Source organism: Trichomycterus rosablanca, chromosome 9, assembly GCF_030014385.1.
Source record: "Trichomycterus rosablanca isolate fTriRos1 chromosome 9, fTriRos1.hap1, whole genome shotgun sequence".
Classification (NCBI taxonomy): Eukaryota; Metazoa; Chordata; class Actinopteri; order Siluriformes; family Trichomycteridae; genus Trichomycterus; species Trichomycterus rosablanca.
In genome coordinates, this window is record NC_085996.1 from 23,378,231 (window position 1) to 23,450,319 (window position 72,089).

Genomic DNA, 72,089 nt, shown 5'->3' on the forward strand with positions numbered 1-72,089 from the left:
GAAACAGACTGCCGCAGCATCCAAGCATCAGACCAACTGTCTAATACAGAGCATGGTCAATAAACTTCATGTCATCAAACATTTTACAAAGTCAAAAAGGATCATGACTGTTTTACAGAGTATATGCAGAAATTCAGCATGAAATTATAATACTATTAACTAAACAGCATACTTATTGTAACCCTACAAGCAAATTCTATAGGGACTGAATTATTCAGGTATCCATACTGTGTAAATATTTTTTCTAAGTTATTTCTTCATAAAGTAAGTTTTTCTTTTTGGTTGCTTCTGTGAATTTCTATACAGTTTAATGCATATAATTACTATAGAATCAAATAAATTGTATGACACACTGAAACTTTATGGAATACAATTACTACATTAACAAACATCAGTCACCGTGCCGGCTTGTTTGGCTGAGTTTGTGCAAGGAGTAAAACCTTTGCATTGCGTGCTGTTAAAAGACGTAAAACCATTCTATACATAAAACATTCTTCAGCTACTATTGTTACCATGAACTATAAAAAACACACAACAATTAAATACAATGCAGGTCATTTTAAGGGCATTTTGTTTAAAACAGACAACTCAACGCTGCACTTACTAGCAAAAAAACTATTTCCACTTTTGTTTTCTTCTATTTAACTATGAAGCGGTAGAGGGAACATGGTCCTCCATACATGCTACACCATTCTCTGGAATGTTTCCCCCCCAGTGGTCATTGCATTCATGTAGGTGGCGGCTTCACAGATATCGGAGAAGACGTGCTAGCATGCACCCCTCTTCAACCACCATGGGTGTTCTGGAACCAGCAGAGTTTGTCCAGGGAAGTTGAGTAAATTTAAATGAAGACAATTCAAAAAACACACTCTGTAGTACACGTGCAATGTCTTTCCCATCGATGTGTCAACTAGATGCATATCTCTTGACTGTCTCTGGTGTCCTAAAACCTGTCTAGACATGTTTTATACACAGTAAGCTGTATTGTATTCCCCATACTGTGACTGCTGTGCCCTTAAGCAAGGCACTTTAAAATGTGACAACTGGAAGTAATGATTTAGCTAAAGATGTTATTCTAGCACCCAATCGGCAAAGGTCAGCTGAAGAACAATGATGACACATGACAAAGATTTTATTTGCAACTTGAGTCTTTTCTGGCACAGAGCTACCCATCCTCGAGATAATATGTGAGAATTATAAGTTTTAATTTTATTATTTAAAAAAAAAACCTGTTGTGTTCACATAATGTAATACCATGACCAGACTCCAACAAATTAAAGTAAAAAATTTTATTTAAGCATTCTTGCTAAAAACTAATAAAAAAAATTAGTGTTCAGTTTACAAAGGCTGTAACCAATCACACAAACTGCTCTTGGGCCACGTACTAGTGCAGTCTGCTTGAGCAGTCATTTTTAAAAGATAAAATTGTCAAAATAATTGACCATAACCCTGTCAAAATCCTTATTAGCTTAATAAATAAATAAAAAAAACGTAACAAAAAACATTAATTGACTTTTTTTTTTTTTTTGGTGAATGAATTTTTTTCTTAATATATACAGGTTAAGTAATATACAAACCCTATTTCTAGAAAAGATGAGACATTATGTAGAATGCAGTAAAAAGAATCTGTGATGTACATTCACTTGAACGTTTATTTAACTGACAAAAATACAAAGAAATCATTTTTAATGTTTCGGCTGGCCAGCTCAATTGTTTTTGTAAACATATAAAAATTTTGAATTTAATTCCTGTAATATATATATTTACAATAATTAGCTTGTAAATTGGTAACATGTGAGGGTATCATGATGGGCTGTGACACCACTGTGTGGCATCTTACATGTATGATTGTAAATCTGTGATGGATGGGTGCCCTGTCTGGAGTATTTCTGCCCTGTGGCCAGTGTTTCAGGGTGAAAACGGACCTGTCGTGACCCTGACCAGGATTTAAGTAGTTGATGAAAGTTAATAATTTAGGTCTTTCCCATCCACCATACATTTTATTGCTACATTTTTTTCAGGCAATCTGGATATATCTCAGGTAATGTAGGTAAAGGCCAAAAACCTCTGTGAAAGTGTGACCTTTGAGCTCTCAGTTTTAATTGCATAAGAGGGTGGCACGGTGGCTTTGTGTGTAGCACAAGGTCATGGGTTCGATTCCCAGGTGGAGTGGCCTGTGTTCTTTCTGTGTGGTTTGCATGTTCTCCCAGTGTGTGCGTGGGTTTCCTCCCACAGACCAAAGACATGCAAGTGAGGTGAATTAAAGAGGTGAGTTGATGAATCTTGTGTAACTAGTAACTACCTGTCCTGTCATTAATTTAACCAGTGTATAGTAAGCCCTCTAGGCTCACTGCCCCCGGTTAAGAACCACTGTTTTACAGAACATTACAACAGCAGTCAACACTTTAATAATCACAAGTGACTTTACCTTTAGAATTTTGCATGGTATTTTTTCTTGTGGTTGCTTTACATTCCTTTACATCCCAGTATAGTTTGCAACAAGTCACTTCATACCCGTATGGTTAAGTGATGGGAACTATTGTTGGATTTGAAACAAGAGATACATAACTTACAGAGGTTATGCAAGCAGTCAGATGCAATAATTCAGAAAGTATTAAGAACATTTTAAGTGTTGTGGATTTGATTTGGATTTTCTTTTTTTATTATTAAAAATCATATGAAATCTTGTATTAACAAATTTATTGTGGTCAACTGCATCCTATTTGTTTAAATTATTCACGAAAGTTCAACTGGAGTCCACCAGTTATTGATTTAACTGAACAAAGTTTGAAAAAGCACACACTTTGGTATTAGGTTCCACACTTTATGCAGCATTCTCAGGACCAAAATCAAGCTGTCTATGATCAAACTGTAGCAAGGCATAGATACGGAAAATATATGAGATATATAAGATTAAAAGATTTATAAGATTTTGAGTGTTCTCATGACCACAGTGGCCTCTGTGTATTTTGTGTATCCACCCCCCCTAGAGGCATGTCTATAACATGGCTTACTATAAAACAATGAAGTGTAAAAAAAAGTGCCCTTGTTTTTATTTTATTTATGCTATTTATACTCTACTCCTGTGGCTCAAGTAATTGTCTGTAAAAGTTTACCAGATGGTTCCACATTAATTGTGTAAGTAGGATAAAGAAAAATATTGACCAGTAAACCTTTAATTGGGTAGGAATGTTAAAGGTCAGAACAGGTACCTGCATGCACAAAACAAAGTTTAATGAGTTGTGTAAACCACATAAGCAAAATAAAAACACAACTGTTTTTCCTCGAGAACGAACTTATCTTGTCACTTTAAAAGGAAAGAAAGCCCAGTGATTGATGAGGGTCAGCAAAAAAACATCCTGTGCTTTTTTTAAACGTGCTGCAACACAACCTAATGAGATGCTTTTTGTGAATGGGGGTGGCAGCCGAGCTTTATTACTGCAGGAAGACTACACATCCTGTCAAATTCATAACATTGTAGTGAGGAGACTGATTGCAGTTTAAAGAGAGCAATAACTCGGTGCTAATTATGGTTAATCACAGCTGCAGACTGTCTGGACGTGTGCCATGCGTCTCATTCAGTACACTGTATAAGGATCGTACGTTTGTATTACTCTGCCAGACTATCATAAGTGATAGGCACCTTTTCTAATTAGTGACTTAGACTTTTTCAGCCACACCCAGTGCTAACAGGTGCAACAATAAACCAGCATTCTGAAGGAATAGCTCAGTGCCTTTTGAGGTGAAATTAAAGTGCTAATATTGTAAATTAAAAACAACTAAGAGCAATTCTCTGAAATCGTGTCCTAAGCCTCATTTAGCATAAAATAATATCCTAGCAGCATCAGCATTATTGCTGTTAGTAAGGAGCCGTATGAATTGGGTTTCTATGGCTAAGTGCCCCACTTATTCAATCAGAAATTCAATGTACTTTTAATTTTGTGGCACTAGTTTAGGGGGACCTGAAAACCTTTACTTTATCATAAAAAAGGTCAAAAACAACATCTTAATAGTTGTCTCTGTATAGTTTGTCACCATAAACAGTCAAAAGAAAACAAAACGGATGTTTAATTATGTTTAATTATTCTTCTACTTACTGTAATCTTCAATCCTTGTCTCCTTCCTTACCACACCCTGACATGTTTTCTTTCCTCATCAGCTAAAGATCTCTGCCCTTTCTCTTTCATATCAGTGGTTATAATCATTTGGTTTGTTAAGTAATTAGTGTCACAGAATGATTTATTTATTCCTTTTCATGTTTTATTAGTAAAGCAACCAATGGCAATTATATCAATTACAGTTACTGACGCTATTTAAACATGTAAATAGTAATGCCTAGTTCACATTACACGATTTTTGCCCTGATTTTCGCTTGCTGACTGGTTGCCGCTAGATTTGCTGACTTGGCTCTCGATTGCTATGTGTGAACTGCTCAACGACTCGCTCCGAGCAGCTCGCCGTGCACTTGTCGACTGAAGAGAGATATCTAGCATGCTAAATATCTGAATATCAGTTAGGCGAATGGCAGGGGAGGAGTTGTAAAACGTGGGGCAGGGGCATAATATAGTTTATATCAGAATACATCAGCACACACACGTTTACAGTATTTCTGACCTTATCATTCTCGACAAAACATAATACCAGTGTTGCATTGCAAAAAATATTTATTAACCTCCAACTCACTACTGAACAATCCATGCTGTTCATGTAGCCAAATCAACTTAGATTCATTTATTTTTCCTACTTGCTTTTAAGCTGCACATCAGCGCACAACAACTTTGATCACTCGCTTATTGTTGACGTGCCTTTTTGGACGTAGTGTAGTTAAACCCCTCGTCACTTCTCGCGTTTGTTTTCGTGACAAAACGTAGTTTGGGAGACCAGACAGACTCGCCCGAGATTACTACTTGTGATAGATCGTGTAGTGTGAAACCCCCTATCGGTGATCAGTCGTGTAGTGTGGAAACCACAACGACTGAAAAGACTCCTGAGTGCAAGAGATCCAGGTGTGTAGTGTGAACTGTACAGAAATCTGAACAAGTTGAAAGTCGTGTAGTGTGAACTTGGCGTTAAGCTTAATCATCAACTCAATACTGTCTTCTTACATAATCTGAGGGTTTTGTTTTCAAATAGTAGCTTGGCTTTATTTCAGAGCTAAGAGATAGCAACACGATCAGTTTGGTAAGCAATTAAGATTTCCTAAACAAAAAGGTCAGCAGGTACAATTATACAGTAACACATGATTTACTTTTTGATACAAAAGGGATGATTATGTGGGATGGTAGGAATGCTGAGTTTGATTAAACACTGGGGAAAAAGAATGTGTGTGTGTTTGTGGAAAAAGGGTGCATTAATGCTTGGTAAAACAATAAAGGGAACGGCTCAGAGTCTGCTTCCCCAAAGCAAAGTTAATAGAAAGAAAAAAAAAAACTGATTGGTGTTTTTTTAAACTGGCTGGTGTCATGCTGAGTGAAGACCTGGAATGAACGGATGAATGGGTTGTGTTTGGGTTTCTGTCTTTAAGTCAGTCCTGATCCCTGTTGAGTGGGTGATGAAAAATGGTGAGTGTAGCGTGTGTCCGCTCTGTTTACTATGTGCCACTCAACCCTGATAAAACTTTTAGTGGACTACTAGCATTAGATATATCAAATAAAATCTGTCTAATGATTAATATAAACTAATATCAACTTAGGTTAACAGGACAAATTGAATATCTTTGCACTTCATTATAGAATACAGTAACTATGAGGGATCTTCAAAAGGTTTCCACACTTATATTTTCGTTGGAAGCGGTGAGGGTGGGAGGAGTAGTAATTGGTCGTGTCTGAGAGACTGAGAGAGAGCTTATAGTCCGGATTTGGCGCCATCTGATTTCCACCTTTTTTGGACCGCTCAAAGAAGCTTTTTTTTTTTTTCACTTTTTTCCCTCAATTTTCTCCTCTAATCTAGTCGTGTCCAATTACCCTGATTGCGTCCGCTACACTGATTCGACCCTTTACCGCTGACTGAGGACGCCTCTCAACTTACATACGCCCCCTCCGGCACGTACAGTCAGTACAGACTTCATTTTTCACCTGCTCGAGTCGAGTTCATACACTGATAGGCACTGTGTACGGAGGGCCACACCCCCATCAGCATTATTCCTCAGCCCTGTGCAGGCGCCATCAGTCAGCCAGCAGGGGCCGCAGTTGCACCAGTTAGTTTTGAGGACCTATGATCCAACTTTTTACCACTATGAACAACAGGCAATCGTTGTTCATGCAGCCGCCCAGCCCAGTCGGAAGGCAGAGCTGAGATTCGATACGATGTATTCAAAACCCCAACTCTGATGTGCTAGCGTACTTTTTACCGCTGCACCACCTGAGCGGCTCAAAGAAGCTTTAAGGAAAAGAAGATTTTCATGTGATGATGATGTGAAAATAATGGGGCACCAGTTGCTACGCGCTCAACCAAAAACATTTTTTGCTGATGGCATTAAAAAGTTGGTACAACACTGGAAAACGTGCATCAGTAGGTGACTGTAGAAAAGTGATGTCATTTGTTTTTGAAATTCTTAATAAATAGAGTTTTAAAAAGTACGGAAACTTTTTGAAGAACCCTTTGTATGATACTAACTACGAAGTTATTTTGCCCAGAGAGGTTATTTAGGATCACTACCTCAAGTCATATTGGAGACCGACAAGCGAGGAAGAAAAGGTGTTTCTTGAGGGGTTTTATCCAAAGGGTCATAGGTAGAGGCACACGTTTTTTCACCTAAGGCAAGGTAGTGGTAGTGCCTGCTAGTGGTACCCTTAGATACTTACAACAGAAACTAATTCCTGTCCTGCTCCTTGGCTGTTGGATGCACTACACAACAAGAGATGAAATCTAAACTTAATGTTGATCTGTATTATCACACTCGCGTCAATGTTTCCATCTAATGTGACTGCTGAGAAAAATCAGTTGTTTCCTCCTGACCTATAATGACCTTCAAGATGTGAATCTGTCTAGCTTCAAAGGAGTTCACTCTAGAAGTCTCCCTTTTTTGCTGTAAATAAAAAAAGCTTAGTGCAGCCAAAGCAGTCAAACTATCATAGTCCTGAGCCTCCTGGACATACAGTATCTGCTGTCTTCAACACAGTAATTCACCCTATCTGTTCTCCAAATGACTGATTTAGCACTGCAGATGGTATGAAGGCTTTCTGACCAGGTTTCATGGAGGCAGTTAACATCTGCTCTTCACGATCTTTCAAGTGTATTCCCACAGGGTTCTGTACTTGGTCTTCTCTTATTTTATAAGCATAAGTGTGCAGTGTACAGGACTCAGAGGATCGTCGGGTGCCCTCTGCCCTCCCTGGATGATTTGCCAGCTCTTGATGCCTTTGCCAATGCTCTTTCATCCTTTGAGACCCCTCACATCCCACTTTTCATTTGTTTGACCTGATGCCCTCAGATTTAGGTTATTGAAAGCTCGTACCTCGAGATGTAAAACAGTTTCTTCCCCTGGTCTTCAACAAGCCTTGAACTACCAACATCCACAAATTGTTTTTGTGCAGTAACCACTTATGGACCTTAACATTAAAACCACCTCACTCACACACACTGTCCATTTTATCAGCTCCACCTACCACATAGGAGCAATTTGTAGTTCTACAATTACTGACTGTAGTCCATCTGTTACTTTGCATCCTTTTGAACCTGCTCTTACCCTGTTCTTTAATGGTCAGGACCACCAAAGAGTAGGTATTATTTAGGTGGTGGGTCATTCCCAGCACTGCAGTGACACTGACATGGTGGTGGTGTGTTAGTGTGTGTTGAGCTGGTATGAGTGGATCAGACACAGCAGCGCTGCTGGAGTTTTTAAACACCTCACTGTCACTGCTGGACTGAGAATAGTCCACCAACCAAAAATATATCCAGCCAACAGCGCCCCCGTGGGCAGCGTCCTGTGACCACTGATGAAGGTCTAGAAGATGACCAAATCAAACAGCAGCAATAGATGAGCGATCATCTCTGACTTTACATCTACAAGGTGGACCAACTAGGTAGGAGTGTCTAATAGAGTGGACAGTGAGTGGACACGGTATTTAAAAACTCCAGCAGCGCTGCTGTATCTAATCCACTCATACCAGCACAACACACACTAACACACCACCACCATGTCAATGTCACTGCAGTGCTGAGAATCATCCACCACGTAAATATTACCTGCTCTGTGGTGGTCCTGTGGAGGACCTGACCATTGAAGAACAGAGTCAAAGCAGGCTAAAAAAAAAGTATGTAAGAGAAACAGATGGACTACAGTCAGTAATTGTAGAACTACAAAATGCTTCTATATGGTAAGTGGAGCTGATAAAATGGACAGTGTGTCTTCGAGTTTAAACTCACTTTCACATGGTAACATTTGCTTAACGTGGTGCTTAATATTAATTACTTTTAATATATTTTTGTAATTATTTTATTAGCAGTTAGCTGCTAGTTAATAGCAGATTAAATCCGGGTCTTCAGGACTGTTCAGCACCCAGTACCTGATGTGACACTATGCCGCCACTATGATGCCTCAGACACTCAAAGCATTTTAATGCAAACATACTCTATCCATATTAGAAATATGTTCCAGGGGTTTTGTGGTGTTTAAATTAGAGCTGGGGACCAGGATAAATGGGTTAAATATGAATGACTTGAGTTGACTTGAAGATCTATTGTTTGGACTGTAGCGCCACCTCGTGTCAAGAAAGGCACAAACGTATCGAGTCTATGTATATATTTTTGTTAATTAGCTGACTAGCAGGTGAATTAACGTCAAGTTCTGGTTGGGTCCGTGTACCTTTGGTAATTCGTTTTTCACTTTAAATCCCAAAGTTAAAAAACAAGAAAACGGGTCGTTTTTTGTTTTTCGTTTCAAAAACCAATATTGAAAAACGGGAAAACGGGGCGTTATTCGTGTTTCGTTTTAAGATCAAAAATCAAATAACAAATCAGCAGAAATTGAAAAACGGGTCGTATTTTAATTTTCCAAAATCAACATTTTTTATCAGTTCAACCAGAAATAAAAGAGCGAGCGCGTGCACGTGCTGAGGTGCGCGTACACGCTTCATATAAAGTGTAAATCAGGTACAAGTGTTGAGAAGACGGAGCACAAAGTCATAATAACGTTACACCGCGTCCCCTGTTCTGACTTTTGTGTCTGCTGTACTTTTTCCTGCCCTTGTAATTCACACAAGAACTATTTATCCTAAAAAAAAATAGAGGGCTATTCTAAGAAAAAGAATGCTGCATTATTTTTTACATTATTATTACCGTATAGGACTCAGTTCTGTAATACAGGCATAACTAACCGTACATGTCACATAGTGGTGGTAAATTCGGTTCATTTTATGGACTCGGGTTAATCTGAGTCACTCAGTTATGTGATTCGGTTCACTTGAGTCACTTGTACTGACATCTTGATTGGGATTGATTTACTGCATGAAAATGCATCCAGATCTCACTTGTCTTCCGTGCACTCACAGCCAGGGCCGATCAGAGGACTCATAGGATCCGGGTTAATTGAGATCTCGGACTCGTGATTCCTGATTCAGTACGAAGATTCGAATCCTTAACCGAGGCGATTCAATTATTCTTGTTCTCGGCCAATAAACATCCAAAAATTAATAAAATTGCACGAACTAACTCTGCAGTAAACAAGGAGCAACAACAATCAAATATATTTCAAAAAGTAATTTGGTAAATAATAAGCAGAACGCTGATTAAAAAAAGCATTAGATGTTGTAATAGTTTCACCGTGACATGTACGATTAGTTCTTATTACAGAATCGAGTTCTATACGGTAATATAACAGGGGACGCGGTGTAACGTTATTATGACTATTTGCTCCGTCTTCTCAACCCTTGTACCTGATTTACACTTTATATGAAGCATGTACACGCACCTCAGCACGTGCACGCGCTCGCACTTTTATTTCTGGTTGAACTGATGAAAAATGTTGATTTTGGAAAATTAAAATACGACCCGTTTTTCAATTTCTGCTTATTTGTTATTTGATTTTTGATCTTAAAACAAAAAACGAATAACGCCCCGTTTTCTTGTTTTTCAACTTTGGGATTTGAGATGAAAAACGAATTACTAAAGGTACACGGACCTGGTCGGTAAGCGTTTTACGGGTATAATATTTAAAACCTTAATAAGAATAACGCGAGGATTGTGGTACTTTTTTGTTTTTGATTGTTTCACTCAAACATATCCCAAAATCTGCTAGCTAGCTAGCTATGGCTCATTTGTAAAATGTAGGTGTGAATAAGTAATAGAGTAAGCTATTTGCTGTCCAGCAAGTTAATAATCCAATATACAAAAAGACTGCTGTGCTAAAAATGATGGGTATGTAAGTGTGTCTGAATTATAATTTTGTTTTTATAAACCTACCAAGGACAAAAATGAAAAGCAAACAACTCAATCATATTTAATTTATTATCCCAATGTTTTAATGTTCTAGTGATGTTCACTTGACGTGTCTATGTGGAATAATTAATGGCAGAACAAGACAGTTTTGCTCCCAGGCAGGGATATGTCGTACATATTTCTTACATATAAATGTCTGCTGTCTAAAAGTTATTAGACAAATCAAGAAATATGGGACAGGCAGCACATTGGCAGTACAGTTTTCTCTTTGTGTCAGTCCAACCCTCAGGATAATTCCACCCAGCTATTTCAAGTCAATTTTTCAGGACCTGCCTCAACCTGCTACCTTACAAATCATCTACAAATGAAGAATTCACTATGATTATAAATGATGAGTCCAAAAAACGTACACATAAAACTTACAACCATCGAATTTTAGATTATCATGGCAATTAAATTTTAGGTCCAGTAACGTATAACATATACCTACAGTGGTGTTCAAAAAAATAGCAGTGATTTTAAAAAAGCGAATAAAGCACAAATTCAATATAATAACTTTTATTTCCATAAATGCAAACGCACTAAAAATACTACACTTTCAATTCTAAATCAAAAGATTAACAAAATTTAGCCAGTTTGTGTTTATCCTTTACAGAAAATTAAGAAAAATGAATATTAGGCTGTTCAAAAAATATAGCAGAAACTCAAAAAAAATTTCCATAAACTGAAAAAAATGTTTGAGGTTTCACTTTACTTTAAATTACTGAACTAATATTTAGTGGCATAACAATTGTTTCTGAGATCTGTGTTGCATGGAGTCGACCAACTTCTGGCACCTCTGAACAGGTATTCCAGTCCAGGATGATTGGACGACATTCCACAGTTCTTCTGCAATTTTGGGTTTTGCCTCAAAAAAACATGTTTCAGTTGTCAGTCCACCAGTTCTCTCTGGGATTGAAGTCAGGGGATTGTGCTGGCCACTCTATTACCTCAATCTTGTTTGTCTGTAACCAAGATGTTTTGGGTCATTGTCATGTTAAAACACCCATTTTAAGGACATTTCTTCTTCGACATAGGGCAACATGATCTCCTCAAGTATTCTGATATATTTAAACTGATCCATGATCCCTCGTATGTGATAAATAGGCGTAACACCATGGTATGGAAAACATCCTCATATCATAGTTTTGTACCACCATGCTTTACTGTCTTCACAGTGTACTTTGGCTTGAATTCAGTGCTCGAGGGTCGTCTGACATACTGTCTACTAGGGATGCACCGATCCGATATTAAGATCGGATATCGGTCCCGATATTACCAAAATGAGATGGATCGGATATCGGATAATTAAGCCGATCCATGGGTCCGATACGTTCACTTTAGTTCGTTTGCGACGCATGCTAAGCCCATACAGGACGCGCTGCTGACGTATAGCGTAGAACACAAACAAAAAGAGCAACATGGAGCGAGCCAAAGAGCTGCATGGAGGTATTTCACGCTTGCTATGCTAACAAGTTCGATGGCAACATGTTTATTACTCAAGTTTAGCTGCTATATTTTATTTTAAATTACTGTTTGCACTAAATATTTACGGATAAGTTTATTTGAAAAAGTTATTTACGTTTGGTAATAACTCCATTCGTTTCTCCGCCCCGTCAGCCATGTTTATTGTGGAAAGCGCAATGAATGCTGGGACATATAACACTGAAATATTAAGATGCCTGTTTATTATTTTATTGACAAATAAATAGCAGTTCAGTACATTTATATCTGTGTTAATTATATTTTGTTTTGCAAACTTAGTAATGTTTAAGTCGATCCTGATGCCTTAAGTCTTTCCCACATGATAAAGTATACGGTTTATTAATTCAACAATGGTATCGGATCGGTATCGGGTATCGACCGATATGCAAAGTATATGTATCGGATCGGTATCGGAACTGAAAATGTTGGATCGGTGCATCCCTACTGTCTACGGCCACTAGACCCAAAAAGAACAATTTTGCTTTCACCAGTCCACAAATGTTGAGCCATTTCTCTTTGGACCAGTCAATGTGTTCCTTGGCAAATGTTAACCCATTCAGGATGCGTCTTTTTCTTAACAACGGAACTTTGCAAGGAGTTCTTGCTGGTAAATTGGCTTCACTTAATCATCTTCTGTACTCCCTGGGAACTTCAGATGTTCCTTGATCTTTCTGGAGGTGATCATTGGCTGAGCGTTTGCTATTTTGGCTATTCTTCGATCCATTCGAACAGTAGTTCCACACTTCCCTCCACATCTTCCAGGTTTTGGTTTTCACTTTAAGGCATTTGAGATCATTTTAGCTGAGCAGCCTATCATTTGCTGCACTTCTCTGTATGTTTTTTCCCTCTACAATCAACTTTTTAATCAAAGTACGCTGTTCATCAGAACAATGTCTGGAACAACCCATTTTACCCAGTATTTCAGAAGGAAATGAGCTATGACCAACCTGTGCAACGTTTGCACCCTCCTACCTTAAATAAGGGCCAAAATAGACACCCGTTCTTCTGCCGAATGAGTGACTTCACCAATTGAACTCCTCACTGCTATTATTTTGAACAACCCCCTTTCAATCAATGCTTCAATTACTCAGAATGAGCAGCATGCATGTCCTAATTGTTGGGTTTGTTTTGTTTTCAATACTCTACTACACTTTCAAGTGAATTTTTTGCTATGTAGAAATATCACTTCTACTAAAAACAGTGATTTATCAGGTTAATGGTGTTAGACTGCTATTTTTTTGAACACCACTGTATACAGTAGACCCTTGAGTTACAAACGGTTTAACATACGAATATTTTGGGTTACGAACGATCTGTTTCAACTTAACGTATGAACAAATTTCGGATTACGTCTCTCCCTCTCTCTCTCTCTCTCCCTCTCCCTCTCTCTCTCTCTCTCTATATATATATATATATATATCGTAAGCGAACATTCGGACAGCGGACAGCGGACAGAAGAAAATAAAAGAAATAAAAGAAAAATAAAAAAATCTATTACATTTGTTGTTTTATAATTACTCCTGCCAGTACCTGTCACTGTGTATCAGACAGAGGGGACATACTGAGGAAATCGCTCAGTAAAGTATTCTTTCTTTCGTGCAATTACACCTACAAAATTAGGTCCAAGATGGCGGCGCGTTAACACGCAGCGGCCGCTCTGGGGTCGAAAAATTGTGTTTTTTTTGTTGTTTTCAGAAAAGTTTGTAAGTTTGTTTAGGACAGTTTTGTTTATAAACGTATGGAAACCACTTTTGACTCAGTTTACAACCGCCAAACACTGCTACAACTGAGGAAACAGTCAGAAACTAACCTGCGGGATGATCTGCGGCGAACTCTGCATGGACTCTGCCTACTTCGCGAACCAGGCCTACAGTCCTCGGTGTTACCTGAAGCAGGTGACCGGGGGAGGGGGCGCCGCAAGCGGTGCTCGAGGAAGCAGAAGCGTGGAAAGCGAGCCGGGGTCCGTGCTAGGCTAAAAGCTAACCCAAGCCGGCCGGCTCTACCATCGTTATTCCTCGCAAATGCATGCTCTCTGGAGAATAAACTGGACTGTATCAGACTTCAGCGAACGACCCAATGTGAGTACAGAGACTGTTGTGTTTTAATTTTCACTGAAACATGGCTTAGCGACAACATTCCAGACAGTGCCATTCAGCTAGACGGGCTAGCATCGTATCGCGCCGATAGAAATGCAGCTCAGTCCGGTAAAACACGAGGAGGAGGCGTTTGTGTTTACATTAACACCGAATGGTGCAAGGACTCTGTGCTTGTTGTGGCGTACTGTTCTTCGATGGTGGAATTTGCTATTGTTAGATGCAGACCTTTTTATTTACCACGGGAATTCACCAGCGTGCTTATTGTCGCGGTGTATCTCCCACCCAGCGCGAACGCGAAGGAAGCATTAAGCGAACTCTACAGAGCCATCAGCGAACTACAGACCATTCATCCAGACGGACTGTTTATTATCGCTGGGGATTTTAATCATGCAAATCTCAAGTCTGTTCTCCCTAAATTCCATCGGCATGTGGACTTTGCTACGAGAGGAGCGAACACGCTGGATAATGTTTACACGAACATTGCCGGTGCGTACCGGGCGGAGCCCCGCCCCCACCTCGGATACTCAGACCACATCTCTGTAATGCTAATTCCAGCATACAGAGCACTCGTCAGGCGCTCCAGACCTGTACAGAAACAGGTGAAAACCTGGCCAGAAGGATCCATCTCTGCTCTTCAGGACTGTTTTGAGTGCACTGACTGGGACATGTTTAGGGAGGCTGCAACATACGGCGATTACACTGATCTAGAGGAGTACACGACTTCAGTGACCTGCTACATCAGCAAGTGCATTGAGGACGTCACTACCACTAGAACCATCACTTCCAGACCCAACCAGAAGCCGTGGATGACTACAGAGGTGCGTGCACTGCTGAGGGCCCGAGACTCCGCTTTTAAAGCAGGTGACCAGCCGGCTCTGAGAACAGCGAGAGCCAGACTGTCCCGGGCGATCCGAGAAGCAAAGCGCGCACACGGCCAGAACATCCACAGCCACTTCCAGAACAGCGGTGACACACGGCGCTTGTGGCAGGGCATCCAGGCCATCACCAACTACAGGACGACTCCACCCGTCTGTGACAGTGATGCCTCCCTTCCAGATGCGCTGAATGACTTCTACGCTCGGTTCGAGGCGCAGAACAACATGTTGGCGAGGAAGATGATCCCACCTTGTGACGACCAGGTGCTTCGTCTCACCACAGCGGACGTGAGGAGAACTCTGCACAGAGTCAACCCACGGAAGGCTTCTGGACCAGACAACATTCCTGGCCGAGTGCTCAAGGGATGTGCAGACCAGCTGGCAGATGTATTCACTGACATCTTCAACATCTCCCTGAGCAGCGCCATCGTTCCAACGTGCCTCAAGACGACCACCATCGTACCCGTGCCAAAGAAGTCATCTGTGTCATGCTTCAACGACTATCGTCCCGTAGCACTCACGCCTATCATCACGAAGTGCTTCGAGAAACTAGTCATGAGGCATATTAAGACACTACTGCCTCCCACCATGGACCCACTGCAGTTTGCGTACCGTCCTAACCGCTCAACGGACGACGCCATATCCACCACACTTCACCTGGCTTCTACACACCTGGACAGAAAGAACACTTACGTCAGGATGCTGTTCATAGACTTTAGCTCAGCATTCAACACCATCATTCCTCAGCATCTAATTGGAAAGCTGAGCACGCTGGGCCTGAACACCTCTCTCTGCAACTGGATCCTGGACTTCTTGACTGAGAGACCTCAGTCCGTCCGGATCGGTAAGAACACCTCCAGCACCACCACACTGAGCACCGGCGCTCCCCAAGGCTGTGTGCTCAGTCCACTGCTGTTTATTCTGCTTACGCACGACTGTACAGCAATGCACAGCTCGAATTCCATCGTTAAGTTTGCAGACGACACAACTGTGGTGGGACTCATCAGCAACAACGATGAGTCAGCGTACAGAGAGGAGGTACAACATCTAACGGACTGGTGCCAAGTCAACAACCTGTCTCTGAATGTGGATAAAACCAAAGAGATGGTCATTGACTTTAGAAAGACACTAAGGGACCACTCCCCACTGCACATCGATGGCTCATCTGTTGAGATCGTCAAGAGCACCAAATTTCTCGGTGTTCATCTGGAGGAGAATCTCACCTGGACCCTTAACACCAGTTTCATCACCAAGAAAGCCCAGCAGCGTCTCTACTTTTTGAGAAGACTGAGGAAAGCTCATCTGCCACCCCCCATTCTCACCACGTTCTACAGAGGAACAATCGAGAGCATCCTGAGCGGCTGCATCACTGTCTGGTTCGGAAATTGTACTGCGTCGGACCGCAAGACTCTCCAGCGAGTAGTGAGGACAGCTGAAAAGATCATCGGGGTCGCTCTTCCATCTCTCACGGACATTTTTAACACCCGCTGCATCCGCAAAGCTCTCAGCATTGTGGACGATCCAACCCATCCATCACATGGACTTTTTACTCTGCTCCCGTCTGGGAGACGATACCGCAGCATCCGGACTAACACAACCAGACTGTGTAACAGTTTTATCCCTCAAGCAATCAGACTTCTAAACTCAGGACTGTAAATCAACTGTAACTGTAAATCAAATTTCCTCCGGAAATTTTCTGCTGCCACACACTGATCTGTATTGACTGTTACTTGCATTTTTGACTGTTACTTGCATTTTTGCACACCTCCTGGAAATGCACAATAATTTCTGCACCTTACTTGTATTTTGCACCATATTTACTTTTTAGGCACCTTATCTGCATTGCCAATTTTACGCTGCTAATGTACAACATGTCACTACCTCATGAACCATTGTACCATCTATTCACCATCATGTACTAACACTTGTCTTTAGTCCTGTCTTCTAATTACTTGTTTAGATTAGGGATAATTAGGAATATCTTTTGTAGTTATTTATTATAGGATTTTTTGTATTATTGTTGTATTTGCACTGTTTTGTATTGTCTTGCACTTTTTGTACCGTGTTACACCGTGATCCTAGAGGAACGCTGTTTCGTTTCAATATGTACTTGTATGTAGCTGAAATGACAATAAAACCTCTCTGACTCTGACTCTGAAAATACAACACTACTGAAATAAAGAAGTAAATAATACAGAAATATGAGTTATTGTTGTTTCTGGTAGATACATTTTATAAAAAAGGAAAGTTATTATGATGTATAGTACAGCACACGTACTGAAATGCGATGTGTGTGTGTTATGTACAGTACTACTGTTTATTATTGTTTATTATTGTTTATTACAGGAATGTCTATTCTATAATTTAAGATTTAAGGGAAAATCTACTTGTATTTATAACAAAAAAAGACCATTTAACACATTAGAAAGGTTAGGTAAGGGGGTGGTTTGGGAGGTCTGGCACAGATTAATTCTATTTACATGATTTCTTATGGGAAAAATAGGTTTAACTTACAAACATTTTGACTTAAGAACAGCCCTTCAGTACCCATAAAATTCTTAAGTCAAGGGTCCACTGTACATTTGTGCTGGCTTGTTTGTAATCATTGTTTTAATGTTTGTTAAATCACAATGTTTGCAAACACACTGAGACTGTTTTGGTGTGATCCAGACATTGACATTAAAATTGAAATGCCCCAATTTTCAGATTAGACCAGAGATTTTCACACGAGTCAATATAATATATACAAAACATATATTGGAAATATAAAAAACAACAGATTAGCAACTGTATTTAGCCGCTTTACTTAGTGCCTTTACTTTCCTAGGTACCAGTTAAAAGCTTAAAATGACGTTTTGTTTTCATTGCAAATTATAGCACAGCGGCCAAAACCCCAAACACAGCAAAATATCCATAAATACTGCTTACCTTACCTTGTTCCAGATGCTATTACATTTATAAATTTATAACCGTGTGTCAGTACTTATACAAATAAACTTGCCTTGCCTTGCCTTACTTATTTTCATGTACACATAAACACAGACTTGATTTCATTGATGAGCTTTAAAATGTCAAAATTTTACATCTTATATCTAACTAAATGAATGAATATAAGCATAATGACATCTTTGGAATTTTGCATCTTTTGTTTATAACTGGAGACATTATGCTAACAAACATCAGAAGTCACATCAGCAGTGTCACTTATTTCATCTCACTTATACAGTTAAAGGTGTAAGTTTACCTTGGCCACATTCATTTAAACTTCAGGTAACCCTCCATAGGTCTCTCACAATAAGTTTTGGATCTGGTGTGAATGAGTCAGGTTTGTAGGCCTTCTTGCTTGCACATGGTTTTTCAGTTCTGTCCATACATTTTCTATGAGATTTAATTCAGGGCTTTGTGATGGCCACTCCATTACCTTTACTTTGCTGTTTTAAGCCATTTTGCCACAACTTTGGAAGGGGTTCATTGTCCATTTGGAAGACCCATTTGCACCCAAGCATTAATTGCCTGGCTGATGTCTTAAGATATCTCCACATAGTTTTCCTTTATTCATAATTCCATCTTTTTTGTAAAGTGCACCAGTCCCTCCTGCAGCAAATCACACTCTCAGCATGATTCTGCCACCCCATGTTTCATAGTTGGTATTGTTTGTTGGCTTGCACGTCTCCCACCTTTTCACCAGTACATAATGATGGTCCTAATGGCCTAACAGTTTGATTTTGTTTCATCAGACCAGAGGACATTTCCCTAAAAAGTAAGCTCTTTGTTCCAGTGTGCAGCTGCAAACTGTAACCTGGCTTTTTATAGTGGTTTTGAAGCAATTGCTTATTCCTTGCTGATCAGCCTTTTAGGCCGTTTTGATATAGGACATGTTTTACTATTGCTAAATTCTTTTTGTTAAACCCCTTTCTATGAAAACATGAACAAAAGCATGAATTATACATTTAAATCATTAATAGCTACTAAAAGCCAAGTAGTCCAATTTGTTTTATATAGGGCAGTGATAGCTCAGTGGTTAAGGTACTGGACTTGTAATTTAGAGGTTGCCAGTTCAAGCCCCACCACTGCTAAGTTGCCACTGTTGGGCCCCTGAGCAAGGCCCTTAACCCTCAATTGCTCAAAACTGTGTTCAGACATAACTGTAAGTCGCTTTGGATAAAAGTGTCTGCTAAATGCTGAAAATGTAAATGTTTTTGTCAGTCTAGCATTAACAGTTCTAAACTATAGAGGCAGACGTTGAATTCCATACCAGTTATAAATGGTTACTTACACATGGTGTGTGGAAAATTTGGGGTTAAAATAATGCCTATGATCTGCTTTAATTAAACTAAAAAATTTTTTTTTTTTTTTAACCTTTCTTTAGAGCACTGCTATGAATATTACATGCTAATGACATCATATTGTATGTACAACACCAAATCAAAAAGTTGGGACGGCATGGAAAAAGCAAATAGTACAGAGTTTCTTACACTTACTTTGACTTTTATTTGATTGCAGACAGGATGAACCTGAGATATTTCATGTTTTATCTGCTCAACTTCATTTCATTTATTAATAAACATCCATTCCTGCATTTCAGGCCTGCCACACATTACAAAAAAAGTTGGGACAGTAAAGCATTTACCACTTTGTAATGTTGCCATTCTTTTTCACCACACTTAAAAGACGTTTTGGCACCGAGGATACCAAGAGATTTAGTGTTTTAGCTTTTATTTTGTCCCATTTTTCCTGCAAACACGTCTTAAGATGTGCAACAGTACAGGGTCGTCGTCTTCACATTTTACATTTAAAAATTTTCTAATGGGAACAGGTCAGGACTGCAGGCAGGCCAGTCCAGTACCCGTACCTTCTTCTTCTGCAGCCATGCCTTTGTAATGTGTGCAGCATGTGGTTTTGCATTGTCTTGATGAAAAATGCATCCCAAAATCTTTCAGCATGACTGTATCTTTGTGCAGGTCCTGTTTTGACAAATTTGGTGTAAAGTGACCCCAACGACCTGCACGGAACCTTGAACTTAATCCCACTGAACACATTTTTAATAATTTTAAACAAATTTCCACAAACACATTCCAAAATCTTTCGGATGATCTCCCACCTTCCTAAAAAATGGAGTCTGTTATAGCTGCAAAGGGTAACTTCATGTTAATGGACATGGTTTCAGAATGGAATGTCCAACAAGCTCCTGGCCAGGTGTTCACATAAATTTTACAACATTAATGGATAGTTTATTATATTATGTAACGGCTGTAATGGCTGTAATGGTTCACTCTTATTGAGTCACACATGCACACAGCAAAAAAATAAAATTTGAAAGCTTATATCCACTCTCTTTTAAGTAATCATTCAAGTAACCTTGAAGTAATCATACTTTCTAAGTTAAAAGGCACACACATTGACACTAATAGCAGAATTAATTTTAGTTTTATTTTATTATATAAAATTAATTATATAACAGTTTTAGTAAATACTAAGATCCTAAATTAATAAACTGTACATTTAAAAGGTCGACAATGAAAGTAAAGAAAGTCATAATGTAAAGTAAAACAAAAGGCAGGAAAAAAGAACACTTGAGGGCCATTTTGCATATGATTTGGTAAGATCCTCACCAAAATTTAAATAAAAAAGAAAGAAAACAATACGAAAGATAAATACAGATCAAAAAAACTTTAGTTCATTTCAGTTTGCCTTTCCTGCTGGCTAGAAGTAGGCATGTTCATTAACAGGAAGTGGAAAGGGCCACACTCAGCAGCTACTCATGCTTTGCAGCCTGTGTAAACAATGTCCAAGGCTCTCTCCAAAAAAGTTGACCTTTAAAATACAATCATGGCCCCCCTGCGATTCTGTGAGAAAATTGTTGAGATTACAAATGCTTCAGTATGTACGTGTACATAAAATATGTCTTTAGTTTGCACTGAAACAACACAAAAAAGTAAATAAGTCAAATCTGGTATAACTGTTACAGAACTCAAAAATGGACTGGGGAAATTATTGGCACCCTCAACCTATTGGAAACAATAACTGAACCCAATCTCTTCTTGCTACTAGACCAACTACTGTTTTGACATACTGCACAGTGAACACAGGAGCATTAGGGTCTCTGGAGATGGACTTGTAGCATTTACATTGTCCATTCTTTTGAACAATTTTGGTTCTCAAATCCTGACAATTCTTTGCTCTTCTTTCTTTTCTCCATGCTCAGTGTGGTACATCCAGACTGAAGAAGATTGAGTCGACTTTCTTTCATTGAAACTGGTTGGAAGTGTGATTTCTATATTGCAGCACCTGTTGCCTGCCACAGGTGAGTTTAAGTACAGATTACAGGAGCATCACATGATTGAAATCCAGTTATTCCTTACAATTTTTAGAAGGTGCCATAAATTTGGTCCAGTCCACATCTGGAATTCTGTGTGGAATGATATAAACATTGAATTGTGTTGTTCCAATGCAAACACAAGAAATAAACCTGTGAATACTAATTCATTTGTAATTACAAACAATGTTCTGTGAGAAGTGGTGCATTTTTTAAAAGAAGATCAAGAGTGTCAATATTTGTGGCCATGACTGTAATTAAATCTAACACATACAGCTTATCTGAAACATTGCACAGTATATTACATTGTATATCACTTCAGAAATGTGGCATCTTGAATAAAGACTTTAAAGTATAAACATTAAGGCACAATGGTCAGTTTGATATTTGGTGGTTAAGATCTAAAAGCTGAATGGGGTGACACTTGGGTGGTGCAGCAGTCTAATACACTAGCTCACTACAGCAGGGAGCTTGATCATTGCTACTGACCTTGCCAGGCATCCACCAGACACAACTGGCAGTGTTTGAAGGAAAAAAATAAAAGCTCTACTGTCTAATAGAGGCACCAGCATGAGAAGAAGAGGATTCGTACAGGGCATAATGTGACTCTCCCTGAATCACTGACTCTCTGAATACTGCATATATTACCCAGTGATTCAGGGGGAAAAAAATCACTAACACACCCCAGAGAGGATGCCAATCCATCTAGTTCCTCAGACATCCCCCCACTTCTTGAACATTGCCAGTCATGTCTGTATGAAGACAGGTTAGCGCAATGTTCAACTGAAGCACTGCCAGAAGAATGGCAATATGGAATTGGAAATGACTGGACTGGTGAAAATGCTTCCCAAAAATCTGGATGACTTGTGACCATCTGAATGCAATGCCCAAAGTTAAGATATATAATTGATGTACCTGCTTAAATAGTGTAAATTGCCAAAGAGAATACCTTAAGGTCTGACTGGCAGAGCAGTGCTTATTTTATACTTTGCAGAACTTCAGTAGAAAATGGACTGAAGTTAGGCAAGGCCTCAACCTATCATAAGCAGAACTTCTTGATATTATTGATTCTTAAAAGGCTAAATCTGCTTTTCCAGGCTGAGAGTTCAAAAAGTCATGGTCAGAATCAAACATTATTTAACGGTATGTTGTGATTGGTTACAGTTAAACTGGGGGCACGCTATAGCGGACCTCAGTGCTAAACTTGTCGTCTCTTTTAGTCAGCGGTGGCTTCTTCAAAATGTCCCTCTTCAGGATCATCTCCTCATTAGCATACACAGGTGCCTCTGCGTCATCAGAATGGTAGCCAGACTGGTAGCCACTGGTCTGGTTGGATGATTCAGAGGCCAAAGATTCCTTACTTTTATATCGTAGTAGGGGACTGAGGGAAGACGTTAATGAAGATGAAGTTAGTTTTTACCTTCTATAGAATTTTAATGTAACTACTAAAATGAGCTAGGTCTTTATACATTAATATGATATTTAGAAACAGTCCATGTTCTATTTCTAATGGCAAACCAGGTTGCTAGCTATTTTTCATAAAAATAGAACATTTAGCACATAGAAAGCCAAATGGCTTGCATGCATAATTAAATGTGTATGCACTATACTGTAAATAAAATAGTTTAAAAGTTCTGTCATTCTCTAATAGCTAAACAATCAAATAGTATTGGCCGAAAAAGTGACATCACTATTTAAGCTTAATCACTAGGGATGTAACAATGCACCAGAAAACAGTTAAAAATCAGTGCGCATGTGCAACGATTTAAATCGGTTAATCATTTAAGATGAATCGATATTCACTTGAAACAGCAGAGGGCGCTGGCGCTATTTTCTTTTTTTACACAATAAGGGAAATGTGCAGCATTTTTTTGCATAGCTTGCACCTATCTCAGAAATAAAAGGGCATTGATTATTTAGATTATTTAGATACATTAAATCTAAGCACAAATACTACAGTATTTAATTTTAAATAGAAGTAATAAAATAAAACGTTGTCATAATTTGTCTTCAATTTAATTTTGTTTAAAAAACCTGAAAAAAATCATATCGTGAACCCAGTATCGTGAATCGTATCACATCGTGGGTAGAGTGTATCTTAAAAATGTGGCATGCTGGATAAACAAAATAACCCAATATCAATATTTATTATACTTATTTTACTCAGTAACAACCTAGTAACAAGTATAATGTATACCAAATCAATTCAGAAGATTTTTAACTTTCCATAGCTTAGTACAGTGGTACCTTGTAACTCAACGTCCCCTAAACTCAAAATCTTTGAAACTCAACGCCCTTCATCGAAAAATGTGCAACCTTAAACTCAACATTTCCCTTAAACTCAACGTGTGTGACTGCTGCTTTGTTCAGCACTTGGCTTGAGCAATGTGGTAAAATGTCAAAGTGTGAATATGAGATGAATTTGCATTTTTGTGGAATAACCATCAAATCCACTCTGAAAGCGCCACATGTATCTGTGTTTGGCTGAATTTTCCTCACTGTTACACTTTTAAACTTGTGTTACAGCTCAGGTTCTGACAAATTGTGAGAATCAGCTTTTCCGAGAGAGTCTAAAACATTTATCGTTAGAAAAAACTTAATGTGACTTAATGTATTTAAAGAATGACCCGAAAGTAAAGGTAAAGTGCAGGTTTTATTGTATTTTTATTGATTTTTAACTGTTTTTTAATTGTTTTTCAGTGTGTTTTATATATTTGTGTTATTTTCAGTGTATAAGTGTCAAAACAACCTCATTACTTTACATTAGCCTAAAATATATGCAGTTCAATGGGACCACAGAACGCATTATCAGGTTTCCCCATACATCCTTATGGGAAAAAATACCTTACAACTCAACGCCACTCCCAGAATGAATTGTTGAGTTTTAAGGTACCACTGTACAGGAAAATAGCTGTAGCCTTACTTTACCTGAATGTGCCCATCTTGAGTGCTTGATGATTCAGAGCCTTTATCTCCTCACGTGATAATGCCACCTTACCTTCCCTTTGACCACTCTAAAATGTAAAAAGGAAGTTATTAGAGAACAGTTTTGCTTAAATCTCTAACCTTGCTAGTAAGTATTTGCTGATATCCACACTTTACCATTACTGCACTCTGTTCCAGAGGAATGTCAAATATTTGATCCCCATCTAGTTCTATCTGCTGACTATATCTGTAAAGAAAGTGGCAATTACAGGTTAAGCTTTGCATACATACTATACGTGTGTGTGTGTGTGTGTGTGTGTGTGTGTGTGTGTGTGTGTGTGTGTGTGTGTGTGTGTGCGGGCACTCACCCTGTTGATGGAGCATTATCATAATTAAGATGGATCCCCCTGCTGTCTGTTTGCGGTCCTCTGTTACAAGTAATTCTCTGGTGGGACACCCCTGATCCCCCCTCCACCTCCCCCACTGTCAGTGGAATATAGTCCTTCCCATCCTACAACACAAACAATATATACTTAGAACACTGGCCGTACATACCCAAACATTTAATCATGCTTTTATTGTAAGATGTGTGAAAGCAAAAACAAACTCTGGTGTAAATACAGTTGTGGCCAACCTTTTTGGCACCCTTAAGTGTTTAGTATAAAAAGCCATTACTCCATCTTTCACTCCAGATGTGTCTAGCTCAGCCTGAAGTTTTTTGGATGTTGAATTTGGTTTCCTTGCCACATTTCAAACCATTTTTATCAGCTTTCTCTCATTTATGTCCCATGTTTCTATTTTCACCACATCCTGGCAGGTTTGTGACTGTTCCAAACTTCTTGATAACATTTGGAACTGTTAAAGTTGGGATACCAAGGTCTTTCGAATAGTCTTGTACCATTTAGACTACTTGTGCTTGGTGATAATAGCTTGTCTGCTCAGACAGCTCACTTGTGTTTGTTATTGTGACCAAGGAACGGGAAATAAATCTGGCCTTTTTAAGCATCAAAACCACCATTCATAGGCTAATTAAAGTGATATGTGCACTGGTGAGCACTGACACATTACACATCACAGGTTAGTCTGATGTTATTCTGAACAAAGTGTGCCATTAATTATGTTCTGGCATTGTTTTCAATTTTGGAGATATTTTACATGATGTACTTCATATGTAAGTGCATGATGTCAATAACGTTGACTATGCTCAACTGCATATGTTCTGTTACCAATAATTGTATCTAACCTGCTGAGCACTGGCCTGCAGCAGATTACCCAGATGTTCCACTAGTTCTGTAAAGGTGGGTCTGTCTTTGGGTCGATCCATCCAGCAGTCCAGCATGGTCTGATAGCTGAAACGGGACAGATTACAAAGACTATTTTAGATACATACTGAAAATGTGGTTAACAAATGTAATATTAGTAAAACAAAATAACAATGTGTGTTTTGGAGGAATGTGCATTATTTTTCAAAATACTGTGCATTCTGTATAATTTTCCAATCAGCTATGTTTAACGTAATTTTTATTTGCATCACTAGTATATTGTAATTACCAAGCACTACCATATAGAGCACCATTCTGTCATCATGGGCCTCAAGTCTACATTTTCCAAGCCCCCTTTTTTATTTCTCAATTCTATTCTCAGTTTGGCCCTTCTCCTGCTTGGAAATTTGAAAGCCACCAAAACGTAATGTTACAATTTATGTTTGTTTGAGTTTATTCCTAAAAAGTGTCTAAACTTGTCCCAGTCATCAACAGCAATGGTGAAAATTAATAAGCTTGTAACTTTTTAAATGCAACATCTATTTGTTTTTCCTGATGCACACATTGGTTTACTCCAGGGGTTACCAACACGATCGCCCGCAGGGACCACGTGAGTCGCCTGCAGGGCATGTTCTAAAAATTGACTCTACTTGCATTGATGTGGATTTGAAAATGACAATACTGAATGTAAAATTTAAAAAACAAAAATGTGTCCAAATACTTTTGGCCATATAGTGTATTTTAAGGTAGTTGTGTGACTGAAGAAAAAACATAGTTACATCTCAGGGGTTGCATAGTCAGGTGGTCTCATCCTGGTACCCTCTTTTAGCCTCCTGCAAAACGACTCGTCAATATTCACTCCTGGGTAAGGAGATGCACCTGTATTGAAGAACAGTTACAGTCAGAGGATTCTTAGGTGGCTTTTGCATGATAAGTGTTTTGTGGGCACATATTTCTGGCTACACAGCAAACCACTTTCTGCTGACTGTGCCAGTGAGCAGCAAGCTTAAAAACAGCTCCAAATATAGTCTGCTTATTTATTGAGATGCTCAGTTGAAGAATTTGTATCAAAGAGCTTGATGCAACTATGCCTCTTACCCAAGGAAAAGATTTCCCAAAGGAGCACTCCGAAAGACCATACGTCACTCTGTGTGGTGTACACACGGTCAAAGATTGTCTCAGGTGCCATCCATTTCAGAGGCAGACGTGCCTAAGAGAAAGGTGGAAAGAACACATGTGTCACTACTGTTAAGTTTGTCTTGTATATAATATATAATATAGTTTAACATGTACATAGGGTGTAGTCTGTACTTACATCTCCTTTGCGGACGTAGTCTGGGTCCTTATACACATCCCTTGCCAGGCCAAAGTCACAGATTTTAACGACGTTGTTCTCAGAAAGAAGAATGTTTCTTGCTGCCAAATCCCGATGAATACACTGGCAGAAACCATTTAAAATAAATTAACAAACTTACAGTTGTAGGGTACATATATTGTATGTATATATGCGGGTGATTCTTCAATTGCGGGCTCTTTTGACCATCTTAACTTTTGAAAAATAAAATTAGGAATAATTTAGTTTTAATTATGTGAAGATAATGCCAGAGCAAAGACTTAATGATGGCTACAATTGAGCTCATATAGAATTTTAATATTTCATATCTATTTGCGAAGTGGCATAGCAAAATGTCATTATGTGTTGGTAATGACGTGTTGCAGTAATGACGATTTTTACTTTTTTTAAGAAAAAAACTAGATAGGCCACGGATTTGCTAAAGCTAGTCAACAGCTAGTACAAGATGCACTTTAAATACATATAAATAATGTGTACATTTCTTTTTTTTTGGTGAAGTACTGCCATACTGATGTAAATGGTAATGACACTGAATAAATATACCCTATGATCAGGAGGAATACATGATTAAATTACTCACATTTCCAGACATTAAAATGTCAATCTTCTCTCATGGCTGGCATGTGCTTCCTTGCAAGTCTTTGTTTCCATGGTTACAACATAAACAAGTGTTACCTTCAAATGATTCCCTACAGAAACCATACACTGTTGCGGTAATGACGATAATGCTGGGGACAGTAATATATTGCTCAAAAATATGCATAGGTTGAACAAATATGAAAAAAAAACTTAAGTTATTATAAAACTCATATTGTGATTTTTATAATGAATTGATCACTTTTTAGCATTTTATTAGAGCAGAGAAGTTTTAAAGTCTGGGTTGGGGACAAGGCCAAAGTAGCAAAATATTGATGTTTAAATCATCATAAAAAATGAAAATCATAATTATTTTGGTATGTAATTTTTTTTAGTGCTGCAATGAATGATCTTTTTAATACATAAAATATTTGTTTTGTCATAAAGTATTTTTAACACAAATTTATAACCTAGGGACGTAAAAGTTCCCCCAATTGAAGAATCACCCATGCAGGGGATTTAAGGAATTTTGGCAAGGATTTATTTCTTTGAATAACTAATTGTTAGGTCTCAACATCTAAACAAACAATTCCCTGTAAGTCTGGGTAGATTAAACAGTGGTCAGTCTGGGTCCTTATGCGAAAAAGAAATGTCAATGTCAGATGCGAAGAAGAAATTCAAACGGTCAAATGTAAGCAAGGTAGCACTAGAAACAAGTTTGCCATAAATACAGAAGCTGTTGGAACACAGTTGTCACAGTAAAGCAAGCATTACATTACCAAGTATATTTAGAGAACAAAAGGTCAGGCATAAGTTTTGTTGACAGTGAGAATTATGCATTGCAGAAAGTGGACAGAATAATAAAGTAGATTATTCAAAAACTCCTTAGCACAATCTCAACTTATGAGACAAAGTTATTATTTGGTGCTTTAACAAGACAGTTAACCAAAAGACAGTAGTATTGCTTTTAAAGAAAAAGGGCCAGCTGTAGCCCAGTGGTTAAGGTACTAGGCCAGTGACCAGAGGGTCGCTGGTTCAAGCCCCACCACTGCCAGGTTGTCACTGTTGGGCCCTTGAGCAAGGCCCTTAACCCTCAATTGCTCAGACTGTATACTGTAATGTAAGTCGCTTTGGATAAAGGCGTCTGCTAAATGCTGAAAATGTAAATGTAAAATTAAGCTTTTGACATGGCCTTTCCAAAGTCTTAATCATAACTCAATTAGGAGTATGTGGACTAGAGTTTGAACCGCCAATTGGCATCTACATATAGACACAATTGGCTGGACGGGGCCCTGCAATACCCACTTAAAAAAAATGCAGAAATCACTGAACACAACACTGAAATTGTTCCTTACCAGTGTATGTAAACGTTTAACCTGAACTTTACATACAAATACAGTGAGTTTGAGATTTACCTTTCGAGATGAGAGGAACTCCATTCCCTTGGCTACCTGAAAGCTGTAGCTAATTAGATCCTCCATGGTCAGATGATCCCAGTCTGAACTCTCTGCACCACACAGTTACATAGACAAGCTCAGACAATTGATTACAGTGGGGGAAACAGCAGCATAAATGCAGGGTCTTCAACCTTTGGTTCAGGTTGTGTTTCCAAATTTCACTGTTACTATCGGGCTTTCCCACAACACTGCTTTAAGGTTTCATGTTAAGACCTTATTCAGATAAAGCTCTAAACACTGGTCCATTTCAGTAAATGTCACATTAAGCCAAAACTCTACAACTGTCATTGCGCCTTCCAACAGCCAGAGGGAAACCATGTCAAAGAATAAGCAAGAACATTGACATCGGCTTAGTCTGAGCAGAGATTTTTGTTTTTTGGAGCTGCCAATAAACAGTAATCTACTACAGAGCTAATGAGATGCTTATTTTTCATATTTTCTTTTTTACTGACCAATAAGTTTTGGTCTAGATAGTGAGTGCTTGTTTTTAAAGGAAGAGCCAAGACCAGTGAAAAGAGTTCTAAGGTATAAAAAGTTCCAGTGAAAAGTTCTAAGGTATAAAAAACTGCATGCATGTAATTTTCATTATCTTAGCGGGTTACTCTCTATGTAGAGAGCGTGAAAAAATGATTAAATGCTTTACTTTGCTTTTATCCCAAATCCAGCCATAATTTATCCATGATGTTGCTTTTTAAAATCTTTGTACCTAAACATGGGTGGCTTGTACACACTTGACCAGAACTAGGCTGGTAATGACACCCCATTTGGAAAAAAGAACAACTGGCAACCCAGTTTTGGAACTGTTTGCAATTTTGATAGGGTGCTTAATGTCACTGAGTCAGTTAATTAAAAAGGCAGTGTCACTGGACTAACCACACATCACCACATACGATGCATTTTACTAAACATTACAAAAATAAGTAACTTGTAGTACCGAGCTCATCCACAAGAAGGATGGAGCTCTTGGTCCAGTCCTCTCTTAGTCCAGAGCAGATGGCGGTACCAGTGCATATGTCAAGTCGGGTACTAGTGAACATAGCAAGATCCCCTTCATTTAGGTCCTCCTGCAACAGTCGTGGCTTAGGCCTCTGAAACAAGACAGAGGATGAGTGAATGTGCCCAATACAAAGTGGTTAATCAATCAATACCTTCTTGTTATAGTGCACCACTTACTGGGCGTAAAACTTAAGTACACAGACATATACAAAGGCACACAACTGATTTTTCTAACAATTCTTGCACCACCCATTTGTTCACACTAGCAGGCAACAAAGTGAAATAAATTGTCCGGTTTAGCAACAAATAATAAGTATCAGCTCTGGTAGATTTAACAGACCAATTATATGTCGTGAGTAGTCAATGTCATCCTCTCACACCATTAGTTTTTTGCTGGGTTTAACTCTAGGTTAAGCAGTGTTTTGGAATGCATAGACAGAAAAAATCAACACTGTCATTTCTTTTCCTAGGTTTTACTAACATGTGACCTCACCAAAGGTTCCCTACAACACACTAGAGTCAAACCATGAGTTGCATCAATGACCTGTCACCTGCTAGTGAAAATGTAAGTTTCAATATTAACTATATATTATAGATTGTATTACTGTAGTGAGCAACTTATAATTGGGGGGGTCGGAAGTACGAGGATAAGCTTACCTTAAAGGGGCTGTACTCTGCACGCTTACTCTTAAGGTAGCTAGAGAGGTTTCCATTCCTACAGTATTCTACTATCACCATCAGAGGACCTAAGAGATGTATTTGCAGTAAACATTACTAATTGACCAGAAATATCATAATTATGTCTTTCAAGTACCATAATGTGGACTCACCGCCTGGTTTTGTGCAGGCACCAAGCAAATTGACCACATTTAGATGGTGGCCGATATGGATTAGAATCTTCAGTTCAGACATTAAGGCATGGTACTCACTCGAGGTAGCACCCTCTGTAGATGGAGGGGGAGGGCAGATATGCAGACGTTATGTCTTACAATATTGTTTTTAGAATGAGAACAAGAATGAATCTACATTGGTTCTGAAGGGTTAGATGGATAAATAACATGTTCTTTTAGAACAAATTTTCACAATTTTTTTTTTACAGTTGAGGTGTGCAGATAAATAATGCCACAACCGGGACATCATTTTAAGTTCATACATGCATTAATTGTACATTATTATAATAATAATTATAATAATATAACGGTAATAATGCTTTTAGCTATATTAATCACAAATTGTCAACAATGGAATACTAAGTTTATACATTCATGGGAAAATGCTTTAACTTTCACAGATCTTGTTTTTTAAAAATCACAGATTTCACGGTGCCACATTTCAAGGCAGTCATAAAATAACACTTGAATGATAGAATAAATGGAAGCTACAATACACAGCACAGCCTACCTTAACGGTTAAATGAAAACCTAGAACATTTAGCGATGGTGTGAGGCTCTGTCTCAAATACAAAAATTCTCATCTTTGTTTTGACACACCCCCATTTGTGTCCACACAACTGGTTGGGAGTTTTCCAAACTTAGTTATCTGAGTAGTGTTTTTAGGTGCTTTACACTTCAACATCTTGAACATTTTGACTAACCAATTGCTAAATGAATTGCTGTAGGATTGTTAGGACTGCCACTGTGCAAATTAACCAGTAAATGTAAGGCATTTAAATGCTATACGAATGAAAAATGTTAAGTTCCTAAACACAAACCTTAAATTTGGAATTTTACAGTAAAGTGCATATTACATAGAAAACTGCTCATTTCACGGCCCGTGACACAATTTTCACGGCTGTGAATTAGGTAGGGCCTTACATATAAGAGATTATGAAAGTTTTCACTGTTTTACACTTTATCAGTTTAACATCATATGATTCTGTTACGTAACAGTTTCATTAGTTTTCATAGTATCTGTGTGAATGATTTTGCTTTATGAATCACTAACGAGAAATACTGTACAGCAAAACATATTACATGAGCAGGAAGAAAAAATAAAGGTGTAAATCTGGCCCAAAAGAACATTTTCACACCTTTCCCATCAGAGCTTTCTTCAGTATTAAACATCGGTAGTACAGCTACCATTAATCGACTGTTAGTCATGCTAAAATTTGGGCTAACTCTTTAGAAAACAAAAAGTAAATAAAAGCCTCTCACCCTTTAGCATCTTCACTGCAACTGTAGTACAGGTGGTGGCCTTCTCAATGCCGAAAGCTGATGCCTCCACAACCTGACCAAATGCCCCTCTGCCCAATGGTTCTCCTGTATCATACAGCGGTTTTAGATTTCAGAGATAGATGTATATTAAGTAAGTAAGCATTTGTGATTAATAAATGTTAAAATCCATGAAATGCATATATTAAACTTTAGTGTTTTTATAGTAAGTCTGTTTGTGTTAAGTTTGTTTTAATGCTGAATGTTGCAGTTTAAGTATTGACACTCAAGCTCACCTAGTTTGAGTCGTTCACGGGGGAACTCCCACTTGTTGGCATCATAGGTAAGTCTCTCACCGTGCTCATCCATAGCCATGTCTTCTGAGTCCAAGATGATGGACAGGTAGCCTGCCTTTAGGTCTCCATCAGTGGGCTTAGCAAGAGAGATTAAGAGTAAGTGAGAAAATGAGGGAGTATAATTGTGAGGTCTTCATGACTGTGGGCACATTCACACATAATGTTTGCCCTTTAGACACTCCAGTGACTACCTCTTAGACCCTCATTAATTAGACATGAGCTAAAGAACCTCGGACCACCCAGGCTGTGCCCACACATAGCATTTATTTATTCTGGGGTACAGAGAAGGGACTGTTACATGACCCAGAATCAAAGGTACAGTTCCAGAAACAAAGAGAGGCAGTAATGTGAGCATGACAAGAAAGAAAGAAGGGAGGAATATTACCGTTTTCCTGTTGCGTATAACAAACACGATTAGGAGCCAGAAAAACATGGCGATAACCACAGCACCAATCGGTACGATCAGCTCCACGTTCATCTTCTCCTCTGCGCCTAACAAAGACAAGAAATAAACAGCCTGTACGAATCATAACAGACTACTACAAGAATCATTCACAGATCCACACCAATCATAAATTACCTATTTAAATCAAGTCACATTTAAAATAAACCAATGCCTAAACAGTACGGATTTACTTCTAAATAAAAAATATGCATGTAACCCACAATACACCAAAAAAGTAAAACACATGCCCTTAAGTAGCTTATGATTTATTCCTCTAAATATTTCTACTGGACTAAAATGTATTTATGGAATGCAAGTTTCTAAGCTGTTTTGGCAAACACTGACTCATGACTTGCCGAGAGGAACCTAGTTTACAGGATATCCATGTTGCTTGCCGGAATTTAAGGTGGCTACAACTTCTAGAGCAAGGCTATTTTTGTTATGATATTTTATCTAATCAAAATAAAAGTGCAGAGTCACCAATAATGCCAAACCAAAGACAAACTACAGGAAGTCAGTCACCTATTAGAGTAGTGAATAAAATGTATACAGTTTTCCCAACTGAGCTTTGCCTTGTTGTTTGGAACTACAAAAGTGGAGTAGATGATTCGATGTAACATCCTGTACACTACATTAACTTTTTCATAGTTCCTGGAATACTGCAGCTTAAATGGAGTGGCACATCTGGCAGTGCCAACCAGCAACAAGGTTTCTGTGATCCTGGGTTCAGTCCTTGCTTCCTGTCATTGTCTGTAATGGGTTGAGCATGTTTTTCCTGTGTCTGTGTTTCTTTGCTTGTCTCTCACATTTTAAAAAACACCAAACTACCAACATTTGTGTTTACAGGGTAATATTACAAACCCAATCACAACACTAGTCCGATTCATATGAGAATAGGTTTGACGAGCGCTACTCCTTATCGATGGCCATGTTTTTCCTCCTGCCTCCCCTGAGGAAATGTATTCATTCATTCTGTCTCAGTAACTACTTGATATTGCTTCCATAGTAAACATTACCTTACTGTAGTGTAAGTAGACAACAGTCCAAGAACACAAATCTGCTGAAACCCTGTTAAAACCAAGTAAAGAGATGGTTTTTAATCGTTTTTTAAAGTTCATTCCACCACTTGGGTGCAAGTACAGAGAAGAGCCTTCATGCTGGTCTTCCTCTAGTCCTGGGTGGAGGATCAAGTCAAGCGAGACTAGTGGCTCGGAGGTTGCATGGTACAGAGCGGGGTTTGATTAGACCTTGAAGGTAGCTTGGGGCTGGTCCATTTTTGACTTTGTAGGCGAGCATCATTGTTTTAAACTGAATGCGTGCAGCTACAGGAAGCCAGTGAAGAGAACGCAGCAGTGGGGTGATGTGGCAGTGTTTAGGTTGGTTAAGAACCAGGTGATCAGTTGAATTTTGTTTGTTTGTTTGTTTGTTTATTAGGATTTTAACGTCATGTTTTACACTTTGGCTACATTCATGACAGGAACGGTAGTTACTAATTACACAAGATTCATCAGCTCACAAGGTTATATCGAACACAGTCATGGACAATTTAGTGTCTCCAATTCACCTCACTTGCATGTCTTTGGACTGTGGGAGGAAACCGGAGCACCCAGAGGAAACCCACGCGGACATGGGGAGAACATGCAAACTCCACACAGAAAGGACCCAGACCGCCCCACCTGGGGATCGAACCCTTGCTGTGAGGCGACAGTGCTAGCCACTGAGCCACCGAGCTGCATTTTAAATGAGTTGCAAGGGTTTAATAGTGGACATAGGAGCACCTGCCAGGAGGGAGTTGCAGTAGTCCAGCCGTGAGATTACAAGTGCCTGGACGAGAATCTGAGTGGCTTCCATGGAGAGAAATGGCTGAATCTTTCTGATGTTGTAGAGAGCACCACACACTCAACCTTTCACTTATTCACTTACACCTATGGGTTATTTAAAGTGGCCAATCTGCATGTTTTGGCAAGAGGTAGTAAAAATGAACAAATAAATTAATGTCAGTTCATGTTGGAAAAAGGTTTTTGATCAGTGCCTTTGATTATTACACGATTCTGACTCCATGAGACCATTTGGTTAGTGTTAATCCAGAACATCCTGTCTTCTGTTTGGGTCTTCGGGCATCTTAATGGCTCATTCATTGTTTCTCTAATTGCAATAATCCATCTTGTTGCTGGTCACCCTCTTCCTCTTTTACCTTTAACTTATCCAAGCATAGTTTTTTCCCGATAAGCTGGTTGTCAATGCATCAAAAATAAGAGCTTCGGTTTGGTTATCTGGGTTTCGAGTGAGAGGTTAGGATCCATTAGTTTTTCGTCTATGCTGCTCTAGGTACTCTTTAAAGCTCTCACCAGCACCAAAATTCAACGGCATTGCTATTGTACCGCTTTTTCTCATCAATAAAGAACCACAAAGAAGACCATAGTTTGGATAATGCTTATGTTTGTATGGAGAGACAAATCATTGCATCTGAGGATATTTTCCCGTTCCTTGATTCATAATTTTGTGTGGTCAACACAGTCAAGAGCTTTGCTGTAACCCCATGTTGACCTATTTCTTGAATTAGTTGGCTTTTTCTATAATCCATCATAAATATGCGAAGATACCTAAATATTTATGTGTACTTGAGGTATCCATACTAACTTTTTTTTCCAATCCTAGAAAAACAGATGTTTTAGAAAAATCTAGAAAAAATATCTCAGAAATAAAACTTATAGATTAAATACAGTGGTGATGATAATGACTGCAACAGGTATAAAACCCAATGTTTTATTCACTTATTGTCATGCGACTAAAGTAAATGACCAGTTGTTTGGCTGCTATGATAGATTCTAGCAAATGACTACTGGTCAATTACAGTTATCTTTAATGTCCCTTATTAGAGACAAGTTAAATTAATGTGTACATCATGAGCTATATTGGTTGTCATCTGTGGGCTCTATTTTAATTTCTACGATTGAGGAAAAACTGGGTAACCACAGCAGAGGCACCAATTAAGTCTAGCAGCACTAGAATTAAAACCTTAATTGAATATTAGTGTATAAATTGTGAAGATTTCTATGGAGATTTCTAAACTAGTCACATTTTAAAAACACAAAAGGAAACATGGGTCTACATTTTGTAGAAAGTCTAGTTAGTTTTTTTCTCTAGCCATCTTGTTTCTATAAGAGCTTTTAAATACCAGATGCACTGTCGACCATAATTATAAATTATAAACATGCACATGCTTCTATTTCACATTGTCTTGTTCAGCGTTTGTCTATCGCTGTAAAAATAAAAACTTGGTGACAGTCTTGGTTAGTGAGTGTAGCTGGCGTGGTTATGACAAATAGGGGCGAGACACGAGTCACGTACACTCATTCTGTCCCTCTGTTCTCAACTCTACTTACCCTGTGTGTGATTTTCCTCTCTCTCTGTCTCTTTGTCTCTCTCTCTCTCAAAAGCGCCTGAACTCCATCTTTCTATTCTGGGACTATGTACTGTTTTTGTTTTAGTGCTCCCAACAGGATGTGCGTTAAAACAGCCTTCCTCCGGACTAACTAAAAATAAAGTGATTTCTACTATAGAACATTGAAACAATTCCCTCTTCTCTGATAAGGGTACTGGTGTAAAAGGGCTACTGTTATTCCATGTCAAGTGCAGAGTGCTCCATGAGCCTGGACTATAGTCCCATCATGGTAAACTTTTTATTAAACAAAAAATGTGACCTCTGCTCATAAGTTCCTTATACTTGACTACTACTCAGTAATACCATGGATTTTCTACCTCTGCCAGGTAAGCCTTCAGATGTGAGAAGTGTTAAAAGGGCTGCATAATTACTGAAAGCTAAGCTGAATTACTTCTGTACTATCCATGGGCCTAGATGTCACCATACTACAGATGTTTAAAGGGCATTTTCACACTTGCTCTTTTGTTCACAATTAATGTCAGCTTAGGCAGATAGATAGGCTTTTAGATTTGGTGCACATCTGGTAACTAATCTCTACAAATCCATATGAAAACCATGGCCATCTACTACCATTACCAAGATGTAAGTACCATAATGAACATTTAGGGCTACTTTTAAGTTTTCTTTAAAAAAAACAAAAACTATGGTTTTGGAAAAATTTGTTATTTGAAGAAAATAAGGCATATAAACACAAGTGACACACTTTTTTTTTTTTTTACAGTGAAATACTATTTTTAAAGAAATATGTCAGTAGCCTCACAGACAGTCTTCACCAAGACCACTAATTAGAATCAAGTAAAATCAAAGAAGCAGAAATTTGAAAATAATATTTTTGAAATGATATATTTGAAAAAATTCTCAGTTCTACATTTTCAAAATAAGAGATGTAACAGGGCTGAGTGCGTCTGTTTTGTAGACGTGTTAGGTGAAGACTCCATATTCCTCACATTCAGCACTAAAGAGAAAATAAGAGGCGCTTGCTCCAAGCCAATATTAGAAAATGCAGGTGGCCATGTGCTTGCCCACCCAACAGGGGCATCAACAGTTAGCAATCAATACAATTCAGTGCCAAATACTTGACCCACCAGCAAATGACCATCAACTGATCACAAAAACAATAAAGTACTCGGGCGGCTAAAATGGCATGGCAGCCATAATGGCAACAGCAATGCCACCATGATTCCACTGGAGCAAGTTTGCATCCATGGTGGTATCTTTGTGATGGTTGTAAGGTTGTAAGCCATAGGCTAAGTTCCCAGGAAAAGATCAAAAGCCACATTATCAAGTACTAGGTTTAGGGACCTTACCCTCCACCATAAGCTGAGCCTGTGTGAAGTCACAGCCTTGTTTGTTGCAGGCTGTGCATGTGTATAGACCACTGTCTTCTTTCTTCACTCTCTGGATTGTCAGGACACGGTTTGAATCTGTCAGAATAACACCTGTCAAAGTACACAAACCACAGGACAGCAAAAAAGTGTTGTAGTTAATGGCAAACATGCAACTTAGGGATAACTTAGGGAAAGTTTTTGCATTGAGTTATTGAACTACATATTTTAAAAATACAAACATACAAAAATATGTGTTCTAATTGTTTTAACAGTAGTCAAATCTAAAAAAAATTTCTTTCCAAATTACTGCTAGATCACAGCTAAACTGCTAACCACAATTAAGCATTTTGTTTTTTTACAATATCCCAGCCCCCTGTGGCACCACTTTCATCACAAGCAGATGCAAACCGCAAGTTACTAGTGTGACTGTTATACCCATAAATGTCTAAACTCTAAATTATAACAGGTATCTTATATTCATAAACATAAGGTCAAACCAATAATAAACAGTTTCTAACCAGATCCTTTAATGACAGTCTGGTTGTCCTTGGTCCATGTGATGAGGGGAGTTGGCGTTCCCCTTGCTTCACACACCATCACGATGGAATCACTCATGTTCACCCTCTGATCTCTCATGTTGTTCACAATGCTCGGTGCCTTTATAGCTACAACCAAAAATACAGGTGAAAAATATAAGTCATGGGTATCGACACTCTCAGGAGAAGGTCTTCCGTCAAAACAAAAATCTGTCAATTATATGATGAATTACATCATGCACTTCAGGTAGGGTGAAAAAAAATTAACCAATTACAAGCCTGAATGCTGAGCTTTTTCACTTGTGAATGTGATGCCAATTTAATGCTTCTTACGTCTGAGATGCAGGTAGTGCAGCAAGCAAGTTCTCTCACTGCTGTCAGCATTCTCCACACGACATGCATACAAGCCTTGATCCTGCCAGCTTGCCCTGGGTAAGGACAGGTCCATTGTGAAGTTGGCACCCTCCAGGGTAGCAGTGGTTGCATTGGGCCGAGTAAGGGGAGCCAGGGAAAGGCTGGCACATGGCACGGCGTTGGGCAACTTGTCCGGGTTTGACACATTCAACACCCGATACCACTTCAGACTTGAGTAAAGCATGTGGTCAACCACGCAGCGTAGCAGCACATCCTCCTGTTCTATAGGACTGCTGGATGGGAACACACTTAAACTGAGAAAACCTGGAAGAATGAGAGAGGGATGAGAACTAATGAGAACAAAATACTAAAAAAACTCAATTTAAAAGTATTAATTCAAAATAAAAGTATTTTAATTAAAACTGGAATATTGGAACATTTTTATAATTTTTTAAAAATTATTTATTTATTCATTTTCCACCTTTTCTTCCCAATTTAGTCATATGCAATTTCTATGGATTGCAATGCTACTGCAACCCTCACCTCTTATCAGGAAGGGCTACAGACTGCTTCTTTTTACCTGCCTGAGACAGCGTCTCACTGAGTGCAGGCAGCACTGTCCTTACATTGAAAATGTATGGTGCATAAATAAGAAGAAAATCAGACAATGACGACCACAGACCACTGAGCCACAGTTGGAAGTCTTGTATAAAAATAAAAACGAGCTAAAATTCCACTTGCAAAACTGCAACAGGTAGTATCCTCAGTATTTAAATGATTAAAAGTTATAGTTAATAGGAAATGTAATGCAACACAGTGGTAATAAATGCCTCTGTCCTAACTTTTTGAGTATGTCGCAGGCATTACATTCAAAATCTGTTTATATTTACAAAATTCAATTAAGTTGGTCAGTGAAAGCATTGGAAATCTTACTTTTGGAAATGTAAGTACTTTCACTGTCATTTAAATAAAGTTTAAAAAATAAAAGGTCCCAACTTTTCCAGAAATGGGGTTTGTATGATTTCTAATAAAACTATTAAATTAAATTTGAAGAAAAAGAAAAAAAACAGTCATGTTCACTAGTGGTCTCAGACTTTTGGCTGTCATTATATTTATTAAAATATTAAAACATTTGCACCAACTAACAGAATTAATATCTAACTACACCGGATATTCTTTTATTTATTTCACTAGGCACTACATTTTTACTGTGTTCTTTTTCACTAATTGCAATTTAAAAAACACATTTCATTAACAAAATGAGCTCATCTCATACAACCACTAATGATAGTAATAAAAAAACCACACCACATATTTAAATTAAGGGAAGTGTAGCAAGCTTATAATTACTTACGTGCCACTTGAAATACAATGACTCGGTCATCCACTCCCACTTTGTTAGATGCAATGCATCTAAACAGTGCGTGGGCCTCCGCCTTATGAATCTTTAATGTACTAACAGTCTGCAAAAAAACAAACATTAGCACATGAGAAAATTTAAATTTAAACAAATGAATTATTTGTCAGTAGCATTTTAACTGCTAAATATGATGTACTTAAAGCTTATTAAAAACAGTGCATACTTCAAAATATGTAAATATGTTTAGCATGAGGACTTAAATTTAAGATGTATTATTATGTATTATATTATTTAATTTTTTATTTTATTTTTATTAACCGCTTTATCCTTGTCAGGGTTGCAGTGGGGTCAACACAACTGAACAAATTGATTGTATTTGGCAAATTTAGAATGTGATGTCTGCAACACACTCAAAGTTGGGACAGAGGCAGGTTTACCACTGTTACATCACTTTTCCTTTTAATTACATTTTTTAATAGTTCGGGAGATCTGTGATGTCTGATTGTTCACTTCATGATGCGCCATTTATTTTCATTTGGAGATAAATCTGGACTCATCAGGTGTACCCCACACAGTCTCTGTCCACAAAGCCAAAATGAGGCCTGGCATTGTTTGCTAAAATAACTTTGGACTTTTCTAGAAAACACGTCTTGATGGCAGCATGTGTCTTTTTACTTTTTTACTGTCTTTTTAACTGTAGTGCCAACTGTGGGCTTGAATATCACACATAGTTTCAAGAGTGGTTTCTGGCCTTGTCCTACACAAACTGAGATTTCTCTGGGTTCTTTATCTTTTCACAATATTATGTATGGTAGATGGTAACAGCTTTTGGTGCATCCTCAGTTAACCTGCTAGTTGTGAAATGTGATGTAACTGGAATATTCTGTGATCCTTTTACTCCTGTCCCAACATGTTTTGAGTGTTACAGGCATCAAATTTAAAATTTGTCTATATTTACAAAATACAAGCACGATGCACTTTGTGATGACACATTCACTTCATCATAAGTATTTAAGCCACAGTAGCTCTTCTGTTGGTCAAGATCTGAAGCCATAGCCTTTATCTTTTCTGGCTTCAATACATCTTGGCTGCCTAACTGTTGGTGGTTTGTGGCCTGTCCCTCCTTAGACCACTGTTGATGGGTACTCATCACGGCTGCCTATGGGCATAACAATTTGGCTCCTTGCCAGAGTCATTTAGGTCTTCATGCTGATCATATCAGCTGCAATTATCAAATTAATTTATTTGACTAACTACCATCTGCCCAACAGTTGATATATTCCTGAAAACAACATACACATCTGTTAAGAAATAGACATTGTCATGTTTTTTGGGGATTGTTCTAATGTTTTGGCTCATCAAAGTACGCAAAGTGCTCATTATTACTTCTGCATAATGCATCTTTGTCCAGAACACTAAAAATACTATGATTATAATGTAACATAGTTCTTCTGTGATTCAGGCTACAACCAAGATCAATTAGTTTAAATCATCATATTTCAACAATGATTAAGCTGAGTGATGTTGTATTTGTGGCCATACAGTAATTTATTTGGGTACCTTTAGTGAGCGGTCAGTGAAGGTAGTGGGCTGGCCAATTTGGTTCTTCCCTATGTTGTTTGAAATCTCCCTCCATTTGTCCTCACACTCTGTATTCTCTTCTGACCTGAGCCTTTCAGAAAATGCACAACAACATCAACAGTGAATAAACATTCTATTAGTATTAAGACAGCCGTCCTGTCCTATTTTTGCTGTATATTTACAAGCAGAAAACCCAAATAAAGTCATTCAGGTCAGAACTTAAAGCTATCAGGCTAATCTAGACAGTGAAGAAGAAAAAAAATAAACTGTTGGAAGAAAAAGCAGAAAATAGATTTTAAAAAATTATGGACAATTTAAGAAAATATTTAGTCACATACGTATTGACATTCTTTTTCCATTTTAGCTGGCCGCCAATATAACAACAAATCTTTTACTATTTTGGATACACCCATTGTGACATTGTTGATTTTTAAACAAGGACAAAAGGATGTTGTACATTTGAAGTAATCTGTTTTCAGAACAACAGGAAGTTGTGATGAGGAAAGAGGAAGCAGCCAAAGGTGAAGTCTAAAGATAAAGTTGCGTGATGGTCACTGACATGTCGATGGTGATTATAACTGTTAAATGTAACAATATTGCATTATGATTTTTATATTGCAAGAGAAAAAGAGACTGATTACTGATAGATAGACTTTTGATTGTTTATAACTGCCATTACAAAAGTAAAAAGTGAGATTAATTGACTAGTTTAAATATAAAAGGATTACATATCAAAGAATTGTTAAATGTATTAAAATAATGCTTGTTCATTTGATTTAATCTTTTCCCATGTCTTAATCGTCGTCAGGGTCACAGTGGATCCAGTTTCCCAAGAATCACTGGGCATATTTTAGTAATACACCCCGGATAGTGCAGCCAGTTATGTCTGTATGTAGACACCTGACCAGCCAACAGAACCACCGGGGATTTGAACCCTGGATCCCAGTGGTAGTGTTCTAGTATAATTTGCTGCTGTGCCAAAATAATGTATTGTCCTTTCATTATGTTTTTATTAACCGCTTTTTCCTGGTCACGACAGGTCTAATGAAAAACACTGTGCAGGGATGGAGTACTCCAGGCAGGGTGCAATCCATCACAGGGCTTTGGCCATCCCCCAGGCATAGCCAATCATGTCTTTGTAGATGCCAGGCTGCTTGACAGCACAGTGGGTCACTGTAATAGATGACTGCCACCCGAGCCTGGTTAATATGTTGTCCTTTAGAAAAATAAATCCAGAAATAATGCCAAGTTGCTGTAGTATAAAAGAAATAAAGGGTTTAAATGTGGACAGCTGTGAATAAATAATTTACTCTGCTTTACATGATGATTGAATGATTTAGGCATCTGCTTTAATAAGTTTTCAAACTCTAGTCCTAAAGTTGCACAGCAGCACCCAATATAATGCTTGTCTTGCAGACACACTTGGTTAGGTGTAAACAAACATCAAGTATACTAATGGGTTAAACTAAATTTCAGGCTAGCAAGTCACTGGTCACAGTCTCTTTCTGTAATTCTCATGTTCTGATGTTTTGATTTTGCAGTTCAGCTGTTAAAACCAGTTCTAAATTTCCAAATAGTATTAATTCAATAACATAAAATATTACAAGTATATTTTTAATAATAAATATTTTAGTATATATCAATATAAAATGTGAAAACAATCATTTTTATTTGTTCTGCTTTTTAATACTAGTAGTAGGGCTGGGGTGGTCAATCAAAGTATATAAAGACTTACTGAAATCTAGCTGGGCAGTCCTCACTGGGCATCCACTGCCACTTAATAGTGACTGGACTGGAGCCACCTGAAGCAGTGCAAGTAAGGGTAGGGCTGCTGCCAAACATGTGAACATTTCGATCCAACGGTACCTCCTTTTCGAAGATCTTAGGAGGAGCTGTGCACAAAAAATAAACTTAATGTAAATAAATAAAAATGAAAGGACATGAGATGATAGATAAAAAAGGAGAGAGTAATAAGATCAACTGCTGATGTTAATGATTAATTGATTAACCAATATCTAATAAACTTAACAATCTCAATCTATTTTAACACTGAACTAATAAAAATAAATCAATTAATAGATTTGTAGGTATACCTAATAAAAAGCTTGGGGAGTGTGTGTGTCCAGTAAATTTTAAACCCCTTGTCTTTTTGTATTGTAGGTTTGATTTTTCAATGAATATATAACCACCATTTTTACCCATCAATCTACACTTAATTACCCATTAAAAGAAAAAGTGACAAATGAGTGAGTTTATTTCCAGAAAGATATTAAAAATCAAAAGCTGAAATCTATTATAAGTACATTTAAGTAAACTTAGGAATAGTATTTAGACTCTTTTGTTGTGGCACTTTATATAGTGGTCATCTGCATCCTGTTTGCTTCAGTTGTTTTTGAGTTGTGTCTAGGACTGCCTAAGAAATTGGGGTCCACCTGAATTGGTTGGACATAGTTTTGAAAGGCACACCTGGGTCTGTAATGGCCCCCAATTTACTCTGCATTGGCAGGACAAAAACCAAGCCATGATGTCTGGTTTGCGGAAACAGTTTGTAGATCTCCATGATCTAGTTATGGCATAAAGGCATAAATCAGAGCAAATATAGAAAGAAAATATTAAAAACCTTCCCAGGACCACAGAGGCCTCCATAATTTTAAAATAAAAGAAGCTTGGCACAGCTCTGAAGCTTCTGGGAGTTGGCCCAGCAAAACTGGGCAATAGGCAAGTCCAAAAAGTCACTCTTAAGAATCCTGTTGGATGGATGACTATAACACTCCATAAATCAGGCCTTTATTGTATAGTGGGCTTTGGACAAATCAGCAAGCAGTTTGTTTTGCAAATTCATATCACCTGACTAATAAAATTTCTCTGCCATTAGTAGACTTAAAGCTCTAATGTCTGCCAAATGGCTCCATAAAGTATTGAATAAATGGTCTGAGGGGATTGCAGTTTTTAATGTTTAATTGATTGTAAAAAAAAAAAAAAAAAAACACATGGTGGAAAGAAACAATGCAATGCTCACAGTACCGTTGACCAGTAGCTGGAATGTCCTTTTGTGCCGTTCAGTATTGGTTATAACCACACTGTAATTCCCAGCATCCTTTTCTGTAACTTCAAATATACTGAGGGAGTCTTTGCTTGGCTTCATCCTGTAATCTTTATTAGAAATGGGCTGATCATTCCTAAACCTGGATGGACAAGAAATATGTCCTATTATAGGTACTGTTACAATTAACACATTTTAGACCATGTGTTTCACATTACTTTATCAATTTCTAATCATAGCTAACCATATGATTAATTGTTTTGTATACTGTAAACAGTGCAATCAATCTCTAATGAATTCCAGTATATGCACTAGTACATGTTAATACATAGCAAACATGTGGCAATCTTAATACGTAGCTTTACTGCTGTGTTATAACTTGTTTTGCACTATAAAGCCTCAATTAAAGTAAATGTGGGTCTTATATAAAACATAAACAAATGCCAGTGTACAAAAAACATTCATAAAAACACTCTTGCCACTCACCACTGCACACTGGGTTCTGGGTAAGCGTAGTATGTGACAGGGATCTTTGCTTCTCGTTGGCCTAAATTTGCATCCACAGTTTGAATCCATTGATCATTAAGGGCTATAAAGGGTTTCTCTGTGATCAGAGAATTTACAAAACATATTTCAGTTAAAAGAACGGAAGAAAGCAAAAATGTTTTTCTTACATAATCATTTTTCCACTTTTTGACATAAAAAGATGTACCAGTTGTAATGTAAGCATTAGCACTACGAATATTTGTATGTACATTTTGTGTGTGTTTTTACACTGTGATTTAAAGCTGTAGTAAATTAATGAAAGATGTATTTGCCCTAATCCCAATTTCAACTATATTTGCATATTTTTTTAAACTTAAACGTATTCTTAAACATCTTAGACAAAAATAACTAAAGTAACACAAAAAATGATGATTTAGTTTATAAAAGAAAAAATGCTGTTTAATCCTACCTGGCCTAGTAAAAAATAGTTGCCTGCTTAGTTACTAAATCAGCCAGTTAACCAAATTCAGTTGACAACTGAGTTTAATTTCACTAGGCACATCCAGGCATGAATACTGCTAAACCTGTTAAACAGAACCAGTCTGGCAATGTGAAACCATGCTCTTGAGAGATTCAAATACAGATGCGCATCAAAGTCATTAAAATCTACCAGTCTGGAAGGGGTTACAAAGCCATTGATACGGCTCTGGGACTCCAGCAAACCACAGTGAGTGCCCTTATACACAAATAGAGAAAACTTGGAACAGTAGTGGACCTTCACTGGTGTGGCCGACCTACCTAATTTATTCAGGAATGAAACAACGACTCATCCAGGAGGTCACAGAAGAACCCAAACAAACATCTACAGAACTGAAGGGCCTTACTTGCCTCAGTTAAGGTCAATGTACATGAGCCACAATAAGAAAGACACTGGGCAAATATGGCAACTATAGGAGAAATACCAGACGCAAACCACTGCTGACCTATAAGAACACTAAGGCTAGTCTGTTTCACCTCTGCAGGTTCTGTACGACATAACTGATGAAATCATGAATGCTGCTCTCTTTTAGGAAATCTTAAAGGAGAATGTTTGCCAGTCAGTTTGTGACTTAAAGCTCAGGCGCAGGTGGGTTTTGCAGCAGGACAATGATCCAAACCATCTCTGAATGGCTTAAAAGAATAAAATGAAGGTTTTGGAGTGGCCAGCTAAAAGTCCTGAGTTGAATGAAATGATGTAGCAAGATCTAAATTGGATAATTCATGCCTGAAAACCCTCCAAGCCAAATTACAACAATTCTGCAAAGAAGAGCTGAAAAATTCATCTCCAGTTATTGCAAACATTTAAAAGACCGTTTAACGGGTTTATGGGGGCAATTACATTTTTCACATTGGTGTTATAGATTTTAAATAAATCTTTATCTTTAATAAATGAAAAGATACTTTAAAAGCTGTATTTTGTGTTTACTTGAAAGAAATCTAGCCAGGGGCAACAACTTTTTCACAGTTAAATGTCTAATTCAAAATCAAAAAGTACTAAAATCATATTATCTAAATTTAGTGCTTGGAATATGGAACTCCATATTTCAAGAGAGTAACCTAAAACATCTCAGCAATGATCAACACCATTTCTTACATACCATAAACTGTTACAGAGGCTCGACTACTTTTGACCATCTGAACTGTAGATGCTGTGCATACATATTCCCCTGTGTCATTGAGAGTCGCATTCTCTATGATGAGCATGTTGGACAGTTCTAGAGATTTCCACAGCTTCTTCTTGTTGGACCTGGTCTCAAAGCTTTTTATTGAATGGTTGGAATCTCTCTGAAAGAACAGACAAATATTTAGATTAAACTGAACTCAGAACTGGGTGAAACTAAAACTATTAGATTACCTGCTTAAAATTGGTACTGAAATTAGTTGTATAATAATTAAAGTGAATAAATTTAGTCTTAAAATAAAGTAAAAAATATTTGCCCTTAGTTAAAATATTTTAGACAAAAATTTTGTTCAAGGGACTTTTTTTTAGGATTTTAGTCATTTCCAGTTCCCTACTGTAAATCAGCTGGGGTTTGTACAATCCCTGATCTGATCAAGAAGTGTCGAATTACCACACATCCTCTCTGGTATGTGTCCAATCTGCTGCTGCCAGTGTTGGGTTCCCGCAGAGAACCATATTGTGTATGTCAAGCCACTCTTAGCTCCACGTGACCTGTGATCTTTTTTGCTGGAGTATGTTCGATCGATATGTGGGTAGCACAGTCACCTCACCGCAGGAAGGTCAAGGAGTTCTATTCCCAGGTAAAACGGTCCAGTTCCTCTTAGTGTGCAGTTTGCATGTTCTTCCCATGACTGTGTGGGTTTCCCTGGGAGCTCCGGTTTTCTCCCACAGCCCAAAGGCATGTAAGCTTGGTGACCATGTTTGACATTAAACTTGAACTGATAAACTATGTGTAACCTGTAACTACATACCATGTTATGAATGTAACCAAAGTGTAAAAATGACAACAAGCTGAACTGTGGACTCATCTGACCACAGCACTTGTTTCCACTGTGTTTTGGACCATCTGAGATGAGCTCAGGCCCAGCAAACTTTTCTGCATAGAAATGATGTACTACTTTCTATTTGTGTGACAGAGTTTCAGGTTGCATTTGTTGATGCAACAGTGGACTGTGTTAAGTGACAATGGTTTTCTCAAGTACTTCCGAGTCCACGTGGCTATATTTATCACAGTAGCATATTTAACATTTGTTTCTGGCTTTGCCTGCATGGACTGGAATCTTGCATTAAAAAATGTTTTTTTTTTAACTGATTGCCTATTCTCTTCTGAAGTTTGTTACAAAATTGTGAGCCACGACTTTACATTGCTTGTAAAGACTTTAGACTTTTCACTCTTATCTTGCCTCTGTGACTTAAATGAATGAGCTGTTGTGCTTTTTGGGAACACCTAAGTTAGCCATCATGCACATTACTTAGTCATTTCCATTACCAGCAATTGTCACCCACTGACCTTGTCCCGAGGAAAGCTCCATTTAAAGTTGATGGCTACATTAAGATCAGTGTGAGCAACGCAGTTAAGCATCAGCCTCTCCCCGACAGTCAGTTTCTTGTGCTCAGGACTCACAGTGAGGTCAAAGATCTTATATCCTGCGGAAGAGATGGGAGGGTGGTATTGTTCTCCACAAAGCCAAACAACTAGCCGGAATTTCACACTCACAATAATTCCCATACATTTTACTGATTTCAAGATTGGGTTTCTATTTAAGTGTTTTTTGCAACAAAGAAAATGTTGTTCTAACAAATGATGTAATAGATGTTAACCCATAAACATATAAGCAATATCCAAAAAAGAAGTTAATAAATGAGTTAAAAGTATTTTTATTAAATGTATTTAATACACCTGTTAGCAAAGGTGTGTAGCTAAAACACCTTAACTAAATCATTAGAAGGGGTATTCACATACTTCTGGCCATAGTTATCATGTAAATAAATTTGACATCTAACTAGATGTATATTGCCTGTATTATTCTATCCCTTCTTACCTATGACAGTCATGATGTAGAGCGAGGACCGGAAGGTTTCATTCTGTATGCGCGTTTGGCAGTAGACCACACCAGCATGGCTGATCACATGACTAGGTAGTACAAAACCTCTTTTGCTATCCCAGAACAGATCCTTTCCATCAGCTGCCAACTCTTTTACTGGATATTTCTGTTAAAGTAAAGTATGATACATTTTAACTTAATGTACAGGCAGAGTGGCACAAACACTGTCAGTAAGTATGAGGTAGAATCAAAACTAGTAATATATGCGAAGAAGATATCAAGATATTTATTATTGCAATATTAGAGTCAAAAAACATAAATAGAGGAAGCTGGCCTATTAAATTCTTAATCAATATATAAAATCACGTAGAGTTTGCAATTTAAATGAAATCTGGTACGTTATTCCAAATTATAAGGGAAATACAAGAAAAGCTGAACTGCTGGTAGTCCAAGGTCAAAGTGATCTAAATTGGTTATATTGTTTAAGTAGATAAGTAAGAAATGCAGGGGCTTAACTATTCAAAGGTCTTTAGGTGAACTTTGTAGTCAATGTTGAATTTAACAGACATTCAACAAACATTTTTAGACAGAAACATATGTTTTGACTTTCATTTTCTGGGTTTCTGGTAAGGATGTAAGCTACAGCATTCTGAACTCTCTAAAACTCATTTAAAGAAACAGTAGGGCATCCAGACAGCAAGCTTTTGCAATAGTCCAATCTAGTCATTATAAAAGCATGTACTAGTTTCCCAGTGCCATTATCATTCACTGTCTTTTTTACCACAGCTTTATCTCATTCAGGGTCATGGTGAGTCACAGATTCACTGGGCGAAAAATGTCTTATGTCATATATGTCTTATTTTTCAATGTTTCTTAAATATGAGCAAGCTGTTTTTAAAATGTTATTTATATATGATAATTTAACATTAAACACTACACCAAACACCTTAACTGTAGGTTTTGGACTTACAGTTAGTACTAGAATAAAATCAATGACCTTGATATCTTGAGGTATCAGAGGGTGGTACTTTGGATTTAGAAGAAGCATATTACTATTCATAGGTTTTTTAGGTTTACACATATCTTACATGTGCACCTTGATCTGGCAGAACTGATACGTGTAACAATGAGGTCTAAATAAAAATGAAGTAAACATTTTTACATTTTTACAGATGTCACAGGAGCTATAAAATGAGAGTAGTAAGCAGCCTAAAACAGAATGGTGTGGGATAATCTCCATTAAGATTTAGTGTAGAAATGTAATTAAAATACACAGACTACCATTGCTTATGCCATAATATCCCTTAAATACACATCAAATACTTCAACAGTTCTGTATCTGCATATTTACCATGCTTAGAGTCACGTTGAGGTCCTCCATGGAGCCCAGGCATGGAATGACCACCTGCACTCCTTCTTGAATAAATACCACATCACAGTCCTGAGCCAAGCGGATTAACGGCATGCGGTAGTCTGTAGACAGAGAAACACAGTATCGTGTTAGATAGCTGGTTTATGGTATTTGCAGTTGCTTCCTAATCAAGTCTATTTTCCCTTTGAAATTGGCTATAGCTAAGAATGTAAAAGCACAGGACTGAATGGTTTTAACAGAAAGTAGAACACAGAGGAGACCGTTGACATAAATGTGAAAAGGTCACATTAAATTATCAGACAGAAAATGTCCTTAAGCTTAAGATATCTCTTTCTTTTACTCTCTTTCTTTATTAGTAATATAAAGAGTTACTTACCCTGCACAAAGACATATACAGTCACAGAGGTTTTCCCTTCTTCTACAGTCAGATTTCTGTAGGAACAGCGATACTCTCCGGTCTCATTGCCCATAGCTGCCGTCAGTGTGATGGTACTACAAAACAGTCCATTCCCGCTACAGTCTGTTGTATTGATCCGTCCTTCAGTGCGGGTCCGGTTGTGAGGTGTATACCATTCCAAAATCTGTCGCCCTCTTAAGGACAAACATGCAAGAGTGTAAATGAATTCTTGGTGAACATGTCATCAAGTAATCTGACATTACATTTTTCACAAAATATGTCTCAAAATATGTAGACAACATAACATTTTAATTTGTATGCTAAGCATTTTGTTCTGAAACCATCTGCATTAACATGGACAGCCTTTTCCTTTTCATGTTAAGGCTTTTGTGACATTCTTATTATTTACTTATTCTCACTAACCACTTTATCATAGTAGGTGCAGCTGTGGGTAAGGCACCACCTTGAAATGCTGAGTACAAGTTAGCAATAAATCTCTGACAGTGTTTAATTCATTTCTTTACATACATTTATGTAAAGTAATAATATGTGGGTGCTCGGGTGGCACAGTGGTCTGTTATGTTTTGCACCCAGTATTTCCCAGTGGAAGTGGACTTGCCACAACTCTAACCAGGAAAAAATGGTGATAAAAATGAAATAAATATGTGGAACATTCTAAAGTCCTTACAGACAGTGACAAAATGCAAGAATTTAACTCAAAACCCCAAAAACATAATGATGCAAACCCGCTTTTGAAACATGATGTGAAAATTCACTTCCAGTAAAGTAAAAGAGCTTTAATGAGATCAGCTATTAATAATAAAAAATGTATCGTGACTCAGAGCATTTCAATTCATTCCAAATGTACTGGATAGGGATGAGGTCATGATTCTATGCAGGCCAGTCAAGTTCTTCCACACCAATCTCAGGAAACCAGTTCTTTGTATTGTGCACAGGGGAGTAGTCAAACTTTGCCCACAAAGCACACAATTCGATATGTTCTAACCCAAACCCTATTTTACTGGACTGAAATTAAGAGGTTCAAACTAAAATATCAAAAACAGCCCCAGATCATTGTCCCTTTGGCACAAAGCTTACACTGTGCATTTGGGCAAACTCAGATTAGCCGGCTGGAGTGCCAGATGATTAACAATTCAAAGAACACATTTTAACTTTCCCAGAGTCCAACAGATTTGTGTTTTGCACTACTCTAATGCTCACACTGATGCGCCGCATTGCACATGGTGACCTTAGGAAGGTCAACCAAAAAAAATTAAATTCATAAAGCTAGGGTTATACTGTACTTGTGTTGATGCTGCTTTAAGAGGTAGGTTGTTAGGAAGGTCCTTAGGAATGTCAACCAAAAAAATTCATAAATCTAGGGTTAAAGTGTACCTGTGCTGAGGCTGCTTTAACAGGCAGATTCATTTTGCAACTTATAACAGCTTTTTTTTTTTAAATCATTTTAATTATGCTTTATTCATCATCACTCTGTGAGCTTGAGTGCCCTTCAACTACATAGTTAAACTCATAACCATATAACAGCAACATGACCCATTTGTCTACATAGATGCTATGGATGTATGTCTGATTTATTGCATCATTTAGCAATAAGTGTGGTTACAATAACAATAAAAACACTAATTGTATTTGTGGCATTTACATTTGTGGTATTTAGTAGACACTTTTCACCAAAGTGACTTACAATTTAATTTTGGCCTTGCTCAGGGGCCCAACAGTGGCAAGCTGGCAGTGGTGGGGCTTGAACCAGCAAATTTGCATTTTCCATACTGTACATTTGGCCATGTGGCTTCTATGTCTTGAATTGTTAATACATGCATGTAGCTAAATTCATGTTTTAATAACCTAGGGTCAGCATTATTCAAATACTAAAATGACCCTTAAACAATGAAGCTTTAAGTGTTTAATTAGACACAATTTAGACAAGATTTTAGTGCAGACATTGGCTGAACACAACATCACAGTCACAACCTTGAGTACTTTACTGCTGCCTTACCTGCAGGTGATCTCCAGTGTATCTGTAGTGTTGATTTTGTAGGTCTTATTTGGGATGCTCAGTGTTGGAGGGTCAGGGATGAACCTGTGCTCCATAGCTGCAACAATAAGTTACTGAAATTAGTCATATATATCTGATACATTCTGTGATTAAGAGACTCTTGTATCTAATATGACTTTTGTGGCAGGCCCATCTGCCATGGAGATCGGGGTTACACAATCATGCCTACCTGCCATGCCATAATGCACAAAAGGAACAAACGTGCAAATGACAGACACGGGTGTCACTTTTGATTAGATAATCTTAGCGCCTCATCCACATTAATTCACGGCAGCTGGGATAACCCTTTAAATACCAGATTTGTTGGTCTCTTTGCTTTGTTTTGTGTTGTATGGTGTTCACACTTTCCTGACACCTGCATGCTCTGTAGTCCAGTACTTTTGTTTTCATCGGCCCATATGCCAGCATTTTGGACGGGCAAGCTGCTTCCAGAGGCATCCTTCTAAGTAGAGCCTCACAGATTGATCCACGATGGACATACTATGTCCGCTGGTGGAGTGGGTGGCCTGTTTTTTTAGACTCCTCTGGCTTTTACTGAGTTTCTCTATAAATATGCCAATTCTCAGAACTCAGGTTGTTACATGTTGGTGGGTCAAGTAGCTGGTGTTGTGATAACTCAGTTTCTAATTTTTCCTACTTTTCTGTGTTGTCGTGCATTTTGTTGGTTGTTTATCACTGATGCCCCTGTGGGGCGAGTGTATGGCCATCTACGTTTTCTGATGTTATCTGGGGTTATATCCCTGTGTGGAGAACATCATCCTTTTGATTTTTGGGTGAGTACATGGAGTGTGATACTCCGACTAACATCTAACTGTTATATCGATCTCTGCTTTAAGTTGCCGATTTTGTTTTGGTTTTTATTTGTTTCTCTTTTATGTTATTTTGACTACGTGTTATTTCAGCTCTCTTCTTTCTCTTTGCAGTTTTGTTTTACCTTGTTTAAGTATCCAGTAACTGGGTTCATATTTATATATATAACCCCCTTTTCTCATCTATCTATCTATCTATCTATCTATCTATCTATCTATCTATCTATCTATCTATCTATCTATCTATCTATCTAGCCATTTAGATACCTGCAAAATGCTACACTAGGGTAATAAATAAACAGTTCTAATCAACTGACAACAAACAAAAGTGCTTGGAGTTTGGAAAATGCTTCTAGGATTTTGACTCAAACCATGTTTTATGGTTAGGTGAAATAACAATTAAACTTTTTAGCAACAAACAGGTGGGTTTAATGTAAAATGACTACACTGAAAAGAACCTGATGTCCACTTAGTATGGTGGAATGTCTGGACGATCTAGAGTTTCTGTAAAAACAATGGTCTTAAATTCCCCTCTTCTGCTCTGTATTTGTTACTGGAGAAGACATTTATTGGCAAAGGGAGGTTATACAGAGTATTAAATGCATGCCACTAAATGGCATATGTGGTTTTGTTAAGAATAATTAGTTCTTAATAAGGGAATTATTAATAAGAAACAAATGTACTTGAATTAAAGGTAGGATCAATCATTTTGAAGAGGAATGTATGTCTATACCTCTTATTCAGTTTACTAATCAGGTATTTACAGCAAAAACACTGTCAGCAGAAATTTACACTTTCATCAAAAAGTGTTTTGATCAGATCCAGTCTACTTATGTTAATGTTACTAATTAGTTTTCCAAAAAACTAATAAACAAACTGTTCTAAGATCACTATTATTTGAAAAGTCAGGAACATACTGTCCAGTTTTACAGACTATTTTTCCATTGAAGCAGCGGCACAGCAGCCTGGCTCTGTCAAAACAGGAAGCTGGCGCAGATGGGCCTAAATGGCCTCGCGCTTCGAGCCCTGAGGTGCGGTTCCTGCTTCAGAGGAACCAGGGCAAGGGACAAACGCACAGTTACACAATCACAGATCCACACTAACAAAGCACACACAATTCTACACCCTGCTGAGTTCTGTTGATTTCAGAAGTGGCAAAAAATCTTTACAGAATTGCTGGGCTTAAAGGTATAAAAAATTTATTTAAAAGAAAGATATTCCTAAATAGACCATACTGTTGCAGGGAAAATTGTGTGAGAACCATTCACTAACTACTCATAAAATGATACATTTTGGCTAAATTAATAAAAAACAAATAATTACGTCTTTATCGACTTTTAATTTACCATTCTCAGTCTAGGCTGGGAAAAATATTTAAACCTTTGGGCTAGTGACATTTTCCAAGTCATGTGTGCAATTTAATTGGATGAGATTGGGTGTGTGGATTGTAGAGCCACTGTGTCCTATAAAAAGTACAATTCTTACATCTGCTTTTCTCGTTTATGATCTGTTCATGTAATATGTCCCAATAGAAATAATAGAAAGCCACAATAAATTTATGTAAGAATTTAAATTTGTAAAAGTATTACAAGTAGAAAAAGAGCAGTTGCAGAAGTCATTTAAGTATTTAATTTAGTACATGTATCTGGTACATATAATTGTTGATTATTTTATAAGCTATACCTACCACACAGATTAACTTTGTGTGTATACAATTACTGACTGTAGATCTGTTCCTCTGTACACTTTGTTACCCCCTGTACCCCACTTTGCAATCAAAAAGCACCCACTTTTCCTGACCAGATGATTTTGGTCATTCTCAGCACTGCAATGACACTATGACATAGTAGTGTACTGGTATAAGGAAATTTAACTAATGATTACTGACCTTTTTATTAAAAACATGCCCTGTAGACAATTTATGATCAGATGATGCTGTTGACTTTACATTTTTGATTGGAGCACCATTCCCCTCCTAGCATTAACACTGAAGTGTTTACAAATACATTTTGTCCAGTCTAGGTCACATTAGGGTCCATTTCATTTAATAAACATGGTACAGGAGTGTCAAAGTGTACAAAACTTCAGATTGGATACAGTCGGTAATTGTATACCCACACTTTTCATCTATATTGTAGGCCGATCTTATAAAATAATGAATGTTCTTCTCCAAATATAGTGCATGACCAAATGTGAATGCCTAATCATGTTGTTGAACAGCCCATTCCAAATTCAGGGCCATTGGAACAGATGGCACTCTTGTAGAGAGGCTATTCACAAGATTTTTGAGTGTATTAGTGAAAATTTGTGCCCATTCAGTCAAGCGAGCATTCGTAACATAAGACGTTTATTTTGGACTTGACGGTATGGCTTCAAAATTGTTTTTAATTGATCTCAGATCAGTTTAATAAAGCTGGGGTCAAGGCTTGGTGATGGCCTCACACCAAACTTGTTAAACATGTTTTATTAGATTTTGCTTGTGCCACAGGGCCACAGTTTTACCATTACTTGATCCTTTGACACTCCTGTACTCCATGTTTATTAAATGAAATTGACCCTAATGTGACCTAGACTGGTCATGGTGCATAGAATTAACCAGACGAAAGGTAGAAAACACACTGGACAGGTCACCAGTCCATCACAGGGCAAGCACACACACACACACAGGGCAATTTTGTATCTCCAGTTAACCTGACTGCATGTCTTTGGACCGTGGGAGGAAACCAGAGCACCCGGAGAAAACCCTCGCAGACATGGGGAGAACATATAAACTCCAAACAGAAAGAACCTGGCCCCCTTGAATTTAAACCCAGGACCTTCTTGCTGTGAGGCAACAGTGCTACCCACCACACCACTGTGCCACCAAGGGACCTCTGTGCCACCAAGGGACCTCTGTATCTTTGCTCTTAACTTTAGCAAATATTGATCAATTTTTAAAATTCTTTCATGGTTGCATTCAATTACAGTTGCAACAAAATGAATATTATTTTATATTACCCACTACATCTTAAGCGTGTAGCTAAAAATTTTTCACAAACGATATTTTCATATTTACAATATATTACAACTGTGAACAATAAAATGACAATTTATAAACGAATTTAACATAGATTACCTGTTTCATGTGGAAAAAAAATATTATAATAATATTATAATTATTAACATTTTCCAAAGTTATGGGTAAAGGTACAGAGGTTCCTTTTTGACTAACTCTGTATATATATAAATACTTTCTGCACCTGTGAGAGGTAAGTTTGGCTAAAACATCTGAACTCAATAATTAGAAGGGGTATTGATATACTTTTGACCAATATTAAATGCATGAAAACAGTCATTTTAACTGTGTGGGCTTATCATGACTGTCCAAATCTTTTTTTTTTTTCACAAGACTTTGCTTTCTCATGGCCAATTTTATTTCTCAGTAGTTTAAAAAGTGTTATTAGTTTATGAAAAATGTACTAATTTGTCTACTGTTATCACACTATTTATGTTTACAAACATGCTCTGGGATAATATTGACATATTACATATACATACTATTTGTTAATCTGTAGTGCTGAGATTTAGAAGTAAAAAAGGGGTTTTAACTCCTATGAGTCTAAGGCAACCAGTTTCCTGAGGTGATTGCTGTTTGAATAACAGGAAAGAGAGGGAGCGGACACCAAATTATTTACAACTACTTCAAAACCAAACGTACATTTATGTTTAAAACCACCTTTATATTAAAACACTATTAAACTCCCAAGTTAAACAGTATACAAGTGTATGGTATTAAATTAATGGCGAATTTTCGATAAAACACCTGCTCTGAACAGGTTATATAATTATTTAAGTGCAAATATAAATGACATTCGGTGTATTTTAGGTGTTATGTGTTTTATTTATAATTACCTGTCACCCAGCCGACTGAAGAAAAAATGCCAAACAGAAAAAGAAGATAAAAAACCTTGGCCATAATCCGACAGTAACCGCAGAGTGCCCACATATAAAAAAAAAAATAGTCAAAAGTTCTCACAGGGCATTACAGCTTTATTATACTAAACTCTTATTCATAAAACTGTTGATATAAACCGAAAATTAAATAAAAGTATAAAAAATAGATATATCCTCTGAGGTAAAGCTCGCGCACGAGCGTCTCGCGCAGGAAGGATGCGTGATGGCGCGAACGGACACGAGCGCACTGAAGACTCCAAACTGAGAGACTGAGGGTGGAGTCAGTCCACAAACCTGACCAGATCCAAATTCCAACAAACCTGGGATAAACAAGTGTTCAGGGGATTACTAAACTAATATGGAGTAAGCGATGAAGTTGTTATATATTAATAAAGAAAATGTATGAAATTTAAATGTACTATGCTTTGCCCACACACATCAATAATTCAGACTGGTTTTTAATTTGTAATGGTTGGTTACATTTACTTTACTGTCAAGGCTACAATAATCCTAGCAATTGACTATTTATATAAGGTTAAACCAACATCTATTGCTTTTTTTTCAGGTCCCATCACATCATGTCTTTTGAGTTGAGGACTTTTACTAGGTCACAACAGCTTTAAATGAGGTTTTTTTTGTCAGCGTTCAAAGTTTTTTCCTATTAGTGGGTTTTTACAATGGCTTTTGAGGTTTGCATCTGTTGCATTAAACCTTGGTTTCAGGAAACATACAAATGGCTTTAGAATTTTTAAATGTCAGTTGTCTAGGTCCTAATTCAACACAGTGCCCCACACTATCACACTACCACTATATTTAACTGTTGGTATAATGCTCTTACTATAAATATTTGTATTTCGTGACTAAGTGTCTTAAAAATAAGATACCATAGAACACTATTTCAAAACATTTAAGGATCATTCAGATGTGTTTTTCCTTAAATGTCAGATAATCACTGTTAGTAGTGTTTTCCTTGTGCTAGCCCTCTCCCCTCATTTTAAATGTAGTCATAAACAATGACCATAGTTTAGACTTTAGACTTAGACTTTTTGCACTTCATTGAATATTTTTATAAATGTCTTAATGAACTGTCACATCCTTTGTGCAATTTTAGCAAGCCAGCCACTCCTGGTTAAACTTCATTTGGAGACGATGACATACTGGGTTTTGTGGATTTGTAGAAACCAGCTTTGTAATCTATTTACATGGATAAACTTTCCTAGATTTTTTTCAATTGTGGGAAAATAATCTTGTAGACAATGTAAGGTTACTGCCTCATCTTGATCGTAAGGTTTAAGATTAATGGGATTTGTACTTTACAGAACTGTAAACAGGCTGTGTTTGATTCATTAAATTGGTCTACCTTTTAAATTTGGTTAACTGGTTAAAAGGTATAACCAAATAAACACAAATATGTTGTGTTGTAATCCAATTTCCTTTGGGTAATATGTTTTTTATCTAAAATTATTTAATGTGACAAATATGCAAGAACAGAGGCAGATAGGGTGAAATTATATACAGTGTTTGATATGATAGTTACAATCCTGTAAAAAATCTTAGCTAAATCCCTAGCTAATTGCAAGCATGTAGATATTTAATGCTGTGCTGTCTGAGGGACTGAAGTTTAATATAGTTATATTGGCCTTGCACTTAATGCATTAGGATATCTTCAGAATTAGTCAACTAACCACTTATAAGTTGCAATTAATGTTTTAATTCACCCTAAAGGCATATAGTGGTGTTGAGGTATAGGGCAAACACCAAACACCTAATGCAACTAGCAACTAAACTAATTACATGATGAAGATAAATTAAATTAAAAAACACACATGCTATGAAAAAATTAATTCAACATGACTAGAATATACAAGATTTATATGAAGAATGTCACACTGACTTAAGTAACATCATATACATGTGAGGGAATGGAGCTCCAAAGCTTTGTATGCAATGTAAAAAATACACAGACATGGTTCTGCAGGGTAATTACAGACTTGAGATGGATAGAAACTACCAGATTACCTGAATGAAATGTGCAGTATATGGTGTAGTATGGCAGATTTCACACAGACAGAAGCCTAAAGGTGAGTAAATGGAACAAGTCAAGAATGTCACATCTTAACCCTGATTATTGTTTTGTCCTCTGGGAAAGAAACTTGGTTGCCTCCCTTGTTGTTTTTTACTTAACCAGGAGTGACTTCCCTGAGAGACACCAAAAGGGATATAGGTGGGCTAGATCAGGAGGACAGAGGGGAAGAAACATTAGCGGGGGGCTGGGGATGCTATAGACCTAAAGGGATCTGAACATTGTATAAAAGAGTTGCCGTACAGTTCAGAAATAACTTGACATTATGAAGAGAAGCAGGAAAAGGCGGTATATCTGATGGAATATTCCAGCAGGTTTTCCCCAGTGGCTAATAAAGATTTTGTTAATTGTCACATTAACTGTTGAGCAGTTAAAGTGCTATATAAAACTTTAAAGAAGATTAAGGAAAAAATCTACTTTCACAAACTACACTGGTTAGTGTAGTTCATTTTCAGATGATTACAGAACATTGTTAAAAGAAAAGGTGATGTAACAGTGGTAATCTGTCCCAACTTTTTAACATTTTTTGTGTTGCTGTCATCAAGTGAAGAATGTACACACAAAAAATATATAACATTGTTTAGTTTAAACATGACATGTCTTCATACTGTATAATAAAGAAATAAAAGTACACAAATTATTTATTGGAGTTATCATTTATGATGACTGGTGTACATCCAGTTAAACACACTTAGGTTTTATTTTGCACTTTGAAGTTAGAATACACAAGACCTTTGTAACACATTCACAAGCAAAAGATGTTTTATAAACACCTTTGCTGTATTTGGACAGTTCAGTAGTTCAGCCGGGATAGTAGGTACCTTAGAGCAACATGGTATATGGGAACCTCGGTTTGAACAGTAACTGCAAAACATGCAGTGGCTTGAATAAGTGAATTTGTTAGTGTGTTTCCAGGTGGTGTTAAAACCATTGTTACTCTGACCAGGATGAAGCGGTTAGTAAGAATGACTGAATAAAAAATGTGCAGTATTAGATGAATTACATTTACATTTTAGGCATTTAGCAGATGCTTTTATCCAAAGTGACTTGTCACAGTATACAATCTAAGCAATTGAGGGTTAAGGGCCTTGCTCAAGGGCCCAACAGTGGCAACCTGGCAGTGGTGGGGCTTAAACTGGCAACCTTTTGATTACTAGTCCTGTACCTTAACAGCTGTGCTGTTAACAGCTATTACAAACCCCTTATTACAAAGTTCATTTGTTACTATTTTAAATAGATCATTTTACTTGTTTAAAGGGACATGTCCATGACCACTTTACCTTTGTTCTGACAGTTTAAAATTCCTAACCTAAAATTGTTTATTTTGTTCTTTGTCCCGAGAAACAATGGCACACAAACCAGTTGTGCTGTTGTACTATACAAGCTAGATAATGTGTGTGTGTGGTGGGTATGGGGCGGGTGTCAAAGTGTAAGTGTTCCAGCCCCACATGTTTCCTGTCCTGGTCACTTCTACTGGGAGCCATAGCACCTGCAGGCCCCAACCCGCTCACAACAAGCAGATGAAAAAAGTGCACTTTTATATTACTCTGCCCCAGTCTTTTTGGCAAGTATGGAAAGTATTTAACTTTTTTTAACTGTTGTTTTCTGCTTTTGATAAACTGTTTGCACTGTGTGGACTTTTCATATAAAAACAGAGTGAGAGTCCATCCTTTCAATCCAGAAGAGCTATGATATCATACATATTACAAAAAAAAACATTGTTTAGGGAAAAAAGCAAAGATTAAGTCAAGAAAAAATTTAAACTGACACAGCACGGTTTATTAAATTTAAATGAATACAAGATGTATGGAGAGATTGCTAAAAACAGTCCTCTCCACACTCTTGTTGAGATTATTTTTGCACAATAATGTAGTATTTAGAAAGGTAGTGTGCAGTTTGAGACACAGCCAAAATTGTTGATATTCATTCTTAATTGCTTTCAATCAAACTGCCAGTCAAATGCAGTTTGTAACTTTTGTAACTGTAAATGTAACTTAATTGTGACAGGTGTGGCTAGTAATACTTAAATAACACTTATTTATTTATTAGGATTTTTTAATGTCATGTTTTACACACATTGGTTACATTCATGATAGGACAGGTAATTACTGGTTACACAAGATTCATCAGTTTTTTAATGTCAAACACAGTCATGGACAATTTTGTATCTTCAATTCACCTCACTTGTATTTCTTTGGACTGTGGGAGGAAACCAGAGCTCCCGGAGGAAACCCATGCAGACATGGAGAGAACATGCAAACTTCACACAGGTAGATAGATAGATAGATAGATAGATAGATAGATAGATAGATAGATAGATAGATAGATAGATAGATAGATAGATAGATAGATAGATAGATAGATAGATAGATAGATAGATAGATAGATAGATAGATAGATAGATGTATTGTAGAAAGCCAAATGTATTAATGTACAGAATAAAAGTACAAAAGTATAAAAGTACAAGAATTAAGTACACAAGTAATGTTGTACACACTATGTAATTGAATAAATAGAATAAAAAATAGTAGTATAGAAGTATCCTGGCATTAAATATTCAGATGAGATATGTAATGTGATATACTAAGCTGTAGTAGTGTTAAATAACAACAGATATGTAGTATAGTCTTTATGAACAGAATGCTAGAACCTGCTCTATGGGTCTGTCCTGAAAGTGGTTTAGTGTTCAATGATGTCCCGAACTAGTGAATTGTTGTACAGCGAGATCGCTGCTGGTATAAACGATCTCCTGTACCGTTCCTTGTTACAGCGGAGCTGGATGAGTCTGTTGCTGAAAGTGCTCCGCTGTCTGACTAACAGGTCATGAAGGGGGTGTGTTGGGTTGTCAAGTATGGTAGTGAGTTTATTCAGTGACCTCCTTCCAACCACCAACTCGAAACTATCCAGTGAGCAGCCCAAAACTGAGCCAGCCTTCCTGATTAGTTTATTGAGTTTCTTTACATCCCCTGCTCTGAGGCTGCTTCCCCAACACACAGCTGCAAAGAACAAAGCCCCCGCAACAACAGACTGATAAAAGATGGTCAACATTTTGTTGCACACATTAAAGGACCTGAGCTTTCTCAGAAAGTAGAGTCTGCTCATCCCCTTCCTGTACACTGCCTCCGTGTTAGCCCTCCAATCCAGTCTGTTGTCAAGCCAGACACCCAAGTACTCAAACTCAAACTCAAAAGAAGCTTTATTGGCATGACAAATAAGGACATTCGTATTGCCAAAGCAAGTTACAGGGAAATATAAAAAAAAAAAAAAAAAAAAAAAAATATACAGTTTATAAAACAGTTACAGAACAAGTACTTGTACGTGTCCACCAGTTCCACATTTTGACCCATGATGGTGAAGGTATTTGAACCCAGGACATTCTTGCTGTAAGGTGACAGTGCTACCCACCGAGCCACCATGCCGCCCTAAATAACACATAAGTCTACCAGTGACAGATGTGTGCTATTTGGTCTAATCAAAGCTAGATGGTTTGTTATTAGGAATGGCAGTGACATGAAGGTAACATGAGTGTCTTTTCAATTTGCTAATTTACTATGTTAACAGAAATTGTATTTTAGTAAGGGTGAAAAAATAAACAAAGATACTGTAAATTATTCTTTACAGAAATTTTAATGGTTTACAAGTACATGGTACCTACCGATTAAGAATAATTGATTTTATGTTATTTTTCTTTTTTATTACTGCTTATTCTGGTTAGGGTCACGCTGGGCTTGGCTCCACCAGAAACATTGGGGATAATGCTGTAATACCCCTGACAGGTCACCAATCCAATGGGAGGCTTCAGCAACCTCCACCTCCCTCATAGACATACCCAGTAATGTCTGCGCAGGAGCCCAGCTGGCCGATAGCACCCTTTAGATTTGAACCTGGATCTCAGCTGTTGTGGGTTAGCTTTATACACTACTGTGCCATCTAAGCGATTGGAGAATTATTTGCATTTTAAAATTCCAAATACAGATTTAAATTACGTTATGGGTTTTTCCTTGGTCTGCTTTGATCTGTAGGTCTGTGTTGTTTTTTTAAGGTAACTTTAATAACACAGAACAGTAATGACAGCAATCTGTTCATACTCGATGGAATTTTGAACTGTTATAGATGTTCAAGCAGTCAAGGTGTGCCAGTTCCTGTTCTGTCATCAGTGAAGGGCACTGGAAAAGAAAACAGAAAGCATTATGGAAACACACTTAAAGCCAGCCAGCACACAAACTTAAACACACTCATGCACATAATTCTGAAAGACATCAAAGAAAATTCCATTAAAACAGTGGAACAATGTGCATCATCTAGCAATTTTTACACCACTGTGTAATGGGTTGGTTAGATAAAGGGCTTTGTTGTTCCACTAGTTGCAGTCTAATTTTATGTGGTTAAAGAGCTATTTTGTGTCACACTTTAGTTATCAGTGGCATCAAATCAAGCATGCAGCCACACAATCTCCATAAACAAACTTTTTTTGGTATAGTTGAGTCTTACTAAAGAGTTTGGTGAAAAGAACACAGTGGCACGGCCTTAGTGTGCCACCTTTTCAACAAGACGGTTAATCAAATATCTCCCTTGCTATACCTTCTTTAGTCAACATTGGCCTTAATAATTTTGAAATGATTGAACCTTTTTTTGATTGGGGAGAGCGAGACTGACACACTGACATGTGTGCAGTAGCCAACTGCATCTTTTCACCTGCATAAGGCGAGTTCATATGCGGATTAGCTTTGTGTATGGAGAGCCACACCCTGATCAACGCATTATTCCTTGACTGACCAGCCAGACGAGGTTGTAATTGCATCAGTTATGAGGTCTCTATCCGGCTCCCCACCCTGTATGAACTACAGCCAATCGTTGTTCATGTAGCCGCCCAGTCCAGCTGGATGGCAGAGCAGAGTTTTGAACCGACGAGTTCAAAATGTGTGTTTTATTGCTGTGCCACCTGAGCGGCTAGTTTTCAATTTTTTATTAATTTGTAAAAAACATTTTTACTTTGTCATTGTGGGAGATTATGTGTAGATTTTAAACATAGTAAATATACGTATATTAATTTAAAATCAAATTTACAACACAAAAAATGGCAAAATATCAGAATTCTTTTGAATCCACTTCATATAATGTAGAAGGGGAAAACTCATATTAATGTTATTGTAAGCTGTTATTATCATGTGGAACTTGCCTGGTAAATGCTATTAATACTAGGTTGTGCTTTTAGCTGTCTTTACCTAGTCTCTGGTGTAAAGCATCAGTGATAACTTGATTAACAACAGGTAATAGTAATAAGACAGCTCTGGTGAGTGTGTGTGTGTGTGGGGGGGTATATTATACACTTTCAGTGATATCCTTTATGAACAAAAACTTTTAAGTGTGAAAGAGATGCAGAGATGTCTGAAGTGTTAAATGCCTCCAAGTGGAGGCTGGTTTCCTGTCTGAGGATGTGTACCCTGTTTCCTGTCCCCTCCTGACATTTCCTTATTCAGTCCATTGCTGAAGCATCTGAACCCCCTTCTCTCTGTAGGTGTATCCATTATTCCACATTTTTATCCTCTTATCTGTGAATTTGTTCTGTCCCCAAACCATCATCACTTATTTGACTGCCCCAAGTGCTTTAGAGCTGCCACAGAATGCATCAAAAAAAAAAAAAAATACACATACTACCTCTGCGTTTTGTCTGTCTTTACTTTTGGTCAAGGCTAAAACAAAGGCTGAGAGACAATGGGTTCGCTGAAAGATTGCATTAAAAAACTAAAATAAAAACAAAAAGAACTATACTCAGGTTGTGTTCCAAACCACACACTACTATGCTAAATAGCTTTTTGATGGGTTTATCAATGTGAACCTACTATTTGATGAAGGGGTACGTGATTTGGAAAATCTTATGTGCTGATTTAAATTGGACATTTACAAGTAAGTGACTTGATTGAACTTGGAGGCTAATAATCTTAGGACTTCTTACCAATGAACAAGCAATACATAATTTGATAGATTAATATATAGACTACATAATAATTCTTAAAAGCCAAATTACATGTATAAACTGTCAAAACAGAATTTTAACATTGCAAGTTACCCCTAGCTAAAATGCTACAGGGTCGGCCGGTAGGGCACAGTAACACTGGTTCTGATGACCTGGGTTAGAATCTAGTCTTGGGACACTGTTTGTGAGTTTGCATGTTTTGCCCAGGTCCATGTAGGTTTTCTCCAGGTACTTCATTTTTCTCCCACCAGCCAACAAATGCCAGGACTGTCTGTTATAAATTGCCCTAAAAGGTAAGTAATAGAATAAACATGTGTATGTTACCATGCAGTAGACTGGTACCCTGTCCAGGGTGTATTTCTGCCTTGTGCCCACTATGACCCACTATGGCCATGACCAGGATCTAATAGTTTCTAAAATGCTGAGACTTTGACACACTGGCAGTCTATTTTCTCCTTATTTGATTTTACTGTGGCTTGACATTTACATACAATAACTATTAATTTAGTTACAATTGGGTTAGTTTAGTGATAGTTATGCTACCACTAAATGTTAAAAGGCTTTGCTAATTAAGTTATGCTGATAAAAGAACTCAAACTTCTTTCATTTATATACTTAGTCAGTTCATTGTTGTCAAATTGCACTTCTGTACATGTAAATACCATCATTCAGCCTGGTTACATCTTACTTACTAACCAGCTGTTTGTAATAGTCTTGTGTTGCATTTAGGGGGTCTATAATACTTTAATGCCTAGTTAACACTATACAATTTTTGCCAAAATGTGCCAGCTTGGAGGTAATCGCTATGTTCAACAACTCAATCCGAGTGGCTCACCAACTGTTTGCAGACTCAAGAAAAATATCTAAATATCTGGACCTGTCGGCGACTCCGAATCTGTTGAAATGTGTTGCGATCAGGTTGTGATTGGTAGTGAGTGTGGTGTCAAACTACAGTCAGTGAGAATGCAAGATACAATGTGAGGAAAAATCCAGGGGAGGAGTTGTAAATGTCAACAAGCATGGCTACAGACAAATATAGTTTCTATCAGAATACTTTGCCATACACACAAGCTTTACAGTATTTTTTTGCTCCTTGCTTTTTCACTACATATCAATGCACAAATAACTTGGATTGCTTGCTTCTTGCTGACAACCATTTTTTAATTTATTTATTTATGCATTTTCTTCCGTTTTCTTCTAATTTAGCGTAGTCAATTTGTCTTCCACTGCTGGGGGATCCCTGATTGCAGTCGTGGTGGGTATATTACTGCTTACGCCTCCTCTGACTCGCACGCAGCCCCTAGCGAAACCCTTTTTCACCTATGCACTCTGCACAGACGGGCCAATCAGGGTCCTTACGCAGCATTTAAACACCCTACCCACATAGTCCGGTCATCCCGCCATAGCAGAACCGTGTCTGCTGCAATTATGCTGGCTAGATGGCACCCAGCCGACCGGTGGCAACGGCGAGTTTCGAACCGAGGAGTTTAGAATCTCGGGGCTGGTGTGCTAGCGGAATAACCTGCTATGCCACCTGGGCTCTGACAAACATTTTTTGAAGGAAAAAACCCATCTTACACATGGTATTATTATACTCCCGTCACTTCTCAAAACACTCCCGAATACAAGAGATAAAGTTGTGTAGTGTGAACTTAGCATAAGGAAACCTAAGCAGAGAAACAATCGCGGGAGTTCCCATGCTGCACAGTGCAGTATAATTTGTGGGCCTTTATAGAATGTTTGGTTACTGATTATTTAATTGAAGGGGAATGAGGGTAAAACGTGGAATAAATGTTTGTAGGATTAGTAGTGTTACTTTTTAACCAAAAAAGGTTTGGTTCAAGTAAGTTTACTTACAGGTTTGCACCAGGCATGCAGGCAGCTGTGCTGGGAGTCAAAGGACCCGAGCACTGAAAGTTGATGGGATTTGAAGTCCTTGGACTGCACCATTTTGGGAATGGACTATTTTGTACCTATGGGGGAAGGTTTTTTTATCCTTTGTTTGGTGTTCTTATATAATTGTGATTGTGACACTGTCTCAATGTAATTAATATAAACTGATGTAACGGTATAATAATACCAGGTCTTTGTTTGTCATAGACCAATGACTTTTTGATAGTGGTGAACTTAGGAAATGCTATGTTACCTGTAGTTGGTTTGGTCCAATCCCTCATGAGTATTTAAGGGAAAAAAAAAAAAAAAAGGAGTTTGTTTGGTTGGGCATGTGGGAGTTGTAATGGTGGTGCAATAATTGAGATGCACTGAAGTTTAGTTTAAAGTTTGTTTATTAGTTTAGGCCGGGTTTGAGTGTATGAATTTCTCAGTGAAATTAATTTTTATGTTTAATATTTTGCACCTGTTTTTTTTATTGGGAGAAATAAATCAACAACTGCATCCTAAGTTCCTGATTCTGACTCAGTTTTTCCATCACTGATCGAGTATCCTGTAACACCACTTATTACATCAAGTAGTATTTTCTGACCAGTCTACTGTAAAGACTAGATTTAAGATTTATCTAGATTTGAAGGCATCTTTTAGTCTTTCTTTCATTAGCAGTCTTCAGCAGTACAACCTGTATTTTGTATTGACATTGTGTACTGTAGAAGATAAAACTCAAAAATTAATTGCACTAATTTGTTAAGAAATGTTATATTTAAACTGATGGATTATATGCTGATGTTTTTTTCTAGAAAAGTTACAAGCTTTGACCTGTTCTTGCTCAGAAAGAAAAAAAATGATAAAGCAAAAGCTTTAATGCACATAACAGGCTTTTTTTTCAATGGGCTATGAGACCTTTACCCCTCGATTAAACTGGATTCCTTTTCTTAGAATCATCACTAGCTGTTCTTTACTGAATAAAGAAAAGCTGGGCAATACTAAAAATAGTGGTTAGAAACGTTTAATGTTTTTCATTTTACTTGATTATAAAATGAAGTGCAACACAAATCTCTTTACATAACATCCATTCAAAGAAAAGGGTTTCTAAACTCAGTTGGAATCTTCAGTATGGAGCTATTAATACATTTTGCTTGAATGATTCAATATCAGTTAGTTTTTATTTTCGTGTATTATATTTAATGTAAAAGAGTAACTGTTAATGTAATTCAAAATTTTTACAAAAGGAGGTACAGTACATTCAATAGGAACTGTAAGTTACTTGCCCTTGTTTTCTACCGGAATATTTTACTAACGAACAACGGTTGTGACTTAAACCGCAGCGTACTTCAAATGCTTTCACTGTTTTGATAAAGTCTGTTATTAAGATAGTGTAGAGAGAACATGTAAACATGTCATTTTGCTATAATGCGTGCTACTCTTCAGATAGTTGATATTGTCTGGTTATCGTTAGCCGTTGGGTTTCTGTTGGCGTTTTGTATTTATAAGTTACCATTTAAATTACCAGGAAACATCGATCAAGTTTTTCAGGATCTTATTCGTTATGGGAAAACTAAGAAACAGATTAAGCGACCGGGTATCTTTATCCTGTTTGATGTACCGAAAAGGTATTCTCAAGCATGTATTATTACCTTCCTCACAGTCTCATTTCACTCCTATACTTATATCACATGATTGTAATATTTTTCACCTGAAATTGCCTGATCACATTTTAACCATACAGTAGAAAAGTAGAAGCAATTTTATTGACGTTATAGAGGAGGCTCCCCTCCACCCCATAACTGCATGAACATCATTTAGAGCTCTGCAAAGTAATCCTAAATGTTTAAAATAAAATGAAACATACCTACGGGGACATTTTAGTATCTCTAGTCAACCTAACTGCATTTTTGGGTTGTAGGTGGAAACCGGAGCACCCGAAAGAAACCCACACAGACATGGGCAGAACATGTAAACTCCACACAGACAAGACCTGGGCCACTCCACCTGAGAATCAAACCCAGGACCTTATTGCTGTGAGACGACTGCGCTACCCACTGAGTCACTGTGCCGCCCCACACCCCACCCTTAAATCTCAATATATCTTCATCCTACCAGAAACTTTTTCTGTATGCTTGTAAACACACCATTTTATCTTAGTGTTTCCTTATGGCTAGAGGGTGGCACGGTGGCTTAGTGGGTAGCACTGTCGCCTCACAGCAAGAAGGTCCTGGGTTCAAACCCCAGGTGGGGTGGTCCGGGTCCTTTCTGTGCCACCAGGCAAATTGGAAACACCAAATTGTCCTATAGATACCTAGCCGCTAGATGCACAAACCAGTGCATTGTAGTGACGGTCCCAAGCCCAGATAAAATAGGGAGGGTTGTGTCAGGAAAAAAATTGTGCCAAATCAATGCGGATCATGATCCGCCGACAGCTGACCCCGCAACCGAACGGGACAAAGGCCAAGGATGAAGAAGAAGTTTTCTTATGGCTAGAGCTTTTTGTATGTTGATATTCTCCGCATTTGTATGGAGACTTGATAGATATATTTCGGAACACCTTTGGAACCTAATCATCTGTTGTATTAAAAAACATGCCATGTTTTCATTAGTTTTTATAGGAATGGTATTTACACTTTAAGGTAATACATTACTTTCTTCCCTTGCTGTAGATGGTTCTGGCATTTCTATGCAGTGTCTGTGGTATGGAATGGACTTCTCCTCCTTCTCTCCCTTTACACTGTGTTCTTCCATCAGCTGCTCCCTCAGTTCCTAACAGATCTACTTGTTTTTCTGACTGGACAACCTAAGACAACATGGAGTGGTACTTCTTTTTATTTAATATAGACTTTGTGTCCAGAAGGTTCATGAAATAATGCATTTACCCATGTAATCTCAATAGTTGCCATGGTGATGGTGGACGCTGGCGCATTTGGCTGCCGCTACCGTTACCGTATTTTACCGTATTTTACCGTATTTTATTGTATTTTTATCGTTTTTCGTTTTCATCTTTTTACACACCTTGTGGATCTATTTCTTTTATGTTACTTTTGATACTTTTATTTGTGCTTTTGATACTTTTTGTTCTTTCTACTGTACATCGCGTCTGCGGCCGGTGGTGAACGGTGGATGAGTTTTCCTGGGATCGGCACGATGTTGAACTATTCCGTTGACCAGCTGAGGAAGTTCAACAACTGCACTACTCCATCGTGTATTTCAGTCATCAAACAGCTTGGACTCCTTCGCCGGCCTCGTTATATTCACAGGGGCTCCCGGAGAAAGCTTGTTTATCTTCGAAACGGTAACGCTATTCCATCCTTCTGGTCAGCCGTGCGCACTGTCGCTCCGCAAACACGTCATCAGAGCGCTGCTGCCTTGCACACCAGTAGCGGTGTAGTCTCCATGACAACGCTGTCCACGGAGTGGGATGGGAAACGCGGAGTGGACTTAGCAAATCTCCGTTCTCTTCCTCGTTCCTCACAGCCAACTACACAACAATACCACTTGAAAATGGCATTGCTTAATGTTCGTTCACTCAACACAAAAAGTACTGTACTCAGTGAATTTATATCTGACAGTGAACTAGACTTTTTCTGTCTCACTGAAACTTGGCATAAACCCTTGGATTATTTTACGTTAAATCAGACCACGCCAATGGGATACTCGTATATTGATGAACCTCGTATGGAAGGGCGAGGTGGTGGTGTTGCTGCAGTCTATAGGGATGATATTAAAATAACCACTTTGTCTTTTCCTGCTGCTCTTTCTTTTGAACACCTGGCTTTCAAGTTGTCAGGGCCTACTCCTCTGGTCACTGCTGTAGTTTATCGTCCGCCAAAGCCAAACGCTTCCTTTCTCTCTGACTTTTCAGATTTTTTAACCCAGCTTAGTGCCCTCTCATCCTCTGTACTGCTTATGGGTGATTTTAACATCCATATTGATGACAACAACTGTAAATTTGCCAGGGAATTTTTGGAATTGTTACAGTGTTTTAATTTCACACAACATATACATTTTCCAACTCATAAAAAAGGTCATACTCTTGACCTTGTCTGCTCTACTGGTGTCCTAGTTCATCAGCCGTCCAGCCATGACCTTACTGTCTCTGATCATTTGACAATCATCATGGACATTGAGGTCACTAGGCCCATCACTAGAGCTAAACGTAAAATATCCTTCAGGAATCTTCAATATATCTCTCCCTCTGCTTTCTCAGATTCTCTTGTTAAAAAGATGTCTGTCTGTCCTGTACTGTCTAGTAATTCATCTGACCTTGTCGATTACTATAATGACATACTCGCCTCATGTCTTGATGAGCTGGCTCCTTTGAGAACCAAATTTGTTTCATTTAGTCATTCCGCACCATGGTACACAATTGAGCTTCACCAAATGAAATCCCGTAAACGCCAGCTTGAAAGACTTTATAAGAAAACCGGTCTAACAGTACATTATCAGATTTATTCTGATTATCTTCAACATTACAAAGACGCTCTTACGGCAGCCCGATCCACTTACTATTCCGAACTCATACATGCTGGATCAACAAATCCTAAGACTCTCTTTTCCACAATAAATAAACTTCTCAAACCAGTTGACAATACTACCAATTCCTTTACAGTTGACAAGTGTAACTCTTACCTCTCATTTTTTCAAACAAAAGTTGAGAATATCCACAATTTTCTGACAGTTTCCCCTGTCATCTCTGTTTCTCCGCCTATCTCACCTCAATTTATTACCCAGCCTCTGTCTCAGTTCTCACCTGTGTCTCATTTGGACCTATCTGAGATCTTAACAGGGATGCGAAGCTCCACTTGTGTTTTGGATCCTGCTCCATCAAAACTTGTTAAGGGTTGTTTTCCAGTTATCTCATCACTTATCACAGAGATAATCAATTCCTCTCTTAGTTCTGGCTCAGTCCCTCAATCACTCAAATTGGCTGCTGTTACTCCCATACTTAAAAAACCTGGACTTGACTCTAACATTATGAGTAACTTTCGGCCCATTTCCAATCTTCCATTTCTGTCGAAAATACTGGAACGTGTTGTTGCCTCACAGCTCAAAGATCACCTAAATTCCAATAATCTATTTGAATCATTTCAGTCTGGTTTCCGCCCCCAGCACAGCACTGAGTCAGCCCTCCTCAAAGTCACAAATGACCTTCTTCTTTCCTCAGACTCT

At 37.8% G+C, this 72,089-nt stretch overlaps 2 protein-coding genes across 2 annotated transcripts in view; one reads left to right on the forward strand and one right to left on the reverse strand.

The window, feature by feature from the left end:
• Positions 1-20,283: 20,283 nt before the first annotated feature.
• Positions 20,284-56,998, reverse strand: kdr (kinase insert domain receptor (a type III receptor tyrosine kinase)). Its single transcript, XM_063002107.1, has 30 exons — positions 56,935-56,998; positions 52,175-52,271; positions 50,137-50,351; positions 49,740-49,861; positions 48,386-48,554; positions 47,854-47,990; positions 46,480-46,666; positions 44,843-44,960; positions 44,338-44,498; positions 43,049-43,205; positions 41,293-41,404; positions 39,727-39,835; positions 38,352-38,696; positions 38,001-38,147; positions 37,462-37,593; positions 32,650-32,756; positions 32,205-32,340; positions 31,912-32,016; positions 30,589-30,702; positions 30,416-30,504; positions 29,697-29,850; positions 28,721-28,812; positions 26,691-26,813; positions 26,474-26,585; positions 26,155-26,254; positions 25,357-25,462; positions 24,482-24,624; positions 24,291-24,360; positions 24,117-24,202; positions 20,284-22,569 (listed from the first exon to the last, which is right to left on the reverse strand). Exons 1-30 carry the CDS (start codon positions 56,996-56,998, stop codon positions 22,353-22,355), a joined length of 4,026 nt encoding a protein of 1,341 aa, XP_062858177.1. The 3' UTR covers positions 20,284-22,352.
• Positions 56,999-68,263: 11,265 nt separating this feature from the next.
• The window catches only part of srd5a3 (steroid 5 alpha-reductase 3), a 10,491-nt gene continuing 6,665 nt past the window's right edge, over positions 68,264-72,089 (forward strand). The window contains exons 1-2 of the mRNA XM_063002108.1: positions 68,264-68,539; positions 69,584-69,735. Coding sequence (XP_062858178.1) covers positions 68,340-68,539; positions 69,584-69,735 — 352 coding nt within the window. The 5' untranslated portion in view covers positions 68,264-68,339. The remainder of the gene's footprint in view (positions 68,540-69,583; positions 69,736-72,089) is intronic.

Excerpts from the sequence above, each read along its gene's own strand:
- kdr (XM_063002107.1), bottom strand. The coding sequence starts at position 56,998 with ATGGCCAAGGTTTTTTATCTTCTTTTTCTGTTTGGCATTTTTTCTTCA. Across the intron at positions 47,991-48,385 it reads CTACATCATGACTGTCATAG|GATATAAGATCTTTGACCTC; the intron begins GTAAGAAGGGAT and ends TCTCTTCCGCAG. Across the intron at positions 41,405-43,048 it reads GACTGCCCAGCTAGATTTCA|GCTCAGGTCAGAAGAGAATA; the intron begins GTAAGTCTTTAT and ends ATTTTCTGAAAG.